The sequence below is a fragment of the Schistocerca cancellata genome, chromosome 9, assembly GCF_023864275.1.
Source record: "Schistocerca cancellata isolate TAMUIC-IGC-003103 chromosome 9, iqSchCanc2.1, whole genome shotgun sequence".
Classification (NCBI taxonomy): Eukaryota; Metazoa; Arthropoda; class Insecta; order Orthoptera; family Acrididae; genus Schistocerca; species Schistocerca cancellata.
The window spans coordinates 234527319-234599407 of record NC_064634.1 but is presented as its reverse complement, the minus strand read 5'-3'; the positions used below and the strand labels follow the sequence as shown (position 1 = coordinate 234599407).

The window sequence follows — 72089 nt, the reverse complement described above, 5'->3', positions numbered from 1 at the left end:
CAACCAGTTGTGAAGATACTGCTAATTATGAGAGATAATTTTTTCTTCTTTTTCTTTTCTTCTGCTTCATTTTCTCTATACCCATCCCTTTGATGGTTTGGAATATTTGTTGTTTTGCTCTATGGTACGAAATGTAACTTTTTTTGCTTTATTAATATTACCACATGAAAGTCTTTTAAGTGAATATGCAAAAGTGTCATTGTATGTTGGATCTTCTTTGTAATGCTTCTGTGAAATACGCTACGAGGAACCAAACACAACACGCAACGTTGTTGTACGAAATTTGATGCCAGAGCGGTATCGATGATGGTAATCGAACAGTGACGTTGAGTCTGAATGCAGCGTCATGGCACACTCTCTTCTGTTGTGTAATCATGCTGGACAAAAGTACATGAAAGTTTATGGCCGCGTTCATATTTTTGTGATATCGACCGCTATTCGGTCGGCCGCACTTTCAAATACGCGAGCCGACAATTACACCCCCGCGTTTCCTGCAGCCGTAACCATGACACCACGAAGGATTACGCCGCAGTCAATCAGAAGCAGGCATCCCCTCTATGGAGCTCCGACGGCGGGTGTACTTAAGTTCGAAAATTCGTGCACTGACCCGTTTTGTGTGTTTCACACTTGATTAACCTTCTGAACAGACATTATACTGAAGAGTGACAGATTTATGAATCTTTTCTGCCTTTATAAATTCCTACACTGAAATGACGGTGAAAATACAGCAACGAAGTTATGTATTATTTTTAGTATTTAATATTAGATACAGAATAGCTTAATACCTCAATTCTCTATTCATGAACAGCATGTGTTGCTCTCTTCTCTATCCGCTTAGGCACCACACAGCGTACAAGGAAGTTATAACAGATTTCTCGGATAAGGTGTAAAACAAATTTCGACATGGACATTATGAAACAAACTATTAGACTGTCGATACTGTGCCCCTAACTGAATACTATAAACATCAGTGACAATGATTATTCAGATGCAACGTGGTTGTCGTAGTTACAATCAAACAGTTTTCCTCGTATATGAGTTACACGAACTAATTTACTTAGAATGTCTTGTGTGTCACTTAATGAGCTGCCTTGCAGGCTAAAACATTAACTGTCACCGTGGGGAGTTTTAATCTATCTGTAGCGTGTGGCTCTGTTTTTAGCCAGAAATGTGATTTCGCGATCATCATTGCCAAAAGCGGATGCACAGTAACTTCGCGATCGGTGAGTAAAAGTGCGTTGAATACTGTTTCAAAACTGTGTGCAGGACGTTAGAAATATGTGTATGGAAAGAATATTGTAATCGTATACATACGAACGTGGATTTATGCTGCTACAACTACATCGAATAGGCTTATGACAGAAACAATTAGACGTAGGATGATATACTGACAGGAGAATCATTTACTGAGCAAACGGATGTACCAATAGCAATTTCATTACTGATAGATATACTTCAATCACTCCGCCAGCAGCGACCAGCAGCCGACCACATAACAAAGCACGGCCCACGCAAAGATAAGCTGCACTGCCAAACGATCTCCCTATAACGACATAAAACATCTCACGTAGTTTAAATTTTAATTTATTTTTGCCTTTCAACAAGCTTTAATCAATACCTGGTTTCTCCAAAAATAAATGAATTATCTATAAAGTTTGTTCGCGATCAATTTTGACATTGTTAAGTTCACCCATAATAGTATTTACTTTTTCTACCTTCTTCATTATTTTATTGTAGCGGGAATTACATGTGTTTAACGTATTCCTTTGGACGAATATGTTTTTATAATTGTGAACAATGTTTTTATGAGGCGTATATATATATATATATATATATATATATATATATATATATATATATATATATGTGTGTGTGTGTGTGTGTGTGCTCTATGCATGCCCGTGTAAGTTGTGATGTCCTAAAATAGTTAGGCATCTCGTGCGCTGTGCAAGGCACACTGTGGGTGGGAATTTTTTTAATATGAGGACTGTCAACTTCGTAAACTGTGTTTATATTCATCAAGATGCCATATTACGACATACTCATGATCAAGCGCTAGCTTTTTGGCTCTTACAGTTATAATCGGACAAAATTCAGCCATTTCTTTAGTAATTTACGAATAGATTTATGGCAGTTTTTGTGTTTTACGTTCTTTTGGTGTTCGTCACCAAACTCTGGCGACATTAATTTCGTTAAGCTAGCAACTGAAACTGGTATTTTTGAGTTTAAATAATCGAACTTCTGTACCTACTACATCACTGTGAACTGTTTCCTTTACTTATGGCTAAGCTTGTGACAGGCTAGGCAACATAGCATGTTATGACTTAATTTCGTTGCACCACTAAGTCATTTTCTTGACACAGTGACAGCAGATATACTCTGACGTGATAAAAGTAATGAGATAGCGATATGTACATACACATGTGGCGGTAGCTTCGCGTACTCAAGATATAACGCGAAGGACCTGTCATTTATACTCTGGTGATTCAAGTAAAAAGATGACCCCACGACGGGGATTAACAGACTATGAACGCGGACTGATAGCTGGAGCTATATGCATGGTACATTTTATTTCGAAAATCGTTAATTAGTGCAATATTCCAGAGTCCACAGCGTCAAGAGTGCGCCAAGAATACTAAATTTCAGGCACTGCGTTTCATCAAAACGCAGTAACTGACTGCCTTCACTTAAGGACCAAGAGGAAAGGCGTTCGCGTTGAGTTCTCAGCGATAACAGACAAACAACAATGCGTGAAATAACAGCAGAAATCAACGTGGCACGTACGACGAACGTATCGGTGAGGACAGTGCGGGGAACTTTGGCGTTTATGGCCCATGACAGTAGACGATCGACGCGAGTGTGTGCTAGCACGATATAGTCAGCACCGCATCTCCTGGGCTCGTGACCGTATCTTTTGGACCCTTGACGACTGGAAAACCGTGGTCTGTTCGGATGAATCCCTATCGCAGTTGTAAGAGCTGACGAAAGGTTCGAGTGTGACGCAGACCGAGACGTAGTCATGGCTGTGCAAGCTGGTAGTTTCTCCATAATGGTGTGGGCTATATTTACATGGAATAGACTTGCTCCTATACTTCAAGTGAATGAGTCATTGAGTTGAAATGATTATTTTCGGCTACTGGAAATCATTTACAGCCATTGTAGGATTTTATGCTCCCAAACAGCCACGGAATTTTTCGGAATGATTATGCACCATGTTGTTGGGCCACAGTTGTTCGCGATTGGTTTGAAGAGCGTTCTGGACAATTACAGCTAATAATTTGGGCACCCAACGAAAGCTTATGGGAGAAGTTCAAGAAGTGTGCACCTATGGTATGGGGGGGGGCCGTCTTTTATTAGTAATCAAAACTTCCTCGATCCAGGGTTAGAAACCCATCGGTGCTTAAATTTTGATTAATAATCAGCATTGGCAGCCAAATGCTTCCAGCATAAGAAGTCACCCTCATACTGCCAACGGCCTTGTGAAACTGGGCGGAGGAGTGGACAGAGGTTCAGGGCACTCTCCTGTCCTTGGCGAGGGAAACTGCCCCTAAAGGCGGAAGAACAGCAAAGATCGACGGCTTGAGGATGCAGAAGACAATGGAAAGAACTGCATTAAAAACACATAACGTCTATCCACTGGACATGTGGCCTGTAACTGAAAAATTGTCTCCATTGGCAAGAGATTCCGGAATAGTTCCCCATTCGGATATCCGGGAGGGGACTGCCAAGGGAGAGAAACCTCAGAAAAATATTGAATAACCAAAGAAAGGATAACGTTCTACGACTCGAGGCGACGAATCTCAAGAACCTTAAAGTCGTAACGAAGCTATAAAATCTAAAAATGGAAATGCAAAAGCTGAATCTAGATAGAGTAGGGGTCAGTGAAGTGAAATGGTAAGAAGACAAGAATTTCTGGTTAGATGAGTATAAGGTAACATCAACAGCAGTAGAAAATCTTATAACAGGAATAAAAGTCGTTATCAATAGGAAGGTAGGGCAGAGAGTGTGTTACTGTGAAAAATTCAGCAATAGGGTTGTTATTATCAGAATTGACAGCAAACAAACAGTGGCAACGGCGGTGCGTAAAACTTTATTTGCGCAGCTGCATGTACGAAATTTAATGCACTATTCATTACGCCGCTAAAATTAGAAAATGCACAGAGACAACGATAGTTCAGGTATACATGACGACGTCGCAGGCTGAAGATAAAGATATAGAGAAAGGACGTGATGATACTGAAAGGCTAATACAGCACGTAAAGGGAGATAAAAATCTAATAGTCATGAAGGACTGGACTGCATTTATAGAGGAAGAAGTAGAAAAAATGGTTACAGGAGAATATGAGCTAGGGAAAAGATATAAGAGACGAGAAAGAGTAATTGAGTTCTGTAACAAATTTCAGCTAGTAGTAGAAAATACTCTGCTCAAGAACCACAAAAGGAGGAGGAGGAGGTATACTTGGAAAAGGCCGGGTGATACAGGAGGATTTAAATTAGATTACATCATGGTCAGACAGAGATTCCGAAATAGGTACATGATTGTAAGACGTACCCAGGAGCAGATACAGACTCATATTTCAATGTAGTAGTGATGAAGAGCAGGCCCTGAAGTTTAAGATGTAAGTCAGGAACAATCAATACGTAAAGAAGTAAGACACAGAAGTACTAAGGAATCACGAGATACATTTGAAGTTCTCTAAGGCTATAGAAACAGCAACAAGGACTATCTCAGTAGGCAGTACAGTTAAAGAGGAATGGGCGTCTCTAGAAAGAAGTTGGAAATAAAAGCATAAGTACAAAGAAGGTAAGTGCGAAGAAACCGTGGGTAACAGAAGGAATACTTCAGTTGATTGATGAAAGAAGGAAGTACAAAAATGTTCAGGAAAACTCAGGTACACAGAAATACAAATCACTAAAGAATGAAATAAATAGGAAATACAGGGAAGCTAAGACGAAATGGCTGCAGGAAAAATGTGAAGATATCGAAAAAGAAATGTCTGTCGGAAGGACTGACTCAGCATATACGAAAGTCAAAGCAACCTTCGGTGATATTAAAAGCAAGGGTAGTAACATTAAGAGTGCAATAGTAATTCCACTATTAAATGCAGAGGAGGGAGCGGATAGGTGGAAAGAGTATATTAAAGGCCTCTACGAGGAGGAAGATATGTCTGATGTGATGGAAGGTTAATAAGAAATAGATTCAGAAGGGATAGAAGATCCAGTAATAAAATCAGAATTTAAAAGAGCTTACAGGGCTTAAGATCAAATAAGGGAGAAGGGATAGATAATACTCCATCAGAATTTCTAAAACCATTGGGGGAAGTGGGAACAAAACGATATTCACGTTAGTGTTAAAATGTATAAATCTGGCGACATACCATCTGACTTTCAGAAAAATATCATCCAAACAATTCCGAAGAATGCAAGAGCTGACCATTGCAAGAATTATCGCACAATCAGCTTATCAGCTCAAGCATTCAAGATGCCGACAAGAATAATATGCAGAAGAACGGGAAACAATATTGGTAATGTGTTAGATTACGTGCAGTTTAGCTTTAGGAAAGGTAAAGGCACCAGTGAGGCAATTCTGACGTTGCGGTTGATGTTATAAACAAGACTAAAGAAAAATCAAGACACTTCAATAGGATTTGTCAACCTGGAGAAACGTTCGAAAATATAACTCGCTGCAAGACGTTCGAAATTCTGAGAAAAATAGGGGTAAGCTTAAGGGAGAGACAGATAATATACGATTTGAGAGAATAATAAGAGTGGACAACGAATAACAAAGTGTTGGGATTAAAAATGGTGTAAGGCAGGGATGTAGCCTTTCACTCCTACTGTTCAATCTTACATCAAAGAAGCAATGATGGAAATAAAAGAAACCTTCAGGAGTGGGATTAAAATTCAAGGTGAAACGAAATCAATGATACGAATCGCTGATGACACTGCTATCCTGAGTGAAAGTGAAAAGGAATTACAGGATCTGCTGAACTGAATGAGCAGTCTAAAGAGTTCAGAATATGGGTTGAGAGTAAATCCAAGAAAGATGAATGTAATTAGAGGTAGCAGAAATGACAACAGCGAGAAACTTAACATCAGGACTGGTTGTCACAAAGTTAAGGATTTTTTTATTAATTGTTGCTATTCCTGTCTGGTTTGAGAATATCAGAGAACAGAAGAATGATAATAGATAATGATAATAGTATGTGTTCAGTTTATACAAACTTTGGGCACTTGACAATGTCTTTTTGCGTAAGGTCCGTTCATTGTAAGTTTTACCGTGGGCCATTTTCCTAAAAGCGTTCCTTTATCGGACTTCGGAGATTGAATAATTCCAAAGATTAGGCTCGTGCTGAATCATTTATAACACGGAACCTTTAGCCTTGCAGAGATTCCGTTTAATTGGAACAAGAGCCTTCAACATAAATGAAACACGAGATAAAATAATATAACTGTATTCACAAAATGTTATACCACATTAAATTACATAGACACCTACATTAATTCTGTTGCAGTGTGTTATTATGAGTACACCTAGTGAGATTGCGTCTCAATAAAATACAGCAATGGTGGTGTGCCAAATAATTATCTGCAGTGATTGTAGACATGCGTCCTATCTGGAGCGCTTCAATAACAAAAAAGGTAGTCTTCTCGCAATGGCAACTGAACTGCGTCATCTTTCAGCAGTTGCACGCAACAATCAATACAACCGCTTATACTAATTAACTTCTTAAGTAATTCTTTCTTTATATCCTGAACATATATCTATGTTTTTCGAATATTTCCATGCCCATCTTGCAAATGCGCTTTTAAAAATTCTGCTACCAGACAGCAAAACGACCAATGACGGATGGAGCAAAGAGGATATCAAAAGCAGACTAGCACTAGCAAAAAGGGCATCAGTGGCCAAGAGAAGTCTACTAGTATCAAACATAGGCATAATTTGAGAAAGAAATTTCTGAGAACGTACGTTTGGAGCACAGCATTGTATGGTCGTAAAACATGGACTGTGGGAAAACCGGAACACAAGAGAATCGAAGCATTTGAGAAGTCATGCTATAGACATAAGTTAAAGATTAGGTGAACTGATAAGGTAGAGAGTGAGAAGGTTCTGCACAAAATCGGAGAGGAAAGGAATATGTGGAAATAGTTACGAGAAGAAGGAACAGGATGATTGGGCATCTGTTAAGACAACAGAGAATGACTTCCATGAACCATGGCCCTTGCCGTTGGTGGGGAGGCTTGCGTGTCTCAGCAATACAGATAGCCGTACCGTAGGTGCAACCACAATGGAGTGGTATCTGTTGAGAGGCCAGACAAACGTGTGGTCCCTGAAGAGGGGCAGCAGCCTTTTCAGTAGTTGCAGGGGCAACAGTCTGGATGACTGTCTGATCTGGCCTTGTAATACTAACCAAAACGGCCTTGCTGTGCTGGTACTGCAAACGGCTGAAAGCAAGGGGAAACTACAGCCGTAATTTTTTCCGAGGGCATGCAGCTTTACTGTATGGTTAAATGATGATGGCGTCCTCTTGGGTAAAATATTCCGGAGGTAAAATAGTCCCCCATTCCGATCTCCGGGCAGGGACTACTCAAGAGGACGTCGTTATCAGGAGACAGAAAACTGGCGTTCTACGGATCGGATGTCAAATCCCTTCCTCGAGCAGGTAGGTTAGAAAATTTAAAAAGGGAAATGGATAAGTGAAAGTTAGATATAGTGGGAATTAGTGAAGTTCGGTGACAGGAGGAACAAGACTTTTGGTCAGGCATATACAGGGTTATAAATGCAAAATCAAGAAGGGCTAATGCAGGAGTAGGTTTAATAATGAATAAAAAATAGGAGTGCGGGTAAGCTACTACAAACAGCATAGTGAACGCGTTATTGTGGCCAAGATAGACACGAAGCCCACGTCTACTACAGTAGTACAAGTTTATATGCCAACTATCTCTACAGATGACGAAGAAATTGAAGAAATGTATGATGAAATAAAAGAAATTATTCAGATAGCGAAGGAAGACTGGTACTCGATAGTAGCAAAAGGTAGAGAAGGAAACGTAGTAGGTGAATATGGACTGAGGGGAAGAAATGAAAGATGAAGCCGTCTGGTAGAATTCTGCACAGAGCACAACTTAATCATTGCTAACACGAAGTTCAAGAATCATAAACGAAGGTTGTATACATGGAAGAAGACTGGAGATACTGACAGGTTTAAGATACATTATATAATGGTAAGACAGAGATTTAGGAACCGGGTTTTAAATTGTAAGACATTTCCAGGGGCAGATGTGGACTCTGACCACAATCTATTGGTTATGGCCTGTAGATTAAAACTGAAGAAACTGCAAAAAGGTGGGAATTTAAGGAGATGGGACCTAGATTAACTGACTAAACCAGAGGTTGTACAGATTTTCAGGGAGAGCGTAAGGGAACAATTGACAGTAATTGGGGAAAGAAATACAGTTAAAGAAGAATAGGTAGCTTTGAGGGACGAAGTAGTGAAGGCAGCAGAGGATAAAATAGGTAAAAATGTGAGGGCTACTAGAAATCCTTGGGTAACAGAAGAAATAATGAATTTAATTGATGAAACCAGAAAATATAAAAATTCTGTAAATGAAGCAGGCAAAAATGAATACAAACGTCTCAAAAACGAGATCGACAGGAGGTGCAAAATGGCTAAGCAGGGATGGCTAGAGGACAAATGTAAGGGTGTAGAGGCTTATGTCACCAGGGGTAAGATAGATACTGCCTACAGGAAAATTAAAGAGACTTTTGAGAAATGAGAACCACTTGCATGAAAATCAAGAGCTCAGATGGAAACCCAGTTCTAAGCAAAGAAGGGATAGCAGAGTGGTGGAATGAGTGTATAGAGGGTTTGTACAAGGGCGATGTTCTTGAGGACAATATTATAGAAATGGAAGAGGATGTAGCTGAAGATGAAATGGGAGATATAATACTGCGTGAAGAATTTGGCAGGGCACTGAAAGACCTGAGTAGGCCCCAGGAGTAGACAAGATTCCATTAGAACCACTTACAGCCCTGAAAGAGCCAGTCCTGAAAAAACTCTACCATCTGGTGAGCAAGATATATGAGACAGGCGAAATACCCTCAGACTTCAAGAAGAATATAATAATTCCAATCCCAAAGAAAGCAGGTGTTGACAGATGCGAAAATTACCGAACTATCATTTTAATAAGTCACAGCTGCAAAATACTTACTCGAATTCTTTACAGACGAATGGAAATACTAGTAGAAATAAACATCGGGGAAGATCAGTTTGGATTCCGCAGAAATATTGGAACACATGAGGCAATTCTGACCCTACGACTCATCTTACAAGCTAGATTAAGGAAAGGCAAACCTACGTTTCTAGCATTTGTAGAATTAGAGAAAGCATTTGACAACGTTGACTGGCAGACTCTCTTTCAAATTCTGAAGGTGCCAACGGTAAAATACAGGGATCTAAAGGCTATTTACAATTTGTACAGAAAACAGATGGCAGGTATAAGAGTAGAGGGGCACGAAAGGAAGCAGTGGTTGGGAAGGGAATGAGACAGTTTTGTAGCCTCTCCCCGATGTTATTCAATCAGTATATTGGGCAAGCAGAAAAGGAAGCAAAAGAAAAATTCGGAGTAGGTATTAAAATCCACTGAGAAGAAATTAAAACTTTGAGGTTCACCGACGACATTGTAATTCTGTCAGAGACAGCAAAGGACTTGGAAGAGCAATTGAACGGAATGGATAGTGTCTAGAAAGGAGAATATAAGATGAACATCAACAAAAGTAAAACGAGGATAATGGAATGTAGTCGAATTAAGTCGGGTGATGCTGAGGGAATTAGATTAGGATATGAGACACTTAAAGTAGTAAAGAAGTTTTGCTATTTGAGGAGCAAAATAACTGATGATGGTCGAAGTAAAGAGGATATAAAATGTAGACTGGCAATGGCAAGGAAAGCGTTATTGAAGAAGAGAAATTTGTTAACATCGAGTATAGATTTAAGTGTCAGGAAGTTGTTTCTGAAAGAATTTGTATGGAGTGTAGCCATGTATGGAAGTGAAACATGGACGATAAATAGTTTCGACAAGAAGAGATATTTTTGAAATGTGGTGCTACAGAAGAATGCTGAAGATGAGATGGGTAGATCACATAACTAATGAGGAGGTACTGAATGGGATTGGGGAGAATTGAAGTTTGTGGCACAACTTGACTAGAAGATGGGATCGGTTGGTAGGACATATGCTGAGACATCAACGGATCACCAATCTAGTATTGGAGGGCAGCGTGGAAGGTAAAAATCGTAGATGGAGGCCCATAGATGAAGAAACTAAGCAGATTGAGAAGGATGTAAGTTGCAGTAGTTACTGGGAGATGAAGAAGCTTGCATAGGATAGAGCAGCATGGAGAGTTGCATCAAACTAGTCTCAGGACTGAAGAACACAACAACAACAACAACAAGAACAGCATTAGAGGAAGCTGTAGATGGCAAAAACTGTAGAGGAAGACAGATATTGAAACACATCCACGAAATAATTGAGGTCGTAGGTTGCAAATGCTACTGTGAGATAAAGAGGCTGGCAGAGGAATTCGTGGTGGGCCACATCAAACTTCTTGGAGCACTGGTTAAGTAAAAAGAAAAAAATAGAAAAAAGCTTGGCTCAATATTTCTGCAGGAAACTTCCATTGGCAGATTGCGTCCATGCCACGTCGAGTTGCTGCACTGCACCGGGTGAAAAACGGTCCGACACAATATTAGGAAATCTCCCCTGACAATTGTCACCTCAGTGTACTATACTATCCGTTGCGTGAAGGTATGATGAACATACATAGTCATTTTCTAACGTGTGAGGCTAATCAGAGACACCACCAAAGTCTTTAACACCACACACATCAATGATCAACCTCAACCCGCACATCACAAGCCACGGGTAGCAACATATACCAAACACATACACCACAACACGCAACGAACTGCACTACACATTATATGACACCACACTGCACCTGATAAAACAATAACATACCATTCACCAAACACGATAGACAACATGCCACAGGGCACACCACACATCACGTAACATACCACAGATGAGGAACCAAAACACCACACACAACACACACCAGAAACCAAAAATCGTACATCCAACTAAACTCACACAGCACACACTACACCCACCACACACAATACATCATGTACCACCCACACTACACACATACACCACATATACAGGGTGTTTCAAAAATGACCGGTATATTTGAAACGGCAATAAAAACTAAACGAGCAGCGATAGAAATACACCGTTTGTTGCAATATGCTTGGGACAACAGTACATTTTCAGGCGGACAAACTTTAGAAATGACAGTAGTTACAATTTTCAACAACAGATGGCGCTGCAAGTGATGTGAAAGATATAGAAGACAACGCAGTCTGTGGGTGCGCCATTCTGTACGTCGTCTTTCTGCTGTAAGCGTGTGCTGTTCACAACGTGCAAGTGTGCTGTAGACAACATGGTTTATTCCTTAGAACAGAGGATTTTTCTGGTGTTGGAATTCCACCGCCTAGAACACAGTGTTGTTGCAACAAGGCGAAGTTTTCAACGGAGGTTTAATGTAACCAAAGGACCGAAAAGCGATACAATAAAGGATCTGTTTGAAAAATTTCAACGGACTGGGAACGTGACGGATGAACATGCTGGAAAGGTAGGGCGACCGCGTACGGCAACCACAGAGGGCAACGCGCAGCTAGCGCAGCAGGTGATCCAACAGCGCCCTCGGGTTTCCGTTCGCCGTGTTGCAGCTGCGGTCCAAATGACGCCAACGTCCACGTATCGTCTCATGCGCCAGAGTTTACACCTCTGTCCATACAAAATTCAAACGCGGCAACCCCTCAGCGCCGCTACCATTGCTGCACGAGAGACATCCGCCAACGATATAGTGCACAGGATTGATGACGGCGATATGCATGTGGGCAGCATTTGGTTTACTGACGAAGCTTATTTTTACCTGGACGGCTTCGTCAATAAACAGAACTGGCGCATATGGGGAACCGAAAAGCCCCATGTTGCAGTCCCATCGTCCCTGCATCCTCAAAAAGTACTGGTCTGGGCCGCCATTTCTTCCAAAGGAATCATTGGCCCATTTTTCAGATCCGAAACGATTACTGCATCACGCTATCTGGACATTCTTCGTGAATTTGTGGCGGTACAAACTGCCTTGGACGACACTGCAAACACCTCGTGGTTTATGCAAGATGGTGCCCGGCCACATCGCACGGCCGACGTCTTTAATTTCCTGAATGAATATTTCGATGATCGTGTGATTGCTTTGGGTTATCCGAAACATACAGGAGGCGGCGTGGATTGGCCTCCCTATTCGCCAGACATGAACCCCTGTGACTTCTTTCTGTGGGGACACTTGAAAGACCAGGTGTACCGCCAGAATCCTGAAACAATTGAACAGCTGAAGCAGTACATCTCATCTGCATGTGAAGCCATTCCGCCAGACACGTTGTCAAAGGTTTCGGGTAATTTCATTCAGAGACTACGCCATATTATTGCTACGCATGGTGGATATGTGGAAAATATCGTACTATAGAGTTTCCCAGACCGCAGCGCCATCTGTTGTTGAAACTTGTAACTACTGTAATTTCGAAAGTTTGTCTGCCTGAAAATGTACTGTTATCCCAAGCATATTGCAACAAACGGTGTATTTCTATCGCTGCTCGTTTAGTTTTTATTGCCGTTTGAAATATACCGGTCATTTTTGAAACACCCTGTATATCTGGGTGAGGCAACACTAACACATTTTAGTCTGTCAAATTGCTTCCTCACAGCCTTCTGTGTATAACTACAGGCTATTTTCCTTAATGAGGCTCTGCAAGGATTCATTGTTCAGCAGCTAATAATCTATGAAACAGTGATAAAAGCCACACAAGCCATAGAAGCTCTTACGTTGCTTCTTGCAACTAGGCGTAGGAAAGCCATTTAGTGTTTACGATGTGAGTGAATAGATGCTGATGTGGCCATACACAGCCCCAAGCGAAGCATTGGATGCTGACTGCACTGCCATTCATATAATAGCATGGTTTATTGTCTGCATTTCGTGTGTAATAATACGTGATGATAACGTGAAATCAAGTACCGTCTCGTACAAACTTAAGCGTCTATAGGAGCTTCTAAATGAATATTTGCCATTTGGCAGTAGCAAGACACAACTGGACTGTACAATAGACAAAGTCAATACACGGCTCCACCACTTCAAACCTGGGAAGGCTACTGCAATTAACTGGAAATAACTTCTTCTGATTATAAATTTTACTTTTTCAGTGACAGTTAACATGTCTGTATTATGAACTTAATTTCCAAACTCATCCTTTCATGAAAGAGAAAACATAAACAATGATCGACTTTCGTAAGTATTGCAGGTATCATACCAAACTCAATACACAAACATTTTCTGTTCAGGTGCCCTTCCATATGTTTTGCAGCTGTTTACTTCGACAGCCCCGTCTTTTGTGTAATGATACCCTATCTTCGACTGTCACTACATCTTTCGACCTTGAGTTTTCTCCAGATTAGTCAATAGTTTCGTCATGATCGAGCTCGCTCATCTGAGCTTACTGCCCTCCATTGGCGAAAATGCGATTAATCCAAGCTCTTGTTCCGAATGCACTGTTCCGTCTCAATGTTTTCGATGTTTTCTGCTCGGTTTCTTTCACGTTCTAAAATCTGTTTCACATTTCAGGCATTCGATACGATCTGCACGTCTCCATCCTTCTCACCTACAATGAATAGTCGGTTGTTGTATTGGCTATTCTCACGTTCCGTGATGCCTACTGATATCATCTTTTGCAGTTCTTTTCTCACTACGACCTTTCATGTTAGTGGAGTCGAATATGAAGGTGTGAATTATGTTGCATGAGGTTTCGTTTGCATTTTTATACAAGTCTGGTCTTTTATCTACTACCAACGACATTTTTTCACTTGAAAATAAAAAGTACAAAACAAAAGTCTAAATGTTTTCACCTACACAGGTTTCGTCACATCCAATGGTTCAAAAATTTCACCTACAGCAGCCAAACAAACTATGTGCAAATATCATTTCTATGAGACATACTCTGAGCTGACAAACGTCATGGGAGAGCGATATGCATATATACAGATGGCGATAGTATAGCGTACACAAGATATTAAAGGGCAGTGCACTGGCAGAGCTGTCATTTGCACTCAAGTGACACATGAGAAAGTTTTTCCGACGTGATTATGGCTGCAGGACAGAAATTAACAGACTTTGATGCAGAATGGTAGATAGAGCTTGAGGCATGAGACATTCCATCTCGGACATCGTTAGGAAAATCAGTATTTGGAGATCCATAGTGTCAAAGCTGTACCAAGAATATTTAATATCAGGCATTACCTCTCACTACAGGCAACGCAGTGACCGATGGTCATCACCAAACGACTGAGAGTGGCCACGTTTGCTTCGAGTTGTCAGGTTGTCAGCTCTAACAGACAAGCAACACTGCGTGAAATAACCGCAGAAATCAATGTGGCACGTACGACGAACATAATCCGTTCGGACAGTGCGGCGAAATTTGGCGTTAACCAGCTATTGCAGCAGAACATCGACGCGAGTGCATTTGTCAACAGTATGACATTGCCTACAGTGACTCTCCGGGGCTCCTAGCCGTATCGGTTGGACTCGGCTGGAAAATCGTGGCCTTTGTTAGATAAGTCCCAATATCAGTTGGTAAGAACTGATGGTAGGGTTCGTATGTGGTGCAGACCTCACGCAATCATGGATCTCAATTGTCAACAAGACACTTTGCAAGCTGGTGGTGGCTCCATAATGATGTGGGCTGTGTTTACAAAGGATGCACTGAGTCCTCTGTTACAGCTGATCCGATGAGTCTGAATATACACTAGCAGATTTTAGGAAATATGTCATACACAAAGTACGGAAGACAGCATGAGCAAAAACGTACGCGTAATATCGCACTATCTGCTTAACGGCTTAGGCATCCAAGTTGCTGCGAAGAATAGCATACATAAGATTGGAAAGGCAAACTGAGGATGTGTTAGATGAGGATCAGTTTGGCTTTAGTAAAGGTAAAGGCATCAGAGAGACATTCGGACTTTGCGACTGGTAATGGAAGCGAGACGAAGAAAAGTCAAAACACGTCTACCTGGAAACAGCTTTCGATAGAGTAAAATGGTGCAAGGTGTTCGAAGGTCAGAGAAAAGTAAGAGTAAGCTACAGAGAGAGGCGGATAGTATACAATCACCACGGAAACCAACAGAGCACAATGAGAATCGACACCCAACAACGAAATACTCGTATTAATTAGGGTGTAAGACAAGCACATAACATTTCGCCACCACTGTTCAGACTACTCATCGAAGAATCAATGACGGAAATAATCAAAGGTTCACGAGTGGTCTCAAGCATCGAACGGAATGAGCAATCCAATGGCTGAAACTACAGCGGAAGACAGATACTGCAAAGTCGAGTGAGAGTTCATCGAAGATAGACTAAAGTGATGCAGAAGACTAACGATAACCTTCACGTCAAAATTAGAGATCACGAAGTTGACGAAGTTAAGGAATTCTGCTACTTTGGAGACAAAATAACTCATGACGGGAAAATGAAGGAAGACGTAAAGAGCAGATTAACACAGGCAAGAAGGATATACCTGGCTAATAGAAATCTGCTGCTATCAAGTATCAGCCTTAATCCGAGGAAGGAATTTTTGATTAAGTACGGTCTGAGCAAAGCAGAATTGTATGGTAGTGAATTATAAACCAGAAAATTAGGGAAAAAGGGAATCGAGGCCTTGGAGATGAGGTGCTATATAAGGAGGTTAAGAATTAGGTGGCGTGATAAGCTAATGAATGGAGAAGTTCTCTTCAGAATCGACGAAGAAAGAACAAATTGAAAACAGTGACAAGAAGGGACATAGAGGCAGGACTTCAAGGAATAGCTCCCATGGTATTAGAGCTGTAGAAAGCTGTAGTAAAAAATGTAGAGGAAAACAGACGGTGGAATAAGTCAAACAAGTATCTGAGGACGTACGGCGTAAACGGTGTTATGACATGGCGTGGTGGAGGGACGCATCAAACCAGTTGGAAGAGTGACGACTGTGAAGAAAAATATTTCGAACAAAATATTGTTTTACAAACGACATGTTGTAGCCGGCGATACCTTGATCCAGAGACGTTAGAATGAACTAGTTTCATAATGCTCGATACATATCATTAGAAGTGAAGCTGTCACCTTGTCCGTTATCTTGCCGTATTTCGAACATAACACTATTCTATAAACGAGGGGCAGTGGCTGTGCACGCCATGTCCATAAAGGCTAGAATAAACTACATCCATGTTGCTCGCTACTTATCGCTACAAGCGAAGCTGACACCTCGTCCATGAGCTTGTCGTGAGCATTAATTATTTTTGACATTGGGTACTTACAAATTAATGTCTCAGATACAACGTGCTAGATAAATGTGAACATCATGTCCAATTACGATGAACGCTCTTCGTGTCACTTCTACTTAATGCTGTCATGTCGTCCATTAGCTTGTCGTGAGCAGAAATTATCTTTTACATTGGGTAATTAGAAATTATGGTCTCAGATGCCATGTAGTAGATAATAATGAACGTCAGGTTCGCTTACGAATAATTCTCTTCGCGTCACTGAATACTTCGTGCTAAACATTGCCTTTTTCTGCGCGGTGCCTTTTATGTTATTAGCAAACGTAGGAATGTTCGTTTGTGACACTTGTAAACAGCTTCAGGCATCGTTGTTATCACTCTATTAAAACTGTTTTATCGGTGACAAAATGCCAGCTCGGAAAACAGAAAGCAGGGTAGACTCTTACACCTTCCAACGCTTTTCAGAGTTTCGCTTCGAGCCAACCTGCAGCATATATGTAATATACTTTTCTATTCTGTATTGAAAAGGTAGCATTTATTCTCCGCGTGTTGAGGTCTTTTTCCGAAATTACAAAATTTTCTATTGAAAAGTAAGAATTTTCCACTTGTGAAAATCTAATGTAGGATACAACATGCCGATGTACCTAGGAACAAATATTCGATTCAAATTCAAAAGAAAATCCTGTTAGTACTGTACTTAATACCGTACATATTGAATAGTATTACTCTACCACACACCTGTAATCAGTAAGTAACATTAATTTTTGAAGATAAGTTATCATAAACCAGTTACAAGGTAAAAATGTTTTGAAATAGAAATTTCCAGTTTTAGCATAGCTAGAACTGTTAAGACATCGAACAATCTCAGGTCATTTGCAAGTATCACATGTTAAATGGTAAAAGACATTCTTCTGTTTCGGGTAGGAGATGATGCGTGACTGATAAACTTTAACTTAACTGTCCACAAATTATACAAATACACGGACCAGTCACATTAATTTGATTACCGCTTATGTTCGACGTCAACGTACAACAACGACCAGTCACAGACGGCATGTAAAGCACTAACAGTGCAGGGCAGTTGAAGTGTCTCGAGCGGTCGGTTTTCTTTTGCCGCCATGGTCGAAGTATACCGTGCGTAGCAGAATGGCTCCATCAAAAATGGGCACCGAGGCAACTGTGAAGCGCCACGAGACGTAGACGACAGGGGTGAAGGGCGGCTGCGGAGATGCGTACGGGCGAATACAACTACATCTACATCTACATTTAGGAGCCTGGCAGAGGGTTCATCGAACCACCTTCACAATACTCAATTTTTCCAATCTCGTAAAGCGCGCGGAAAGAACGAACACCTATATCTTTCCGTATGCGCTCTGATTTCTCTTATTTCATCGTGGAGATCGTTTCTCCCTATGTACTGTAGGTCGGCGACAACAAAATATTTTCACATTCGGAGGAAAAAGTTTGTGATTGGAATATCGCGAGAAGATCCCTCCGCAACGAAAAACGCCTTTGTTTTAATGATGTCCATCCCAAATCTTGTATCATTTCTGTGACACTCTCTCCCCTACTTCTCCATAACACAAAACGTGCTGCCCTTCTTTGAACGTTTTCGATGTATGCCGTCAGGCCTATCTGGTAAGGATCCCACACCGCGCAGCATTATTCTAAAAGAGGAGGCACAAGCGTAGTGTAGGCAGTCTCCTTAGTAGATCTGTTACATTTTCTAAATGTCCTGCCAGTAATACGCAGTCTTTGGTTAGCCTTCCCCACAACATTTTCTATGTATTTCTTCCAATTTAAGTTGTTTGTAACTGTAATTCCTAGGTATTTAGATGAATTTACGGCCTTTAGATTTGACTGGTTTATCGTGTAACCGAAGTTTAACGGATTCCTTTTAGCAGTCATGTGGATGGCTACATACTATTCGTTATTCAGGGTCAACTGACAATTTTCGCACCATACAGATATCTTTTGTAAATCGTTTTGGAACAACGTCATTTGCAAACAACCTAAGACGGCTGTTCAGATTGTCTCCCAAATCGCGTATACAGATAAGGTACAGCAAAGAGCCTATAACACTACCTTGGGGAAGCCAGAAATCACTTCTGTTTTACTTGATGACTTTCCGTCAATTACTACGAATTGTGACATCTCTTACAGGAAACCAACAATCCAGTCACATAGCTGAGACGGCATTCCATAAGCATGCAATTTCACTGCGAGCCGCTTGTTTGGTGCATTGTCAAAAGTCTTCCAGGAATCCAGAAATACCGAGTACATTTGTGCAAATGGTTCAAATGGCTCTGAGCACTATGGAACTCAACTGCTGTGGTCATAAGTCCCCTAGAACTTAGAACTACTTAAACCTAACTAACCTAAGGACAGCACACAACACCCAGCCATCACGAGGCAGTACATTTGTAATCCCTTGCCAATAGCACTAAAGGTGCGTGCGAGTAAAGAGCTAGTTGTGCTTCACAGCAACGCTGCTTTCTGAACCCATGTTGACTGTGTGTCAGTAGACCGTTTTCTTTGAGGTAATTCATAATGTTCGAGCACAATATATGATCCAGAATCCTGCTGCATATCGTTTTCAGTCTTTGGGTACGGATGTTTCGTGGAGCGAATGGTTGGACATGATTGTTGAGTATTGAGCTATTGCATCAGCATACTCCGAAAACAACGTAATTGGTATACAGTCTCGACCAGAAGACTTGCTTTTGTTTAGTAATTTAAGTAGCTTCACTACTCCGAGGAAATTTACTTCGACGTTACTCAATTTGGCAGCTGTTCTTGATTCGAATTCTGGAATATTTACTTTGTCTTCTTTCGTGAAGGCATTTCGGAAGGCTGTGTTTAGTAACTCTGCTTTGGCAGCACTGTCTTCGATAGTATCTCCATTGGTATCGCGGAGAGAAGGCGCTGATTGTGCCTTGCCGCTGGCATACTTCACATACGACCAGAATGTCTTTGGATTTTCTACCAGATTTAGAGACAAAGTTTCGTTGTGGGCACTATTATAAGCATCTCGCTTTGAAGTCAGCTCTAAACTTCGAGTTTCTGTAAAACATCGACAATCTTGGAGTTTTTGTGTCTGTTTAAATTTGGCATACTTTTTCGTTGTTTGTGCAACAGTGTTCTGACCCGTTTTGTGTACTAAGGAGGATCAGCTCCATCGTTCGTTAGTTTATTTGGTATAAATCTCTCAATTGCTACCGGTACTATTTCTTTGAGCTTAGCTACATTGGTCTACACTTACATTGTTAATTTGGAAGAAGTGGAGATAGTCTCTCAGGAAGGTGACAAGTGACTTTTTATCTGATTTTTTGGATAGACATTTTTCGTTTATATTTGTAGGATTTTGGAGGCGTAATATTCAATCTCGCTACAACCATGTGTTCACTAATCCCTGGCTCTGTTCTGAAGCTCCTTATTAACTCACGTTTATGTGTTGCCAAGTGGTCAAGTGTGTTTTCACAGCCGTTTACTAGTCGTGTGGGGTCATGAACTAACTGCATGAAATAAGTTTCAGATTATGCGTTTGATACAATTTCGCATGAAATTCACTTCCCGAAACTAGAGATGTGCAAGTCTTTTGCAACTGTTAATTTTTATTTAGGCTGGAGCCACAATCATGCTGCCGTCATTTGACAGTAATAACTTTTATCTCACTGTTATGTGACCCAGATATTGGCCTTGGTCCACTTTCAAGTAGGAAAATTGTGATAAATAACTAAAGTATAAATCACAAAAGCTAGAAACAGGACAAACATGAAAAACAATATACAAATACCAAAATTTTCCACCTTACTTAAATGTGAAAAGGACATCAAACGCGTATGAAGTACAAATCCTTGTGAAAAAAGCATCTACGTTGTAACACAGTTAATTACGCAAAACATGGTGTACTATAAAGGCGAGCAGTAATAGATATCGTTACAAACTGCATCAACAATATGTAAATACCTGAGCAAATGATCGCCCAAGTAAACCAAGGGCTACCACTTTCTCCTCAATGAGAGTTAAGCGGACGTTGCTGCGTATGGCCTCGGACAGTATGTAGGCACTTGATTCATGCACCCATGCTAAGTGTTGTACATCGGCGACGAAGGTTGGAATTTTCACGACAATACTAGCGATAGTGAGTGGCGACAGGTGGTGTTTCCAGATGAATCACATTTTACACTCCATCGGACAGACGGCCATTGGCGTGTACTGCGTGAAATGTCTGAAAGAAAACACATTGCAACAATCATCGGAAACGATCTTGACTGGAGGAGGGAACGTTATAGATCATCAAATAAATCTGCATCATACTCCGCAAGCCATCTAACGATGTGAGTGGAGAGTACTTCTGGTACCACTAACTGAACTCCCTAAACTGGTCCAAACGTGAATGCCGCGTTGGAAACATGATTGTCGGTAAGCCTCTGTATGAGCTCTGATATCCCGTATTTTCTCGTCATGATAATTTCCCGAGAGGTATGTCGGAGGAAGTAAAACGTTGTCGGAATCTTTTAGGAAATCTTTCTCTCGAAACTTCAATAGTAAACCTCTTCGAGATACACAACGCCACTGGTGTTTTCAGAACATCTTTGTGACTATTGCAATTTATAAGAAATAAAACACTTTATAATGACACTTTGAAGCAGAAATCATGATTATGTAAGTGTAAATGTAACACTGTAAATAAACAACAGTCTAATGGCGGTACTGACTTTAATGAAACCTCTGTGGCGCTCAGGCGCGGGCTAAACGATCTTGTAACGAACGTCTCGCTGTTCTTTGGATAGTCTATCTCTTCTATCCATCCTAACTAGTAATGGCCCCAGATTTATGAACAATACTCAAGAATCGGTCGAACAAGTGCCTTGTATGTCACTCTTGTCGCAGATGAGCTATACACTACTGGCCATTAAAATTGATACACCAGGAAGAAATGCTGATGATAAACGCGTATTCATTGGACAAATATATTTTACTAGCACTGACATGTGATTACATTTTCACGCAATTTGGGCAAATAGATCCTGAGAAATCAGTACCCATAACAACCACTTCTGGCCGTAATAACGGCCTTGATACGCCTGGGCATTGAGTCAAACAGAGCTTGGATGGCGTGTACAGGTACAGCTGCCCATGCAGCTAGAACACGATACCACAGTTCTCAAGAGTAGTGACTGGCGTATTGTGACGAGCCAGTTGCTCGGCCACCATTGAACGGACGTTTTCAATTGGTGAGATATCTGGAGAATGTGCTGGAAAAGGGCAGCAGTCCTGGCCAGCATGTTGTAGGTGTCGCCACCAGCGCCAACCTTGTGTGAATGCTCTGAAAAGCTAATCATTTGCATATCACAGCATCATCTTCCCGTCGGTTAAATTTCGCGGCCGGTCGGGGTGGCCGAGCGGTTCTAGGCGCTACAGTCTGGAACCGCAAGACGGCTACGGTCGCAGGTTTGAATCCTGCCTCGGGCATGGATTTGTGTGATGTCCTTAGGTTAGTTAGGTTTAAGTTGTTCTAAGTTCTAGGGGACTGATGACCTCAGAAGTTAAGTCCCATAGTGCTCAGAGCCATTTTAACCATTAAATTTCGCGTCTGTAGCACGTCATCTTCGTGGTGTAGCAATTTTAATGGCCAGTAGTGTATTTCCTTCAGATACCTCCTACGTATCTCTGTCTGGCATCTGCTTTTCATTCTGTTTAATTTATATGGTCATCCCACTTAAGATTGCTCTGGATAGTTACTCCTATCTAGGGGCCAAGTCCACTCCTAAATGGAGTTTGTTTCTCCTCGGCACGTGTCAGACAACCCTCAGTTTACGTGATTGGTTCAATGAGCACTGTGGTAAATTTACTGTACTCCCCTGGTCACAAGCCTCCACAGTCTTAAGCCGAGTCGAAAATCTATGGGATAAACTAGGTAGACCGTTCGCGTCATGGATCCACAGACGAGAAACCGATCGCAGCTGGCCACGGCCACGACACTGTATTCAGCGTAGCTCCACATCCCTTCCGGTACCTTCCAGACCCTCACTAACTCTCTTCCCACACATCTCACGCTGCAGAAGGTGGTTATTCAGTATTCTGTGGTCATATTAATATGGCTGGACATTGTTGTTCTAAAAATATATAGCATTTTTGTACTTTAAGATTATGTACCTGAAGAATTAACAACATATTCCAAACAGATGTAACATATTACATGGCATTTTAATGTGCAGAATTCGTAATATTTACAAACGCAGCACAAAACACAACCTCATCTCCTAGAACAAGAGAAACAGTAGAAAATGTTATAAAGTGCTCATGGCGGTCTCTGATGGACTGTCCTTCGAGTGATTCTAAAATCGGTCACTATACTGAAATACACTGACGAACAAACATCATTATGTGTTCCCAGGTGCACTTTTCTCCATGTATAGCACTCTGTCTTACTCCGGAGTATAAAATCCTGCAGTATTACCACTCTGCCTCTTCAAATTAGTACAATGCTACTAAAATTTATACCGACTGCCTCTTCGGTCGTCTGCGCAGTGAAGTTTCTCGAAATTTACGATAACGCAAAACTGTGGTTATCTTTTCACGTAGAGTACCAGCCTGAAATTATGTCGATAAAGACTTCGAACGCATTTAATAAATCTTTAAACCTGTAGCATATATATTACCGATAGAAGAAATTTTTAAAGAGAATTGATAGTTAGCCTTATTCTAGAAATTAAGTAATGACAAGGCACAAAAGGTACCTAAAATACATCTTATAGATAGAATTTGATTACCGACTTTTTCGTGACCTTACACGCTGACAGTTTGAAACGTGTAAAGCTATAAAGCTGTGTCATAGGAGTCTTTTAACTTCATTGCATGGATTCAAATAGAATATGTGCATTATTCACGGTTATCTTTCTAAATGCAATTTTTACTGTACTGTTACTTCTGTTATACAGCGTGGTCCATTGATAGTGACCGGGCCAAATATCTCACGAAATGAGTATCAAACGAAAAAAGTACAAAAAACGAAACTCGTCTAACTTGCAGGGGGAAACCAGATAGCGCTATGGTTGGCTCGCTAGGTGGCGCTGCCGTAGGTCAAACGGATATCAACTGCGTTTTTTAAAATAGGTATCCCCATTTTTAATTACATATTCGTGTAGTACGTAATGAAATATTAATGTTTTAGTTGGACCACTATTTTCGCTTTGTGATTGATGGCGCTGTAATAGTCACAAACGTATAAGTACGTGGTATCACGTAACATTCCGCCAGTGCGGACGGTATTTGCTTCGTCATACATTATCCGTGTTAAAATGGATCGTTTACCAATTGCGGAAAAGGTCGATATCGTGTTGATGTGTAGCTATTGTGATCAAAATGCCCAACGGGCGTGAGCTATGTATGCTGCTCGGTATCGTGGACGACATCATCCAAGTGTCCTGACCGTTCGCCGGATAGTTACGTTATTTAAGGAAACAGGAAGTGTTCAGCCACATGTGAAACGTCAACCACGACCTGCGACAAATGATGATGCCCTAGTAGGTGTTTTAGCTGCTGGTGCGGCTAATCAGCACATCAGTAGCAGAAAAACTGCTCGAGAATCGGGAATCTCAAAAACATCGGTGTTGAGAAAGCTACAACAACATCGATTGCACCCGTACCATATTTCTATGCACCAGGAATTGCATGGCGACGACTTTGAACGTCGTGTACAGTTCTGGCACTCGGCACAAGAGAAATTACGGGACGATGACAGATTTTTTCGACGCGTTCTATTTAGTGACGAAGCGTCGTTCACCAACAGCGGTGACGTAAACCGGCATAATATGCACTATTGGGCAACGGAAACTCCACGATGGCTGCGACAACTGGAACATCAGCTACTTTGGCGGGTTAATGTTTGGTGCAGCATTATGGGAGGAAGGATAATTGGCCCCCATTTTATCGATGGCAATGTAAATGGTGCAATGTATGCTGATTTTCTACGTAATGTTCTACCGATGTTACTACAAGGAGTTTCACTGCATGACGACAGATTGGCGATGTACTTCCAACATGATGGATGTCCGGCACATAGCTCGCGTGCGGTTGAAGCGGTATTGAATAGGTTATTTCATGACAGGTGGATTAGTCGTCGAAGCACCATACCATGGCCCGCACGTTCGCCGGATCTGACGTCCCCGGATTTCTTTCTGTGGGGAAAGTTGAAGGATATTTACCATCGCGATCCACCGACAACGCCTGACAACATTCGTCAGCGCATTGTCAATGCATGTGCTAACATTACGGAAGGCGAACTACACGCAGTTTAGAGGAATGTCGTTACACGTATTGCCAAATGCATTGAGGCTGACGGACATCATTTTGAGCATTTGAAACTTCCTGGCAGATTAAAACTGTGTGTCCGACCGAGACTCGAACTCGGGACCTTTGCCTATCGCGGGCAAGTGCTCTACCAACTGAGCTCCCGAAGCACGACTCACGCCCGGTCCTCACAGGTTTACTTCTGCCAGTACCTCGTCTCCTACCTTCCAAACTTTACAGAAGCTCTCCTGCGAACCTTGCAGAACTAGCACTCCTGAAAGAAAGGATATAGCGGAGACATGGCTTAGCCACAGCCTGGGGGATGTTTCCAGAATGAGATTTTCACTCTGCAGCGGAGTGTGCGCTGATATGAAACTTCCTGGCAGTCTCGGTCGGACACACAGTTTTAATCTGCCAGGAAGTTTCATATCAGCGCACACTCCGCTGCAGAGTCAAAATCTCATTCTGGATTTTGAGCATTTATTGCTTTAATGTGGCGTTTACAGGCAACCACGCTGCAAAAGCATGCGTACTCAGAAATGATAAGTTCACAAAGGTACATGTATCACATTGGTAACAACCGAAATAAATGTTGAAACGCACCTACATTATGTATTTTAATTTAAAAAACCGACCTGTTACCAACTGTTCGTCTAAAATTGTGAGCCATATGTTTGTGACTATTACAGCGCCATCTATCACAAAGCGAAAAAAGTGGTTAAACTAAAACATTCATATTTCTTTACATACTACACGAATATGTAATAAAAAATGGGGGTTCCTATTTAAAAGAAACGCAGTTGATATCCGTCTGACCTATGGCAGCGCCATCTAGCGGGCCAACCATAGCGCCATCTGGTTTCCCCCTTAAAGATAGACAAGTTTCGTTCTTTGGAGTTTTTTCGTTTGACGCTTATTTCGTGAGATATTTGGTGCGGCCACGATCAATGGACCACCCTGTATACGGGTGTCAAGTTGAGGTGTAATTCCTAGGCCAGGTAGGTACGTGGCAACCGAGCAGCGATGTGAGTTGGTAGAGGGAACCATGAAAGGAACAACAGTGCACAAATTTTATCTACTTACTGAAAATACAACGCGCCAAAGACACTTGTGAATGCGGAGCAATGGACACCCCAAACAACGTTATCTGGGACTGTGCTATTAGACAAGATATGACAGACTAGGGTAAGAACGTCTTTGCTAAAGCAACCCTAAGTAACATAAGGAGTTAGAAGCTGTATCACTAGCTTAACTAGTTAACAACAAAAATATCAGCTTATGAATTGCAGGCCTCCAGGACAGAGATACAACGAAGAAGAGGCGGTACACCACAACAACGACAAGGCCCACGATAGCCCATCGACCTACAGCAACCTAACGGAAGCAGCGAGCAGCTGAGCGTCGAAGAGGACAGGCAATAATTTCCTGATCTACTGACAGCAATCTTCCAAACTCCATAATTTCGGTTGTAGCAGCACAGCGCTTGTGAATCCTGAGTTGTGTCACAGCGTGGTGGGGACTAACTATCAAGACTGATGAGAAAATCTCGCTAGGGTCTGCTACAAAGCACAGCACTGCAGCGTAGTGTAGTGTGATGTAGTGCTGCGTAATGTAATGTAGTTTAGTTCACGATAGTAAACTACAAAATCTGACTGATCAAGACTGATGAGAAAATCTCGCTAGGGTCTGCTACAAAGCACAGCAGTGCAGCGTAGTGTAGTGTGATGTAGTGCTGCGTAATGTAATGTAGTTTAGTTCACGATAGTAAACTACAAAATCTCTGATGTAGCAGTGCAGCATAGTGGAGTAGACCGGTAGCACGTGCTTCTGGATTCCAGATGAACATATATCTGTGCAAAAGATGACCAAAGGTTAGAAATTAGATTTTTTTTAGTTATTACTTGATTATGTGACTATTTCATGTAGGTAATATTTAAGTATGCTAATATTTTCAATTATTTTATAATTTTACGTGCCATGTGCAACATTTGATTTGTTCTCGTATCTAGATATGAGACTAAAAGAAAATAGCAAATAAATAATTTCACATACGTCACCCGTGTTGGTTATCGTAGTTAATTACGATACACCCAGTATACACGTCCGCCGCTCGTGGTCTCGCGGTAGCGTTCTCGCTTCCCGAGCCCGGGGTCCCGGGTTCGATTCCCTGCGGGGTCAGGGATTTTCACCTGCCTCGAGATGACTGGGTGTTTGTGTTGTCCTCACCATTTCATCATCATCCAGGAAAGTGGCGAAATTGGACTGAGCAAAGGTTGGGAAATTGTACGGGCGCTGATAACCGCGCAGTTGAGCGCCCCACAAACCAAACATCATCATCATCACCCAGTATACAACGAGTCGACAAAAGTCGTGGGATAACGATATGCACATACAGAGATGGCGGTAGTATTGCGGACATACGGTATAAAGGCCAGTGCGTTGGCGAAGCTGTCATTTGAAGTCAGGTCATTCATGTGAAAAAGTTTCCGACGTGATTATGGTCGCACGACGGGAATTAACAGACCTACGCGGGATGGTGGTTGGAGCTAGACACATGGGACACTCCATTTCGGAAATCGTTATGTAATTCAGTGCTCAAAGAACCACAGTGTAATGTCTGTGCCGAGAATACCAAACGTCAGGCATTACCTCTCACCACAGACAACACAGTGACCGACGCCTTCACTTGACGATCAAGAGTAGCGTCGTTTGCGTAGAGTTGTCGTAGCTGACAAACAAGCAACACTACCTGAAATAACAGCAGAAATCAATGTGAGACATACTACAAACGTATCCGTTAGGACAGTGCGTCGAAGTATGGCGTTAATGGGCTATGGCAGCAGACGACCGACACGAGTGTATTTGCTGGTAGCACTAGATGGCTTGCAGTTCCTCTCCTGCGACCGGCCAGAGTGGCCGAGCGGTTCTAGGCGCTACAGTCTAGAATCACGCGACCGCTGCGGTCGCAGGTTCGAATCCTGCCTCGGGCATGGATGAGTGTGATGTCCTTAGGTTAGTTAGGTTTAAGTACTAAGTTCTAGGGGACTGATGTCCTCAGCAGTTAAGTCCCATAGTGCTCAGAGCCATTTGAACCTCTCCTGGGCTCTTGACTGTACTGTCTGGAGCCTGGTCAGATGAGTCCCATTTTCTGTTGGTAAGAGCTGATTGTATGGTTCGACTGTCGCACAAACTCCACGTACCTACGTACCCAAATTATCCACATCGCAATGTGCAATCTGGGGGCGCCTCCATGGAATTTTTGTCCATTACAATGCACCATGTCACCAGGCCACAATTAGTCGCAATTAGTTTGAAGGGAATTTGAGCGAATGATCTGCCCACCCACGTCTCCCGGCATGAATCCCATCCAACATCTACGAGACGTAATCAAGAGGTCAGTTGTCAGTTCGGGGACCGGCAACACATTCACAATTATGCACGGCTACAGAAGTGACTTCCTTAGTATTTCTGCAGAGGAAACACAACGATTTGTTTAGTCCATGCCACGAAGAGTTGCTGCAGTGTGTCGGGACAGAAAAGATCCGACACGATATTAAGAAGTATCCCACTACTTTTGTCCCTCAGTGCACAGTTTTTTTACGTGGGTGGCCCTCTCAGCTTGGCACCACATACTGCCGCTTGCGTCGCTTTGACCTTGACTCGACCTTGAATATGTCTGTAGTCAACAGCAGCATTTCGCCTTGCTATCGCTGGCCGCTGTCGTAACCACGTTTGAAGCAAACTGACAACCGTTTAAGCAACCCCCCGATGTAGTTTCCGTTCCCTGGTCATTAACAAGCGATGCGTGTAAAAGTCTATAGCGTAATTAGCAGATACATATGCTAAACTGGTAATCTGACGGGCGCCCAGACGTTTAACCGCTATCGCTGTTACCTTCATTAACAACTTACTCTTGTTTCCTTAGCCGGGGGTATCGGCTGGTACATAAAGGGTGACGTTTCTGACTCGGGCTGTAGTCCGCCATGCAGAAAACACTCCTCGTCGTCGTGCTCGCGACCTTTGTCGGTAAGTCCCCTCCCCGAAAACTGTCGGCGGGAAATGAATCTCTGCTTAGACTATATTTTATGTTTGTCCCCATAGCAATCAGTTTTTTTAATGATTTATATTCATGGTGTGTGAAGTTCAGGAACCCAGTATACCTCTCCCAAACCATTTCGGTGCAAGTCTCAAAAATACTCGACAAAGATAGATTTGGAAATTTTGCTACCGGCATTAGAATGCTCAGCTAATGTGATGTTATTTCGACAAGGAACTAGTGTGCTCACCTACTGCGTGGGGAAACGGATTCGACTCTTGGTGGAATCAAATTTTCAAGCAAGGGTGTATGTTCTGTGTACACTTCCGTGAAGCGTAAAATAAATGTTTTTGTAATTTATTAGTGATACAATCTTTTATAAAAGAAACGTAAGTAAGAAATATTGTTTCCAAACAGAACAAGATCTTCGTAATTAGAACTAACAAGACACGCTTTTTTATAAAAATTCTAATAGTACATTTTCATTAGCATATATTTAATTAATTTTATGTTTAGATGACGGGGTATTCGAATAAAACGAAATAGAACAATGACCAAAACACGACTCGATCTACCGATTTCCAGTCTTGCACACTTAATATACACCGCGGCGACAAAAGCCATGGGAGACCTCCTGATATGGTGTCGCACCTCCTTCTTACGAGAGTAGTGCATCATCTCGACGTGACATGGACTCAAGTCGGTGAAAATGCCCTACAGATATACTGAGCTATGCTGCCTTCAGTAGCCTTCCATAACTGTGAAAGTGTTGCCGCTGTAGGATTTTGTGCTCTAAATGATGGTTCAAATGGCTCTGAGCACTATGGGACTTAACATCGGAGGTCATCATTCCCCTAGAACTTAGAACTACTCAAACCTAACTAACCTAAGGACATCACACAGATCCATGCCCGAGACATAATTCGAACCTGAGACCGTAGCAGCTGCGCGATTCCGGACTGAAGCACCTAGAACCTCTCGGTCACATCGGCCGGCTGCTCGAAATGACCTCTTGAGTATGTCCCATAAATGATCGACAGGGTTCGTGTCGGGCGATCTGGGGGGCCAAATCATTCATTCTAATTGTCCAGAATGTTCATTTAAACAATCGTTAACAAAAGTGGCCCAGTGACGTGGAACTCTTTCACCGAGAAAAATACTGTCGACCTTTGAGGACGTGACTGGCTCCAAATGGTGTCCAAGTAGCCGAGCATAGCCATTTCCAGTCAATGATCGGTTCGACTGGACCAGAATATCCACACCATTATGGAGCCATCACCGGCTTGCACAATGCATTTGAGTTTTTTCTGAAGTTCACGTGCCATAAATACAAGACATTGGGAAGATATGACTGTCGGGTGATCGCCTTGCTAAACAGAGGCAAGGAGCGGGACGTTCCGTTCATTCTACCTCTTTCGAACTTAATTTGTCTCTGTGAAATTTAATTACCAGAATATATAATTAGCATTATTTACCATACCAGTTTCACAACAGTGTCCCACTTATTATGCTTATTTCTTTTGCACTGATTTTCCTTTCCGGTAGATAAGAGTAATTAGAAATAACACTTGGTTTCTTACAAGTTTACAGTTATTAACACTGTATTATAGAAAATGTCACCATACTCATCACAAGCCCATATTACGATATTAATAAATAAATAATAAGCACTTGACAATGGCAGAGGAAATCTTCACCGAAAGCTCGTGGGTTCAAATGGGGGGCTCTAAGCACTGTGGGACTTAATATCTGAGCTCATCAGTCTCCTAGACTTAGAACTACTTAAACCTAACTAACTCAAGGGCATCACATACATCCATGCCCGAGGCAGAATTCGAACCTGCACCGTAGCAGCAGCGCGGTTCCGGACTGAAGGGCCTAGAACCGCTCGGCTGTAGCGGCCGGCGATATTTTATGGACTGAAATAGTATGGTAACACAATTCATTTTGTGGCTTTCAGAGTTTCATGTATTCCGCTGCAGATGAGTGAGTAGCTGCTACTCTTAATTTTAGATAAGCACTTGATATGGCTTGAAACCGAAAATACTTTATTAATAAAATCATAAATTAATTCATAATATCCCCAGTAGTTTTTCATAATTCGCAGTTCTGAACAATTCTCTTAAGTTTAGAGATACTCCACGAATTTGGGATATTAGGAATCATATGCTTCACAATGGAAAAATAATTCAGTAAAATGATTCGTAATATAATAAGGTATATGTGGAGTTAACCGCGGATAAAAGTAAGGGAAGATAATCATTTTACACAGTTTTGAACTGTGTATGATCAATATGATTTTCTTATTCTAGAAGACCTCCATGCCGTGAAGTATTCCGAAAATCGTGGTTCCCACTGATTCTTCATTCGGTGTAAAGAATGATAAATAAAATAAATTTGAATGTCAGATGGTATGCTGGAGTGATATTCCATGTGAAAAGTTAAATAATTGATTGAAAGGCCACCAAATATTACAGTAAAATGAAATTAAAAACAGAAATTGGAGTTTTATGGGCAAGACACACAGAAACACCTGTCATTCAGCACACACTTAGTATTCCTGACGAGTACTTTACACGGTATTGACGAAAGATGAATCAATGGAAAATGATGGAGGTGTGATATCGGCTACCACTCTAGCATTCTTCCGGGAACATATATTTTAATACTTACGGTGTGCAAAAGGGTTTTATTTTATGGACTGAAATAGTATGGTAACACAATTCATTTTGTGGCTTTCAGAGTTTCATGTATTCCGCTGCAGATGAGTGGGTAGCTGCTACTCTTAATTTTAGATTAGTACATGAACTGGTATGGGGGTAAGTATAGTAATATGACTTGCAAAAGCCTGGATTAGATTTTGTGGGAGAGGTGGTTACTGAGCTGTATCTGGGTGTTGAATCCTGAGTGGTAATATGGGGTGTGTTTTGGAAGGTGCTGGAGTTGGTAAAACAACTTCGATTTTCTGCGAAGAATGGAATGAGGAGGACTGTAACTGAGTTGAAGTAAACATTTATTTAAGTAATTCTGAATCAGAAAGTGGGGGTTTCTTAACATAACCTTGGAATAGGGTTTGAAGTTGGTGGATATGAAGAGAATGAAGTATATGATACCAGTGTGAGAGAGGGGCGCGGTTTGGATGAGGAATGGGGACTGTATGGTAATATGGTATTTTGTTTATTAATTCTCGCAATACCGGCAGGAGGGGGGGGGGTGTACTTCATGCCTATCTTTTGCAAAATTTTCATGTAATCCGTTTTTGTATTTTATAAATCTAGAAGAAATGTTTGTTGTCTTTAACGAACTGTTCTACCAGAGTCCAGAAATATCAAAAAAATTTCAGTTACACTTAATCCACGAATCTAATTCTTACTAGCAAATATCACTCATCCCAAAGATTGCCATACTGAATATTTTCAAGCTGAGGGCCTTACTTACACATTAATACATATTTAAAAAGTATGCTATTAGTAAAAGTCAGCAACAATTAACGAAACTTTCATTTTAAATTTTTTTGTGGTCGTAGTTCCGTTGTTAATACATTTTACTCACAGTGCCTTAGTATCACTAAGAGGGTGCTAAGCAATATTTAGAAGTTCTGGACCCTACGTACACACCATTTCCTCTTTAAAGAGAATGCTGTTAACACAAATAAACAACAGTTAACGAATTTTACCTTTCTTGGACTATAAAGTATGCACACCCCTTGGTAATGCGCTTTATGGAAAATGCGTTGGTATTGGTAGGGTTAACATCTTGAGATGTATAGGATTTTTGGAGTTGTTCTAGGAACTTGAGGAGTGCTGGCAGCTCAATTAGACGATGACGGGTACATTCACAGGAAGGTAGATGAATGCGGAATGTAAGAGTTTCTTCTTGTAAAGAGTGGGACATTGGAGGGTGGCCAGAAATCCTAGCAACAATGGCATAGGTAAAGATTGGTCATATAAGAACTTTGTAGATATGGTGGAAGGAAGTGGTCCCCATTATGAACCGGTTTGCAATTTTAACCTGTTTTTGCAACAAAGTAACCTAGAGGATTTACAAATTAGTTCACAGTTGAAAGATAGACAGGTATTTTTGTATTTTAGGACGTTGGGTGAGATGCCTTTGTGCTTTCAAAGAGGACTCATGTGGGTCGTCCTATAATTATTGCGAGAGTTTTGACAGGATTGATTGTTAGGTACTACACGTCGCACTAGGAAAATTTATTGTTTCGGAGTCACTGGAATCTTCAGTTGCTGGACGGAGGGCCACGAACCCAGCATAGTCGTTTCGCCGTAATAGGGCACGAGGACTGGTGATGACCTGGTTATTTCGGGACAATAAAGAAGTTATAGCAGTGGGAAGCTGTCAGACACTTCTGCGCATAGATGATCGTAGATGAAGAGAGTATAAACATGGATGACGAACGAAGTTATTACAATGGTCTTTACTCGTTAATATACAGGGTGTTCCATCAATTGACTTCTGATACCGTTTATGATATCTCATTTTTATCGTTCCCTTGCAGGAAGTCTGCAGAAGTTGTCAGTAAATCACGCTAAGCCTCTTTTTATAGCTATATTGATTACAGAGATATTGGTATAAGATTTTTCAAATAGTTCCCTCTGATGCTGGTATACTAGTTCTAAAAGGAACAAATTCAACGGCATTTCGCTCTTGAAAATCCGATTAGCAGTTCCGGAGAAATTACAATATTTATAACCGGATTAATCTGTTTTGAATATGAAAGCAATTAGTGTTATGGGCAAGCGGTTTCCTTCTACGGGACCGTCGTTTTGCACTGATGGGGTGCTGCAACTATACTCAGCTAAGACAGTGCACTTAAAAAAAACGGAATAGTGATGAAATGTTTACGTTTACGTCACAAAATTACATCCGGAATAGCAACAAATGGATATCGCTAAAGAATCTGGTTATAAACTGCTTATTATTCGATTAAAAGTGCTAAAACTCTATCGTCGGCTGCAAAACAATTTGGCAGACGGTGGTGTAAAGACTTCTGGGCTGACTGATGAAATTCCATCAGCATCATTATACATACTGCAACAACACATTCTCTTCAATCCTGTGGAGTATTTCGCACTTACGAATAGGCTTCATTTTTGAGTTTACACCAGAGAAAAAGTTCCAGTACCGACAAATCAGGTGAACATGCTGACCACTGATGACGCTTTCATGTACTACGCAGCCACCAGGAAAATACTAAGTTAGCGCTTCCGTGGCCACAAGGGAATAGTGAATCGGTTACCACATTCCTCTATACATTTCGAACTTTACTTGGTCTAGGAGAGCCGCTAACATTCCGATAGGAAATTGGACGTCATCTCCAGGTCGTTAAGGTATCTTCGATGAAGCAAGGACCAATCACATTCTTGAATAATCCCACACCAAACGTTGCCATCACACAGCCTGTGATGTCTAACCATTATCAGCCTGTGCTGATTTTAAGCGTCCCAATAATATATATTTTCAACACTCATTTCCATGATTTGTAAAGGTATTTTTATAACGAGGATTCTTTGAAGAAAAATTCTTCTGTCCTTAGGTCACATCAGAAACGATCGACAGAATTCCATGCGTGTACCACAAGCCCACCAGTTAACCTGCTAGTGAAGTGAACATGGTAAGGATGGACGCTGTTGGCGCGTTAAATTCGAATAACGTTGGTCTGACTTAATTCAGAGGCAGTCGTAGTTTCTCTGAAGGTACCATTCGCATTCCGAGCAACAGCTGCGAAAACACCTGTTTCACTGATCTCGCACGGTGCACCTTAGCCTCTGCCTAGTAATCCAGTGCCCTTCCCCTAATTACTTTTGGTACATGCGACATAAGTTCATTCTTGTTGGACATCATGTGTTCGGATATCTTCGTTTATACAACTAATCTGTTCTCTTTGCTTTCCTTTTGCAATCTCAAGAAGGAGCTCTCTTGGTTTGCGCAAGATGTTTGTACTATATTGAAGTTAACCACGACTCGACACTCTTGAATGGAATAGCCACGGTGAAAGCTATAATTCTTCTGTACACCTTTTATACCGTTATCCGACGTGACATATTTCCTTGTTGAGTATCGCTATTACCTGTGTCCTACAGCAAACGATTTTATGTTCAAATTATAATAATCCCATTCTGTAAATATTGTAACCACACTGAAACTACTAATCGCATTTTGAACTTTAAAACGCCACTTAATTTGTCTCTTCTAGGGTTACGGTTCTAGTACCAAAAAGTACCATACACTGAGGTGAAAAGAAGTCATGCGACAAAGATATGCACATGTACATATTTGGAGCTGGACGCAAAGGACATTCCATTTCAGAAATCGCTAGGAAATTCAATATTCCAAGATCCACTTTGTCAAAAGTGTGCCTAGAGCGCCGCATTTCATACATTACATCTCACCACGGACAACGCTGATGCCGACAGCCAACACTTGACTACCGAAAGCCGCGGCATTTGCGTGGAGTTGTCAATGCTGACACATGAGCAACATTTCGTGAAATAGCCGCAGAAATGAACGCGGGCCATACGACGAACGTATCCGTTAGGAGAGTGTGGCGAAATCTGCGTTTATGGGCTATAACAGGAAGCGACTGGCGCGAGTGACGTTGCTAACAGTACAACACCGCCTGCAGCGCCCCTCCTGGGCTCCTGACCATATCAGGCCGGACCCTAAACGAATGGAAAATTGCGGCCAATCAGATGAGTCCCCATTTCAGTTGGTAGGAGCTGATGGTAGGGTTCGAGTGTGTAGCAGACGACACGATGCCGTGCACCCAAGTTGTCAACAATGAACTGTAGAAGTTGGTGGTAGCCCGATAATGGTGTGGGCTCTGTTCACATGGAACGGACTGGGTCGTCTGGTCCAATTGAACCGTTGACGGGAAATGGTTATGTTCGGCTACTTGGAGACCACTTGCATCCATTCATGGATTTCATGTTCCCAAAAAACGACGGAAATTTTATGGATGACATTGTGCCAAGTAATCCGGCCACAATTATGCGACATTGGTTTGAAAGATATGCTGGACACTTCGAGAGAATGATCTCGCCACCCACATGGCCCTACATGAATGCCATAGAACACTTATTGGACATGAACCGGGGGGGGGGGGGGGTTAGTTCCTGAACACACTTCGCAATTATGGACGGCTATAGAGGCAGCATGGCTTATTATTTCTACAGGGGACTTCCAACGACTTGTTGAGTCCATGCCCCATAGAGTCATTGCACTACGCCTCAAAAGGAGATCTGACACCACATTAGTAAGTTTCCAATGAATTTGGCACCTCAGTGTAAGTCTGTTTGAAAATTGATGTTGATAATGATATCAGTGTAATCAGTACCCTTATGAAAAACGGCCAGACGTCATTCGCTGAAGACCTGTAAAGTGTTCAGGTGGTTGCAAACAAAATTACGATATTTTGAATGATTCCGCAAATGTCTGAGACTAAGAGCTCAGGTGACTTAACGTATAGATACATGCATATACCTTCAATGGAACTTTCAAATAACTTCCGGGAATTCAGCCAGGTAACACTTTCAGCGACCGCCGATATTTCGGCGGGAGAACACCCCGCCATTTTCAAGGCAAACTGCAACGGACAGGCGCCGTACATGCAAATTTAATACCTCGGGCCGAAGCAGGAAAGATAACACACACACACACTGAACACTAGTGCCACCAAAGATGACCAAAGTCAGAGCTATCGATAGTGAGACTATGAATTCGCAGGTGAGGCAGCATTGACTCTGTTCCTCTGTTTTTTGACAAGGGAGAGAGCCGGATTCCAAACAGAGTTTAAACAGAAACCTCCATCCCTGTTAACGAGGTTGCTCGCTAATTTAATCTCAACTGCCTCCCGAATCACACTGTCCCAATAGCTGGACGTGCATGCCAATATCTCGGTGTTATTATATAACATGGGGTGACCAGTATCCAAGCAATGTTCGGCAATAGCAGATCTATTTGGCTGCTGTAATCGTGTGTGCCGTTTATGCTCAGTACATCTGTCCTCCACGGTCCTGATAGTTTGACCAATATATGCCATGCCGCAGCTACAAGGGACACGATATACACCCGCCTTACGCAGTCCAAGATCATCCTTAACGGAACTCAAAAGTGCTCTAATTTTAGATGGAGGTCGGAAAACACATTTCACATCGTATTTCCGTAAAATACGACCGATCTTATTGGACGTGTTTCCTACGTAAGGCAAGAAGGCAGTAGACCTAGGTGTTGACTCAGAATTATCATCAATCACCTGATGTACACTTGGTCGATAGCGCAACGCACGTTCAATCTGTCTGTCACTGTAACCATTTTGACGAAATGTAACTTCAAGATGGGACAGCTCAGCTGGCAAAGTCTCAGCGTCAGAAACGACATGTGCCCTGTGTACCAAGGTACGAAGTACCCCTTCACGCTGAGCCGAATGGTGACAACTATTAGCTTGTAAGTACAAATCGGTGTGAGTACGTTTCCTGTAGACTGCATGTCCCAAGGATCCATCATCCTTGCGTTGCGCTATCGACCAAGTGTACATCAGGTGATTGATGATAATTCTGAGTCAACACCTAGGTCTACTGCCTTCTTGCCTTACGTAGGAAACACGTCCAATAAGATCGGTCGTATTTTACGGAAATACGATGTGAAATGTGTTTTCCGACCTCCATCTAAAATTAGAGCACTTTTGAGTTCCGTTAAGGATGATCTTGGACTGCGTAAGGCGGGTGTATATCGTGTCCCTTGTAGCTGCGGCATGGCATATATTGGTCAAACTATCAGGACCGTGGAGGACAGATGTACTGAGCATAAACGGCACACACGATTACAGCAGCCAAATAGATCTGCTATTGCCGAACATTGCTTGGATACTGGTCACCCCATGTTATATAATAACACCGAGATATTGGCATGCACGTCCAGCTATTGGGACAGTGTGATTCGGGAGGCAGTTGAGATTAAATTAGCGAGCAACCTCGTTAACAGGGATGGAGGTTTCTGTTTAAACTCTGTTTGGAATCCGGCTCTCTCCCTTGTCAAAAAACAGAGGAACAGAGTCAATGCTGCCTCACCTGCGAATTCATAGTCTCACTATCGATAGCTCTGACTTTGGTCATCTTTGGTGGCACTAGTGTTCAGTGTGTGTGTGTGTTATCTTTCCTGCTTCGGCCCGAGGTATTAAATTTGCATGTACGGCGCCTGTCCGTTGCAGTTTGCCTTGAAAATGGCGGGGTGTTCTCCTGCCGAAATATCGGCGGTCGCTGAAAGTGTTACCTGGCTGAATTCCCGGAAGTTATTTGAAAGTTGTATACGCCAGGAGAAACTCAGGTTTCAATGGAACTGTCTGAAGTCTTCAAAAGTTAAAACAATCAGCAAGCGGATTTTAGCTATAGAACCTAACCCATCAGTGTCCAGAAAGTCTATGTGGGGGCAGAATTTTGTAAGTATACTGTTGAATCCCGACGCTTCAAGCCTTACACCGTGGTGCTAACTACACTCATCATCGTATTTCACCTTAGCTATGCCTTGATTTATTGTCCGTTTTCCGAAATCATGCGGCACACTGTAGGGAATACTGACGTTTAATCTCCAGCACAAGTTAAAAACAGTCAAACTTTTTTGATATAAAGGCACAAAATATTTGATCAGACGAACGTATTTATAGAATAAAACATCATCTTCAGTAGTCAGTAGTTTCTTCATTTACAGCAAGACCGGTTTCGGAGCCTAAAGCTTCATCACCAAATAATTCAGCAGTGCAATAAATTAAGAAATTACTGTAAACTAAAGCGTGATTTTTGTTTTATAAATATAAGCTGAAGGCATAGCAATAGTATTTCATATCACGACAGCGTAGTCCTCACATAGCCCCAACAAGCAGATGTTTAGAAACATCTTTTCTCTCGCACACATACCCTCTCCACACATAAAATCGAGCATATTGATCACATTTTGCAGTTCATACTGCCTTCGAAGATATCCCACACATCCAAATCTAATTGGCATACCTTTTCTCCGTTTCACTGTAGTACTGATCCTTCACAATTTTCGCGAAATGTGCTTTGTTTTCTGTTCACCATGGACGGTATGGCACTATAGGGCCCAGACATTCTACGAGATTACACAGACGAGAAATCTAAGCCAGGTCAGTGAAGCTTGACACCATTGCCTTTTTCTTTCTCGGCTGGGGCTCTGGATACGAACGCAAAGGGCGATGGTTTTACAGCCCCATCTCGTGGAAGCTTCATTTTTGCCGGCGAACTAGCGTGTAAATTGGCAAGCTGCAATGGCTAGCCACAATAGCATCTGAAGATGACGATCAGTTATCTGGTAGAAATATTGTGCAGTTTAAACAGTATGATACAATGATTTGCTCTAGACCCTTTCAAGCAGTCGCTATATCGAGAAAAGTTGAAATAGGCCCTTTTGAAACGTCACAAATAGTCACCACGGCCTACCTTTGTCTTACTGTGCCTTTTCTCTCCCATAGCATTAATAAGTAGCAGCGGCGATATGTTTGTGTCCACGTCTTCTGATCAAACCACGTACATTTCATAAATTACGGAAAATATAATTTGATGATCTATTCCATAACGATTTATTAAAAAAAATTCCCTAAAAGCATCAGCTATAAAGGCATGCTGTTAACTCTGCACAGACAGGATACTTTAAAGGCTATACGTGCGGAAATGGTTAGCATCACAGCCCCGGGAATTTTATGAGACAGCCATTCACCACCTTTTGTCACAGTGGGACAAGTGTCTCAACAGCCAGGGTCATTACTTCTGACATACAGGTACCGGTTTCTGCTAATACGCTTCGCGTTCTCGCTTCCCACGCCCGGGTTCCCCGGTTCGATTCCCGGCGGGGTCAGGGATTTTCTCTGCCTCGTGATGGCTGGGTGTTGTGTGATGTCCTTAGGTCAGTTAGGTTTAAGTAGTTCTAAGTTCTAGGGGACTGATGACCTAAGATGTTAAGTCCCATAGTGCTCAGAGCCATTTGAACCATTTGCTAATACGCTTCCGGTTCGTTTCATTTTGAACGCCCCTTAGAGGTAGGTTTCTGTAAAAGCAGATTCTAACAGAGGTCGAATTTCATAACTACAGTCCTGGATAGAGCTGGTAGTTCCTGTAAAGGTATGACAGTATAAATATTAATCTTCTGTTGCCTAGATCAGTGGTTGAATGTAAAGAATCAATGTAAACCAGTCTCAGCGGCATAGTGCACACATGTTCAGGAAAATCAGAATACCTTGAACGAATAGAGATAGGCCGTTCGTATTCACAAGACATGTAAATATATATGTTCTTCAGAGAGGATTAGCATTTGAAACGTGTCGGCCCGTGGGTTCAAGGTCAACATCGATATCGCGGCCCAACACCATCTACCAGTAAAATTTGCCTGCGGCTCCCGTTGTCGCTATAAAACAGAGGTAACGGGTCACTGTGACTTTAGTAGACGTGCAGGATGTCTCGCAGACGTATGCGTGAACAGTTAAGTCAGTGAGTTTGAAAGCGGACGCATTATTGGCGTGAGAGAATGTGATCCAGCCATTCGGAAATTTGCTGCTGGTGTGGGATGAAGTGTTTCGGCAAGTGCAACGGGTGACTGAAGAATGGTTCTCGGAGAGCTGAAGAATACGACGAGATGGGGCAGAGAATTCGAATGGCATTGTAGGACAGATCTGTGTGATTCTCGGCTCCATCGCAACAGCGGAACAGTGCAATACATCATACACGATGAGGTGTGACAGTCCGTCGTCGTTTATTGCGGCATAGGTTACATGTGCATTGTCCGCTTCTCCGCCTGCCTTCGACAAATGTGCAGATAGATACTAGATGGCAATGGTGTGTGGAACAACGAATACAGGTTCGGTTCGTTTGAAAATGATGGCCACATTTTGGTTCGCCGCAGACAAGGTGTGGGGCATCACTGTGACTGCATTCGCACAAGACATACAGCGTCAACTCACGGCCTTATGGCGTGGGGTGCTCTTGGGTACAGCCACACATAACAGTTCGTACGCGTCCAGGGCACTGTGACCAGTGTGCCCTACGTGACTGACATCCTGCAACCTGTAGCCACACCCTTTCTGCTCAACACCCCACATGCCATTTTTCAGCAGGAGAATGCACGACCACATGTTGGTGCATGATCCGTGTCTTATTGGTGTCACAGGATATCAGCCTTTTGCCGTGGCCTGCAAGATCACCAGACTTGTCGACAATGGAAAATTTTTGGGATATGGTGGAAACGTCTGGTGCAGTGCTGCGACACATTGCCAACCACCAAAGACGAACTCCGTAACCGGGTGAAGGCAGCATGGATGGCTATAGCACAGGACGCCATTCGCGCCTTATACACGTCGATGTCTTCACATATGGAGCAAGTCATCAGAGCCCATGGCCGCCCCAGTGCCTACGAGATAACATGACACATGCTACCGGCCGGGGTGGCCGAGCGGTTCTAGGTGCTACAGTCTGGAATCGCGCGACCGCAACGGTCGCAGGTTCGAATCCTGCCTCGGGCATGGATGTGTGTGATGGCCTTAGGTTGGTTAGGTTTAAATAAGTCTAAGTTCTAGGGGATGATGACCTTGGAACTTAAGTCCCATAGTACTCACAGCCATTTCAACCTTTTCCTTTTTTTTTTTTTTTATGATACATGCTGAATCGAGGTGACTGAAATGCCAATCATTTCCGCAAAATATACTAATGTACATGTCTTGTGAATATGAACGCCCTACCTCTATTCGTTCAAGGTGTTATGCTTTTTTCTGAACATGAGTATATTTGCATTGAAGATGCATATTTGTGAGCAATGAGCATCAACAGTCGTTGCAGTGTCCCTCCGGAAGCGTTTCCGCGGCATGCTGAATGCAAGTACTACGTTGGACAATCACTTAGGTCTCTTCAGTCGTCATATCGCTGCAGGAAGGACTGTACATTAGGGCTTCACGACCCGCCGACATCAAGGTATTAGAGATGGAACATAAGCTTGGAACATTTCAAGGATGGGGAAGGAAGTCGGCTGTGTCTTTTCTATATAAAGATCACGGGGATTGAATGGAGCGAGTTTAGGAAATCACCGGAAACCTAAATGGCTCTGAGCACTATGGGACTTAACTTCTAAGGTCATCAGTCCCCTAGAACTTAGAACTACTTAAACCTAACTAACCTAAGGACATCACACACATCCATGCCCGAGGCAGGATTCGAACCTGCGACCGTTGCGGTCGCGCTGTTCCAGACTGTAGCGTCTAGAACCGCTCGGCCACCCCGGCCAGCTGGAAACCTAAATCAAAGCTGTGTGACTCCAGAATTCGAGTCCAGTATGCTAACCACTTTTCATTTCTCCAGTGGAACATTTCCGCCGCCTGAAGGGAGGAACGGGGTAAAACTCGGCATGGGCCGCAACCCGAGGCCTAGCCACCATCTCCTGTCCCAACTGCAAACAAGGAAAGCGTAGGGGACGAGGAGCAAAATTACAAAGTATATCAATGACACAAGGTTTGTTTTCTTTCTTTTTTTTTGTTACACAAATTTGCGTAGCAGGAAACTGGCATCGCGAGGAGGAGGGAACCTCAATTCGTACACTCGGCGAGACTATTGATGCATATTTTCTGGGAGAAGACCATTCGAGTGGTCAGAGGTCCATCGTAATGAGCAGTGGAAAATGCGTGAATCAACTGCTCAGTGCAGTAACACTCCAACTCCAGAGTGTGTTAAAAGAAGTACTAGAAAAAACACATACACACAGAAAAATTATTGGGATTGCTGACAACTACAAAATGTTGGTCACTAAGGAAGTCCCAAATTAAGGACGTTTTCCTTGCCATCAGCAAAGAAGTAATGAAGTGAGTCTCCGCAAATCCACGGAGTTCGTAATCGCTTGTCCCGAGTCCATGGAGTTCTGAGTCCAGAAAGAGAACCAGGAGAGGAAATATTTGATGAGGAGTCGCACAGGTAATAAAGGCCAGCATCTGTCTCACCGAGATTCAGACGGCTATCGCCGATCCCCACACCAGGCGATGCTATTCACTGTACGGAACACCACAGACGACACAGTGGAGTGACTGCAACGTGAATCCCTTGGAAGTGTGACCGTGACAGGCATACCTTCCTCCTATCGACCATAAGGTAAGAGGCGTATTGGACGTCAGTGCTGAGATAAGGAGTGCACACGGATCGCCAGACGGCGCTCCAAGCGTTGTGGGACTGCTTCCCTTCTGCCACATCCACTGTCGTGTTCTGCTGCAGACAGCCATAGATCACCTTCGTGGACACCAAGCGCATTGGCATTAGCGCTTCACGGATATAGTTGAGTTCGAGTGCGAAAAAAAGCGAAAGTTGCAGGATGTCCTAAGGCTAGATAAGGATTGAAAGCGTGGAGCAACAGTCTCCAGCAACAGGCTGGTTAGGCTCGTGGGGCAACGGCGCCACCATACCATTTGAAAGCTGATGAAGAAGGCTCTCGCCCTATCACGGACATGATGCAGGACTAAACCGTCCCTGCACCGTCGGAGGGTGAAGGTCTCGTACCGAAACTTGAACAGTAAGACGTGGCAAACATGCGAGCCCAATGCAGCTACTATACAACGGGCTATGGAGGGATGAATGGGAAGTGTCTCGTTCACATAGGGGACACTTGACGCCAAAATTCATTAATATATTGCGTCCATTGCAGAAGATCGAGAGCTCGTAAACGATGATGTAGAGCACAGCACGTAATTAAGCCAGTAAGCCTCAGCAGTTGACGGTAGTAGTGCACCGCAGATCACCTACTATAGCCATAGCGCTCGATTTATGTACATTGAAGCAGCTACCACAAGCTACACCGCAGGTGGTAAATCATATTAAGACTCGCTGATCTTAGCAGCGCTATGAAGAAAGAGGACGAGATCTTCTGCGTAAGCTGTTCAGCTAAGGACATGTCCACCGAGAGACATCCCAGGCAGGCGTTGACAGAGCAACAGTTCCATGGCGGAAGACTACAACAGTGTAGATAGCGGATAATTTTGTAGCAAGGCACTGTGGATTAAGATTCGAATAGTGAGACAGCCATTGTAGAGTACCCGGGACGTCGCTCCGCGAAGGAGACATTTTACGACGTCGACGGTACTATAAGGCTGTCCCATACTGCAGACCACCCCTTCCAGTAGTTGTGATCAACCCAGCCGGCCGGGGTGGCCAAGCGGTTAAAGGCGCTACAGTCTGGAACCGCGCGACCGCTACGGTCGCAGGTTCGAATCCTGCCTCGGGCATGGATGTGTGTGATGTCCTTAGGTTAGTTAGGTTTAAGTAGTTCTAAGTTCTAGGGGACTGATGACCTTAGAAGTTAAGTCCCATAGTGCTCAGAGCCATTTGAACCATTTGATCAACCCAATCAAAAGCCTAGCTGAAGCCTAGAGCAGCCGAAAGCCCATGCAAACGATGAACGTGAGCAAGCGACAGAGAACCGTGATTATAGCGACAGAGGACAGTTGGCGACAGAAAGGGTATCAGGTCACCCCTTAAAATTAACATGCCACATACGATTAACCAGCAGACACCGCAATTCGGGATAATTGCTTGGTAAGAGAGAGAGCGACAGAGGACAGTGCGGATGTTATTGGTACCACCCAAAGATGTTTGACCCGGGGAAACTTCGTACTGGGCTGTCTGTTTAAGCCATACATCCAATAGCTGAGTGAAGATCTTTGTGTCGCTGTTGAGAAACGTCACGTAGCGATGATCATAATTCCAGTTTATGAATGGGAATAAGGGACGACTGAGGAAACCGTCAGGAATCTGCACAATGGGCAACAGAAGGTCTCGACGAATTTCCGTCCAACCTGGCGCCAGTAGGTGACGAAATTTCCAATACCGTGGGTGCCGGTCACAGCTCGGCGACTTTTTTATAGAACGCGCCTTGATAGCATAATGGACTTCGTCCTCCACCACATCGCCCAGCAGATCCAACGTTTCATCCCCAGGAGCTAAGGGCAGTGGACAGGTTGCCTCATTGTTGGTGGGGTGGTGATGTACAAAGGACTGTGTAAGATAATGAGCATGTAGGGAAGACTCTTTATCGCATTGTGTATCAAACACTGTCCGTTGTCTTTCATAAGAACATTAGCCAAAGTCCTTCGATGATGGCACTTTTCTGCTATCATGTGGTACATATACGGACTCCCCTGCACTAACCCATCGTGTGTGTGCAACCTGACTGTAGTTCTTTTGAAGTGGCGTCGAGAGAGTATAGTGAGTTGCGCTTTGGCACGATTCAACATTGCCTAATGCTCTGGCGATTACAGTGACATATGACATTCCTGGATAACGGTGAAGTAGAAATCGTGGATTCGTCACCTCCACAGCGTGAGCTCCCTTCTGTATCAAGTCAAGGCTTTGTGGAGGAAGGTTTGCGCAGAGGACCCACCATGTTAGGGCATACTACCTACGTGGGCGATTTCCATGAACTTGTCCCCAAGAGACCACAAGGCTGAGGCACTGGACAATTGTAGCCAGTGCCGCTCGTGGAAAGTAGTCAAAAGTTGGTCTTTGGCCGCCTGGTGGAGCTGAAGTCGTCTGAGAATGCAGGAAGAGGTGCGTGACCGCCCTGAAGGAGAAAGTGGAAGGTTCATGGTGGTGACCTGAAACAGCTGCTGCTTAAACGTTGATCATCCTGACGCCATGAAATGTGAGAACCACATCTCGAGGGTCTGGTAGATCGGAAACTGCATCAGAGTGTATAATGTCATCTAAGAGGATCGCCACCTACCACTAGTGGGGGAGCGTAGAAGTCGTGTGATTTAAAGACATGGGGAGCACAAAGAGCTGCAACAAGCAACTCCTGAAGGAGGGCAATGTCATCACCTGCACCATGTAGAATTTCATGGAGTAAAGCCAGCTTATGGCGTTTGGAAATGGCATTGACATTGACTGTGGCTATGCAATAGGTTGGAAAAGCTATATCCTGTTGGGCGGGTGATGAAAACATAGAAGAAGCATTGGGAGCTCCCTGCTCAGCCCCAGTGGAAGTGCACATCACTCTGACAGAAAGGAAGTCCAAACTATCAAGAGGGCCCCATCACCCTGTACACCTCCAGAACGTCCATCCTCGGAATCAATGGGACGTTTTTGGCAACGCATAGCGAGGTGTGCTCATAAGTAGCATAAGACACAGAAAGGAGGGCAACTGCATCAGACGCAGGTGGGTGAAGGCTGGCGCCATTACTTGTATGCTGAATGAGAGGGAGAGACTTCGTGTTGTATGGTACCAAGGCGTCGGAGGACAGAGCATCATCCAGGTCATCATCCCATCCACTCATCTGATGGAAGCAGTCATCACAAGGGAGACAAAGTTGTCTCTTCCGCTTCCGAGGTGACCATTGCTTTCTAATATGCTGTCCCATTTTGGATGGCAGAAAACTGTAGTCCAATATGAGAGACAGCAGAAAAGTGGAGTTCGGTACAGTTAGTTGCATGATCAACAAAGGAGGTGTCCCGTTGCTTCTGACGGCCATCGTCTGTTAGTACTTCCGCCGACGGCAGAGTAGGAAAGACAGGCAAAACGTCCATCTCGTTTTTGAGAGGAGTTGACGCCAGTGTCGACTGATTCAGAGAGGGTATAGCGGGCAGCCCCGTTGCAGACGTGTACGATAGAGGTAACACAGTGGGTGCCATAGGTAGATTGACGTCTCCGATCGGCTGCTGAACCAGTCTGCGTCAGAGACATTCCGAACGGACTTGGTGTATATGTCGACAGCGCTGCAGCCGGAAACAATCAAGTAAGAAGGCAAGTGTTCCCTCAGTTCAATTTTTATCTTACATTCACCACTGAGGACATGGTAGGAATCGAATGTCTTCCACGTTTCAGCAACGTAGCTCATGTCAATGCTGTAAGGTTTAAAGGCGACCATGACACCTCAAACAGATATTCGAACATTTCAAACACCTTCAATGTTCCGTGGCCAAAACCGGCTCGATCTACCACGACAGCCTCTATGTGGCCGTCATTGTATCGAACTAGAGATAGTGGGCATGGCGCTGCAGAACGTTGACGCACAGCTCTTCATTCCCCATCCTAATATGCACGTACTACTAATGATAGAAAAGTAAATCCTGAGACTATCTTGAAGAGGCTGCCCCACTTCATCCCACAAAAACCGTTCATTTCATACGCTTTTGGTCCTGCATGATCCAACGGAAAAGATAATTTAATCGTGGTTTGGCGATCAGATGGTGGATTAATACGACACGGAGACAAACCATTATGTGGAAGTAGACGGAAGCGAGCTCGCTCGCAAGCACCACAACAGGTGGGAAAATAAACAAGATGTGCTCGCCTTACCACTGTCGAAGGCAGACTGACCAGTTCTGCTTCTATGTGATATCGCCGTGAAGGTTGACCATTCAGGATCTCAGTTATGACCAGACATGTTAGATAAACTCAACCAGAACACGAGACTTTGCACACTTGAGTGACTTTTGTGGCAAATACACTGATCAGCCAGAACATTATGACAACCCATCTACTACGGATATAAAAAAAATCCAGGTGTTAGCAGCGTCACTGGCGGGGAATAACTGCTAGTTAAACACGCACATGGGCATGTAGAACGGCGACCGTGCTGTGTGTGAGTAGACTGGGAAGGCGCGCAATCTACTTCAGTTGACCAAGGACAGATTGCGATGGCCTGGAGGCTTGGCACGAGCATTTCGGAAATCGCACGACTTGTCGTGTGTTCGAGAAGTGCTGTGGTGAATGTATTCAATGCGTAGCGAAACCAAGGTGAAACCATGAGCAGACGTCGGAGGGCTGGGTGGCTATTCCTCATTACAGATGTCGGACGTCATAGGCTGGGCAGACTGTAAAACAGGACAGGAGGAGAACTGTGGAGGAAATAACATCATACTTTAATGCCGGGCAGAGTACATGTGTGTCTGAATAGACAGTGCACTGAAAACTCCAAACAATGGGTCATCGTAGCCGACGACCCATGCATGTGTCAATGTTAACACCAGGACTTCGACAACTACGACTGAAACTGGCACGTGACCATCGACACTGGACATTGGCGCAGTGTTGGAGAGTTGCGGCTCCATTAAGCTATGGGGAACGCTTCAGTTGGGCATTCACGGATACAGTGGAACTCATGCAAGGCACCATGATGAGCAAGGAGAATCGTACACTGATTGCATGTTTTCCGAAGGCAGTGGTGTTTTTCAACAAGATGATGCTCCATGTCTCAAGGCCAGCCGTCTGATGGAGTGATTAGAGTAACGTAGTGGCGTGTTCCAATTGATGTGCTGGTCCCCCAACTTGCCAGATCTGAACCCAGTCGAACAAATCTGGTTTGTGTTTGAACGTGGCGTCAGAGTTCATAGCCCTCTCTCCGGAATTTACTTATGTTTGCAGATGTGATGCCAACTTTCTGTAGCGACCTACCACGACCTCACAGCTTCCACGCCACGCCGTGTCCCCGCTGTTATCAGTGCCAAAGGTAGACATACCGGTTATTAGATAGGTGGTCATCATGTTATGGTTGATCAGTGCATACCTAGTATTCATTATAAGAAGAGTATATGTGAATTCGATAAGGAAGATGGAGAGAAGATTCTCACGCCGAAGACCTCTGAGAAGATGCACTTTCTGAAGCTTTCACTTCACGTTCCAATCATTCCTATCGAATTTCCACAAAGTGAAAATACTCCACCTCCCTCAATAATCACCTCTCCGGTTTTGTATCAAAGGACAACATAGAAATCCTGACAAAACCTCACAACTGATCTCGAAGAAAAGACTTGATATGTGTAGACAAGTAAAAATTCTAAAGAACGCTAGGTTTTTTGGTGGCTATTTGCTCAAGCTTTTTCCAAAATATACGCTGAAGCCTTCAAAATCATTAAGTTGTCCTAAAACCGAAAAGCAATGCTAGAAACACAGTTCGTATGTTATATCAATCACAAAATTCTAATTGCCTTAAATTGACATCATTAAGGATTACTATTCTGATACATATAAAAATCTACGAAGCATTAATGCTATACCAAACCCAACGAGTTGGCTGACTGTAGTAGCATAAAGATAATGGTTTCATCTCACATACACTGCAGCGTCTCTAGACGAAAAATAGTTCCAAAGCAAATAATTTTTCTCGTTGAGAATAATCTCGATCGCCCTCGGTGTTCTGTTCTACCTCTGCTCGCTATTCATTCCCCCCAAAATGTATGACACTGGGACAGTTGTTGCACGGGGAATGAAAAAGACGTCTGGAAATACTGGATAAAATCATCAACGATTTGCCGTATTATTGTTGTGGATAATAACTCTCTCCCAGCTTCGCTGTACCATGCTATTCTGACACCCTCATTTTTACCATTATATCCCGTAACTCAATTATAATATGTATGTATTACTCTGAAACTATGTCGGCAAGGGTTTTTCATGTTATGACGTCCACAACTTGTATTTTCTGTATTGGTCTCGTCGTCAAGGTTATATTATTTCCTTACTGTGGATGTACAAATTATGTAGGCGCAAATTCAAAACATGCCTGCTTGAGTTACTGCCTTTTTTATATCTGGACATGAGCAGTTGATTTTCTCAGAAAACAATTGTTTTTATTTTCTCAGGCAGCAGCTCTGCACAGGAGAGATGCTCCCCGCAATGCATGGACCTGGCAGAGAGAGTTCACAGTGCCAATTTCATTAACAGACGTAAGTATCGAACATCCGGTTATTAGTAAATTTACTCTTTCAGAAGTAATAATTTTTGTAATAGCTTTAGAGTGGTAAATAAGCAGAAAGAAAATTTGCCTGTGGTTCCTAGATGTTGCTTCTTCGTATTAATAAAAACGTTTGTTATTTATTTTATTTACGTATTTATAGTTAAATAGTCATCTCGCAATGCTTCGTAACTGCTAAATATGTATGGGTAAACCTCACGATTTCCTTCTCTTCTTTTCCTCCGTCCTTCTTCTCCCCCATATGTAATACATATATACAAGTATGGGAATTGGTTAACCCTTCTAATTTAATCATATACATATATAGTGAATCAGGGGGAAAGATACATGCTGTGACGGGTGATACTACTGGTGATCCTGAACAAAACATTTCTAACAATCGTGTGCCTGAAACGACTGCTAAACCCGGTGGGCGAAATGGGGAATTGGATTGTCGAAGGGGCCAACGGTTGAGGTCAGTTTCTCCTTCTAATTGTCATTTACTGCAATTTAATAACCTTTACAACCAAATCGGCACACAGCCGGACCTTAACTGAATGCAACTCTTTCACGGCTGAAAGCCTCCAAACAAGAAATCTTAACAAATCAACAGGTTAAAAATCCTATTAAGATAGAAATAAAATAATTTAAAAAGAAAACCAGCAAACATATGCAGAGTGCAATACAAATGGCTGAGGGCCACAATAAAACCTCAAAATTTTAAAATATGTGGCCATAATCTTTTAAAGGCAGAAGGCCGAAATGTTTAAGCTTTAAAGATATTTTTAAAAATTAATTTTGCAAAACTTTAAAAACTGAAAGAAATAACCGTAAGCCTTGAATTTAAAGTAGCTGACGACAAATAATTAAACACCGATGGCGCTCAGAAACCTCCAGGGAGGTCGGTCTGCCCTCGTTCACTTAGACGAGACAGGTGGTGAGCCCAACTATTCTTGATACGTCGGAACCAAATGCCTTCCTTCCCGTCCATCAGTACATGAGAACTCAAACCGGAAAGGTTACAAATGTGATAATCGATAATGGACTACGTACTAGCTGTCAAAATTACACACCATGTTGGGCGGCGACAACAGGTGGGAAAGGACGCTGCCTGAAGTTATGTCAGTTCCCAGGGCAGGTCAGCAGAACACTAACGGCCACAAGACAGAAAAATTCCACTGGTGCAATCAAATTGCAGTCGACCAAAACAGTTAATAGCACCGCATGGAGATTTCAGCAGCGGAGACACTCTGTGTTGCTCACATGAAAACCTCCCCAACAGCAAACCACCGAAACGAACCACCCCAACATGAATGAACGTGGCTTGGGTAGTTGAAACTACTATTCAGCTTTGACGTCCTGGGTCGGTGAACCACGAAGCTCGTAGCGATCGGACAGCTCTACACACGCTCCGACACTGCGCAGGGGGTGTCAGCGGCCCCAACCGACTGCACCGCGCGGAGATAACCTCCCTCGCCCGCAACAACCGACCGACTGCCTGATAGTCCGTCGCGACTGCTGCTCCGTCGCGACTGCACTGCTGGTGCGTCTCCCGCTCACTCCCAGACACAAGACGGTGGATATACTGGCTCGGACCCAACCATGCAGAGGAAACACGCCCACTGGCTACCCGACTTCCCTGCCCCGGTAAGAGACAGAGCTAAGTTCGACAAGATGGTAATTGTAGGGGTCCAGAAGCGCTCAGAGAACCAGTTACACGTCGCCCGATTAGACGACCGATCTCTTAGAGACAATACGGCGACGTTTGAAATAACTTGCCTATCAAAATTACACAAACAACACCCACAACCTTACAAACACTTACACGAAGACGGGAACGATACGCAACAGTAACTAAGTACACACGAAGACAAATTGGAAGTCGATGCGCGCACACACACACACACACACACACACACACACGCACACACACAGCCGACTCAGGAACGATCGGCGAGCCCAAACGCGTCGCCCAGCTCAAGTGATGCGTGGCTGCAATGGTTGAGCGAGCAGTGTCGACGCAGGCCTCACTGCTGCCCCAACCAGACTGCACTAGTGACGCATTGTAACTCCCGACTGGCAGGTCCGGACTGCTCTCCAGACACGTTCCAACTGACTAGCATACCAGAACTTGCAACCCGAACTCGCGACGAACTGCCCTACGACAGACTACGACCAGGAAGTAATAGCATTCAAGCGAAGACACTACGAGAGGGGATGTATCGATACGCGCTGCTAACGCGGCTCACGGTCAGGCAAAGCAGCAACTTAGTGACAGTAGTAAATTAAATTAACGTAGTGAGGTGTAAGTACGCTAAAAACAGGGTGTAAAATACATGATGGTGGGAACACGAGCCACGCATGGCTCAGCGCTCTTTTCTTAACCGTCTCCAGGTAAACCAATGAAATCAGCTAGGAACGGGAAAGGTGCAGAGGACGGTAAATTAAGATACTGTTGTGTTATGGTTTGTTTAATTGTATGTGTTTCCTCACAGTCCACCGTCAACTTCCATGCATTTTGCTACTCTTGTAGACAGGTGTTGTGTAGCCGATTGTAGCTCAGTTTTGCAAGCCTTTATCTGGGCTCAAGCATGTAAAACACTAAAATGCGAGCGAGAAGTTCCTCTCTTGTGTCCACACTGCGCTTGTTGATGGCGCTCTTCAGCCACCCCCACAAACAGTAACCCAATGCGGTAAGATCGGGTGACCTCGGTGGCCAAGCAATGTCTCCACGGCGACCGATCCAGCGACCAGGATACATTGTGTTGAGGTACTGTGTCACTGGCCATACGGAATGTGTAGGTGCTCCGTCATGCTGAAGGTACAAAGGAGCTCGTGTTACCAAAGGGATATCCTCCAAGTATTCTGGTAACACATTTTGAAGAAACTGAAGATCTCGTGTCCAAGCAAGACGGTTATCTAAAACAACTGCACCGATGAGTTGGTCATTGATAATACCGCACCACACTTTGACTGAGAAACGTCGTTGAAAATTCGTTTCCGCAGTAGCGTGCACATTTTCATTTGCCCATACACGAGAGTTGCGCGTGTTGTTTATTGTGTTTCGGGTAAATTTTGACTCATTAGTGAAGGAATTAATCGCTCATTGGCAATGACATATTGACAGAATTCTTGCTGGTCGGCAGAATTTCCTTCATGCAGATGTTGTACACACTACCGATGAAAGGGATACAGACCGTGCTCGTGTACTGTGCGTATAGTGTTTGTGGAATGCCCGACTGGGCAGCAATTCTTCTAGAGCTAGTTCCACTACTTGAAGAATGTTCTAATCTTGATTAAGAGTTTGTTGTATCGGACGTTCCGAGACAACATTTACGCTGGGAAGCATACCACGCTCACGCAATCTGCGAAACACCCTGCTAAACACCCTGCTATCTGGCATTCTGCGATTCGGAAATCGTTGTTGGTAATCTCGCACAGCAGTCCTGGAATTCCCATTGGTCACACCATAGACAAACACCATGTTAGCATCCTCTGCATATGTGCAAATCCGTGGCATTTTCACTACAGAAAATTGTATTTGTTGCTCACGTAACAGCACTGTAGTACCGTGCACTAGGACAAGAAACTGTCGGACTGAGACTTGGCCGGCCGGTGTGGACGAGCGGTTCTAGGCGATTAAGACTGGAACCGCGCGACCGCTACGGTCGCTGGTTCGAATCCTGCCTCGGGCATGGATGTGTCTGATGTCCTTAGGTTAGTTAGGTTTAAGTAGTTCTAAGTTCTAGGGAATTGATGACCTCAGATGTTAAGTCCCATAGTGCTCAGAGCCATTTGAACTGAGACTTGAGGTAAACAACTGCACCATGAGTAAGTGAACTGCGTACGGACACGGTTAGTAAGGACGTCTGTACACGTCTCCCGTTCCTAGTTGTTTTCATTGGTTTACCCGGAACCGGTTAAGAAACGGGCATGTGTTCATCAGGTGTTTCTTGTTCAGAGTCACCACTAGTAACACCCTTCAAAGCATGTACCTTTCCTCCTGACTCACTATATACAGAGTGTTTCAAAAATGACCGGTATATTTGAAACGGCAATAAAAACTAAACGAGCAGCGATAGAAATACACCGTTTGTTGCAATATGCTTGGGACAACAGTCACACCATAGACAAACACCTTATATATATATATATATATATATATATATATATATATATATATATATATATATATATATAGAGAGAGAGAGAGAGAGAGAGAGAGAGAGAGAGAGAGTGGTACAGTAGGTATATATAAACATGTATTATTTTAATGCAACACTGATTCCAAAGACTAAATTTCAAAGCAGTCGTTGACGAACTTTCCGCAACTTAAGAATTTGAACTAACGAACATTTACATTTGTTTTTCTGTAGATTTTATTGACACTTTATTCCATTAGACCACATACAAAACAGTGTCTTGTTGCGGATTTCTGCATAGTAAACCGACAACAGCTGTTTACTGAAATGTGTTTCCACATAGTCCAGTGAGTAAATTCCAAATATGGCACTATTATCTTGTTCGCAAATCATTTAGTCGAAGCGATTAGAAACTATCAAAAATATCAAACATATTGTGCTCACGTTATACTTCTTTAATTTGCAGAAACCAAATAGAATTGGTCTGCCAAATCAAATAGAGTACTTTTGTGATTCGCATGGAGGAAATGCAGTTCCGCTTAAGGTTTTCTGCTCGACTTGAGTCAAATGTAGCCAATACATTTTATGGACAGCATGCTAGATTACAAAGAATCTAATCAGCGAAATTTAGCTTATTGTCGTTACGATACACTGAACAAAAAAAAATTATGTAATGATGACATAACAATGCTGAGATGCCTGTGTAATGATCTAGTTGTCGTAACTTTTAATATTTACATAATAAATAAAAATGTGAAATATACACTCCTGGAAATTGAAATAAGAACACCGTGAATTCATTGTCCCAGGAAGGGGAAACTTTATTGACACATTCCTGGGGTCAGATACATCACATGATCACACTGACAGAACCACAGGCACATAGACACAGGCAACAGAGCATGCACAATGTCGGCACTAGTACAGAGTATATCCACCTTTCGCAGCAATGCAGGCTGTTATTCTCCCATGGAGACGATCGTACAGATGCTGGATGTAGTCCTGTGGAACGGCTTGCCATGCCATTTCCACCTGGCGCCTCAGTTGGACCAGCGTTCGTGCTGGACGTGCAGACCGCGTGAGACGACGCTTCATCCAGTCCCAAACATGCTCAATGGGGGACAGATCCGGAGATCTTGCTGGCCAGGGTAGTTGACTTACACCTTCTAGAGCACGTTGGGTGGCACGGGATACATGCGGACGTGCATTGTCCTGTTGGAACAGCAAGTTCCCTTGCCGGTCTAGGAATGGTAGAACGATGGGTTCGATGACGGTTTGGATGTACCGTGCACTATTCAGTGTCCCCTCGACGATCACCAATGGTGTACGGCCTGTGTAGGAGATCGCTCCCCACACCATGATGCCGGGTGTTGGCCCTGTGTGCCTCAGTCGTATGCAGTCCTGATTGTGGCGCTCACCTGCACGGCGCCAAACACGCATACGACCATCATTGGCACCAAGGCAGAAGCGACTCTCATCGCTGAAGACGACACGTTTCCATTCGTCCCTCCATTCACGCCTGTCGCGACACCACTGGAGGCGGGCTCCACGATGTTGGGGCGTGAGCGGAAGACGGCCTAACGGTGTGCGGGACCATAGCCCAGCTTCATGGAGACGGTTGCGAATGGTCCTCGCCGATACCCCAGGAGCAACAGTGTCCCTAATTTGCTGGGAAGTGGCGGTGCGGTCCCCTACGGCACTGCGTAGGATCCTACGGTCTTGGCGTGCATCCGTGCGTCGCTGCGGTCCGGTCCCAGATCGACGGGCACGTGCACCTTCCGCCGACCACTGGCGACAACGTCGATGTACTGTGGAGACCTCACGCCCCACGTGTTGAGCAATTCGGCGGTACGTCCACCCGGCCTCCCGCATGCCCACTATACGGCCTCGCTCAAAGTCCGTCAACTGCACATACGGTTCACGTCCACGCTGTCGCGGCATGCTACCAGTGTTAAAGACTGCGATGGAGCTCCGTATGCCACGGCAAACTGGCTGACACTGACGGCGGCGGTGCACAAATGCTGCGCAGCTAGCGCCATTCGACGGCCAACACCGCGGTTCCTGGTGTGTCCGCTGTGCCGTGCGTGTGATCATTGCTTGTACAGCCCTCTCGCAGTGTCCGGAGCAAGTATGGTGGGTCTGACACACCGGTGTCAATGTGTTCTTTTTTCCATTTCCAGGAGTGTATATGTGGTGGCTGGTGTTTCTAACCTGTCCGATAGATTAGTCACTACATATATATAATTAATGTGACGGCGGCCAATGGTCTCTTCAGTGCGGATGTCCTCCAGAATCTAACTCTTACGGGAAACGGCGAAATGCCGCGAGTAATGAGAATAATGGGCAAGGGGCACTACGTTAGTGGTGTCTGGATACGTTGAGAATTTGTGTCTGGCTGGAGGCGTGCTAAGGTAGACGGTACAGTAGCGCTGACCAATGTGTCGGGAGGCTTAACGGTCAGGTTATCTGCCTAGTAAGCAGGAGACCTGGGATCCAATGTCGGCCTGGCACAAATTTTCAACTTTTAAATCAGTGCCAATGTGCAGCCAATGTCAGTAATTCCTTTGTGTCTTGAAAAATGTAACAGTATATCTTGTCTTGTAATAATAAAAAATACAAATAAATTACCAATAAAAAGCCGCACAGACACTGGTTAACATCTCTCTCAACTTAATTTTCTAGTTTGATGCTAATATCGCGACAGGTTTACAATAAAATAATAACTTTTAAGATCATCTGGCGTCTTTTCCGAGAATTTGTTGTGATGTATACACCATCAATACTATCTCTTTAACAGAATTGTGTAGACGGGAAACTGTAAGCATGCAAACATGCACCAGTTATATTGTACAAGTGCAGGATGTCAGTCTGTGGGACTTCCATATCTATTGCATTGAGGTCATTCAATGCATTTAACCCGATTAGGGCCTTCAAGCCCTCTCTTACATCGGACCAGTACTCCACACGTACAGAACATTTTGGATATCTAAGAAACCTTAGTATCTTTCTCTCACCCATTCCCCCTTATTCTTGTTTTGAAATATCCTTACCTATTATTCGTTTCTTGATCATCACGTAAGTTGAATAACGTCAGTAGCAACTCCTTGTATTTCGTCATACAGTACTGCAGTGTTGTTCATGAGAACATTGCAGATTGCCATTCCATGTAACGTTTTCCATTTCTTAATGTCTATTAATAAGAGCTGAAATTAACTAACTGACATTATGTTACTGAATCTGGTCTGCGGTTTAAATGTAAAAGAAATTCAAAATAATTTTTATTTGCAGCTATACGTTACCTTGAATTTTGGTTGGCCGGCTGCGATTCCCAATGCCTGAACGATCAAGGAGGAATGCAGGTATGCCGCAGTACATTAGGTGTGGATACTCTGGTTCACTTTCCAAAGCGTTATTTACGCTTCAAATTTAGATTCGAGCACACTCATACTAAATGTCAAATAATATTTTACTCGTTTTAATTGATGTAAAAGTAGGTTAAAAACCTGACAGGTTATCTGTAAAAAAAGTGACAGTCATACGTATGGGGATGAAACACAATCAACAGTGAGTAAAATAGAGTGTATTTTGATGTCCATATCACAATCCGATTATAAAGAAATTGAATTTATGATTAAAACGGGGAATTGTGGAAACATATGAATGAGAATAAAAATTTGATAGTCTTGTTGTTTGTGTGGTCTTCAGTCCCGACATGAGTGTTGCAGCTCTCCATGCTACTTTGTCCTGTGTAGGCCTTCTCATCTGTGAATAACGATTGCAACTTATATCCTTCTTCATATGCGTATTTCATTCATGTCTTGGTCTCCAACTACGAAGACGTTTTTAATTTTTTCTACTCCGAACATATATTTCTAATACAAAATTGGTGATCCCTTGATTTCTCAAAATGTCTCCCATTGACCGATCCCTTGTTCTAGCAGTTGTGTCATGAAAATCCTTTCTCCCCAGTTCTCTTTAGTACTTCCTCACTAGTTCATGATCGGCCCAGTATTCTCTTGGAGCAACACATTTTAAAAGCTTCTATTCTCTTCATATCTAAATTACTTACTGTCCACGTTTCACTTTCACACGCGGCTATACTTCATACAAATACTTTATGAACACAGTTCTTAACACCGAGATCTGTATTCGATGTCAGAAAATTTCTCTTCTTCAGAAAAGCTTTTCTCGCCATTTCTAGACTACATTTTATACACTTTACAGTTATTTTACTGCCAAAGTAGCAAAAGCGATCCACTACTTTGTCTCCTTTCTTAACTGCTTTAATTTGAATACACTCCATTATCGTTGTTTTGGTTTTTTTGGTGTTCACCTGATACCCACCTATCAAGACACTGTCGATTCCGTTCAACTACTCTTTCAAGCCTTTTTCTGTCTCTGAGAAAATTACTATGTCATCGCCAAACCTCAACGTTTTTAATTCCTTACTTCCTTCTCCAAATGTTTCTTTGGGCTCTTTTACTGATACTCAAGGTTAGGAATTTAATAACATCAGGGATAGGTTACAATCCCTTCTGACCCTTCTTCTGAACAACAACTTCATTTTCATGTCCTCGTCTCTTGTCACTGCTGTCTGGTTTCTATAACAGTTTGAAAATAGCCTTTCATTCCATGTATTTTGTCTCTGCTACCTTCAGAATTTCAAAAACAGTATTACACTCAACATTGTCAAAAGCTTTCTGCAAGTCTACAAATGCTATATAAGTAGGATTGCCTTTCCTTAACCAAAGTTGGAAGATACCTTGTAGGGTCGGTTGTGCCTCGCGTGTGCCTACATCTCCGGGAATTAATAATGATCCTCCCCAAGGTGGGCTTCTACCAATTTTTCTTTCCTTTTGCAAGGAATTCGGGCTTCTTTCTTGCAACCACGACCTATTAAACTGATAGTTCGGAAATATTCACACATGTCTACACCCTCTATCTTCGGCATTGGAATTATTACATTCTTCTTGAAGCCTGGGTGGCTCTCCCAGGACTATCAGTAATTCTCGCAGAATGTCGTCTGCCCTCGTGGACTAGTTTTGACTTATGTCTTCCAGTGATCTGTCAAATACTTCTCGCAGTATCATATGTACCATATCGTATTCATCTACGTCCTCTTCCATTTCTATAATACTGCCTTCAAGTTCATCTCCCTTGCACTGACCACCTACACGATCCTTCCATCCTTCAGTTTTCTCTTCTTTGCTTAACACTGGATTTCCATCTGAGCTCCTGACTTTAATACACTGCTTCTCTTTTCTGCAGATGTCTCTTTAATTACCTTGTAGGCGGTATCTATCTTTCCCCTAGTGTTATTTGCTTCTAAATCCCTACATTTCTCGTCTAGCCATCTCTGCTTAATCATTTTGCGCTTCCTGTGGATCTCATTTCTTAGACGTTTATATTCCCTTTCTCCCTTTCGTTGCTGCATTTTTATGTTTTCTCGTTTCATCACTTAAATTCAATATCTCCTGTGTTATACAAGGACTACTAGGCCTTGTCCTGTTACCTATCAGATCCTCAGCTGCGTTCATCTCCAAGGTACATATTCCTGTTCCACGGTATTCCTTTCCCTTTGGTTGCCTTATGCTCCTGATGAAATTTTCAACAATCCCTGGTTATTTCCACTTACCCAGGTTCCATCCCATTAAATTCCTAACTTTCGGAAATTTCTTCAATACAATGAGGTGAGAGTCAACATCAGCACATATCTTACATATTAAAATCAGGTTCAGAAATCACTGTCTTAACATTACATAACCTTCGGGATTCTCCAACCTCTTTTCGTTATTTTTACAGCAAATGTTAGCGATTGTTGAAATATGTGCAAAACTGTACCAGGTGGCTTCCTCTTTCACTCCTTTCTCCAGCCCATTTTCTCTTTCTACTCTCCCTTCCCTTCCTTTGCCTACAATCGAATTCCAGCCCAGCATCAGAGTTAAATTTTCGTCTTCCATAACTACCTGAATAATTTATTTCATCTCATAATATATTCCTTCAAACTCTTCATCAAATGCGGAACTAGTTGGCATATAAATTTGTACTGCTTGGATGTGTGTGGGCTTCTTGTCTGTCTTGGCTACGATAATGCGTTCGCTTGCTGTACATAGTAGCTTACCCTCGTCCCTTTTTACTTATTCATTATTAAACCTACTTCTGCATTACCCCTAAAATGCTTTTGTAGTTGTAACACTGTTCCTCCCGCCACCGAACTTCATAATTTCCACTATATCTAACTTCAACCTATCCTTTTCCCTTTTTAAATTTTGTAACATACCTGCCCAAGTAAGAGATCTGACATTCCACTCTCCGATCCATTGAACGCGTCTCCAGACGAGGGAAAGCTCTTGAGTAGTCCCCGCTTGAAGATCAGAATGGAGGACCTGTTTTACCTCAGGCATATTTTACCTAGGAGATTGCCGGCATCATTTAAAAACACAATTAAAGTGGCATGTCTACGGCAGCAATTACGGCTGTAGTTCCCCATTGCTGTCAGCCATTCGCGGTTGCAACACAGTAAGGCCGTTCCTGTGTATGTTACAAGGCCAGATTCGTCAATCATCCAGAGTGTTACCCCTGCAACTACTGAATAGGATCCCCTTCAGGAACCACACTTTCGTCTGGCTTCTCAACAGACACCCCTTCGACGTGATTGCACCTACGGTACTGCTATCTGTATCACTGAGGTACGCAAGCCACCACACGAACGGGAAGTTCCATAGTTCAAAAAAAAAGTTCGAATGTGTGTGAAATCTTATAGGATTTAACTGCTAAGGTCATCAGTCCCTAAGCTTACATACTAGTTAATCTAAATTATCCTAAGGACAAACACACACACCCATGCCCGAGGGAGGACTCAAACCTCCGCCGGGACCAGCCGAACAGTCCATGACTGCAGCGCCTTAGAGTTCCATAGTTAATGGGGGGTGTTATGTAATTGCAATGCTTTAATAAGGCAGAGATTCTGAGGCAGACAAATGATTACTATGGAAAGGGAAAATAAATATGTAGGGTAGCTGACTCTGAGGCGACAAGTTCTTCCGAAATCCTAAACAATGAAAACATATTTCAAAATCCAAACATGAAAGACGATAATATTTGTACCGAATCAAGAATTGACAGAGATTTAGGAAGAATGTACTAGCATTGAAGTCCATACAAGTGCAGAACAGGACTCCACTTGTATCAGAGTAACTATGAACAATAGGCTAAAATTCAGTCACCAAAATACAAGAATTAATGATGAAATGTCATTACAGATGAGAGAAGGTAGGAATTTTCTTTCATAGTCACCAATGGGGTACCCAGATACTATTGAACAACTTCAACAGAAGGTGAATGGCATGTGATAGCCAAATTGTTAGAGAGGGAACGAGAAATATAGAAATCTCAAATAAATGGGAACGTATATGGACGATAGATGGTAAGAGTATACGTAAAAAGTCTGCATAATGGATCAGACTTATAGGAGACTGTGCCAGAAGATGAGAACACGAGTGATGTGGAAGAAAAGAGGGGACCTGTAATTCGATCAAAGTTTTACTGGACACTGATCTTTCTGACATCTCGTAAACCAGCAGAATCCAATTAGACTATTCGGAAATAAAATGAGCAATGGAAAAGCACGAAATGGAGAAACTGTGAAATGTCTATTGTACAAAACCTCGAAAGATTCATAGTCAGTAAATGTACGAAATGAAGGTGTGCAAGAAATAGTAGACGAGCAAAGAAACCTTTGCAAATTTTTACCATAAGAAGTGACACTTTAATGGGAGAACATTCACGGCAAGCATACATAGTTAGCTAATCCGACTACAGCAGCTGCATGAAAGTCGCAAAATGATTGCATTTCGACTTTCTTAGGTAACTGTCGTATGTCTCAAAAATAAGGCAGCGACCACTTCTGAGGCCATGGCCCTTGGCACCTCAAGTCGATAGATCAATTATTGAGAAACTGAGCAGTGAAATGTAATCACACCGAGGCTGAGCTCGGGAAAATGTCGCTACGACAATGAAGGGAAGGCTAGATTTATGGTCTAGAAGAGGCAAAATATACTAAATTTCAATCCTTCTTCCTGTACCTGAAAGAAAAAGAAAGATACGAAAAACAAAGTAAATGGCATTCATAATAAGCTACTCAATAGAAGAAGAAAGCAGCTCCTATAACAAAAGTTTGATAAACTGATACCTAACGACACATTTCGTGGTAGGTAATAACCAAGAACTTCAGTTTAACACAGGAAGGAAGGCAGGTACATTCCTGGTCAAGGATACACGTTATTATGAACAACAAGCACACCGCTGTATAAAACTCTATCAAAACCTCGATAACGTTTACTCTTTGGTAACTGTCGTCATAAAGTTGATCATGTGCGAGTTGAGTATTGTAAGTGGAGTGCAGCTCAGACTGCCACTCGATATTCTCTCAGAACTAAGTTAACTTGTACTGGATTCTTGTGTTTCATGTTGGTATGAATACGTTATAAAGTAATGATGCAAGAGACATGTCTTACCAATAGGTTAAGGCTCAGTCTGATTGTAGTGACTTTGTATTCAGAACATTCATGTTGGATGAAATGAAAGGTTAGATATTTCTATCTGTTTGACATTAATTGACTTTTAAAGTGAGTGCACTTATTTATTCCCCGACAGTTACACATGAGAATATCTGTTTGACAAATCTGAATGGATATCTTAGTCGTCTCTGAACTGCGTTAGAGAGGTGTAATACGCACTCTATGGATGAGAAGAACTCTTAAGGACTTACAGGATAGTGTAGATGAGAATACCTTTCGCAAGCCTCATCAGTGAATGTTACGCGTCTGCTGTGTGCTTCCAAATTGGTATCACATTACAGTGCTTGTAATGTTTCCTGAGACAAATGGCAACGCGTTATTGTCACTGTGAGGATAAAAGTTCATAGCACATAGGGTATATCTTAAATGGTATCAAAAACTAATTCGTATGAAAGTAGACGGTAATACTATCCAAACATAGAGATGTGTACGCAGTTGGGTAAACACTTGATTCAGCATGATGCAATGTCCTAGTTAGTACTAATTCACTTGAGATGTAACTGTTCCATGAAGCCCTCACTAAATACGGACCGTCATAATACACTGACGAGGAAAAAATCGCAACACCCAGAAGCAGTTGTGCGACATAAACGAAAGATGCAATGCGTATTTCTGCATCTGAAAAATGATGCATAGTAGCACCACGATAGGGATTCAAATCTGGCTTGCTTCAAACACACGCTGTAAGGATCATGAGCGTTAGTTAACTTTCAGATGGGACGTGGTGATTTGAAGTTAGTCAAAAAAGCCTTTAAGGCCACAAAGACGCCATTATCAACACCTCGCTGACTTTGAACGAGGTCGTGTAATATGGCTACAAGCCGGATGTTCCTTCTGAGATGCTGCAGAAAGACTTGGCAGGAATGTGGCCAGTGTACATAGTTGCTGCGCGGGGGTCACGAGAATGTACAGGTGCAAGAACACTGGGCTCCCGAAGGCCACTTACCACTACAGAGAGAGAAAAAAATGGTTCAAATGGCTCTGAGCACTATGGGACTCAACTTCTGTGGTCATAAGTCCCCTAGAACTTAGAACTACTTAAACCTAACTAACCTAAGGACATCACACACATTCATGCCCGAGGCAGGATTCGAACCTGCGACCGTAGCGGTCGTGCGGTTCCAGACTATAGCGCCTTTAACCGCTCGGCCACTCCGGCCGGCACAGAGAGAGAGAAAACCAAGGTATTCGACGTATGGCTCTGGCGCATAGTATTGCATCTACACCCAAAATTGCAGCAGCATTTGACGCCAATACGGCACAATGAAGTGTTACAAATCGCTTGCTTTAAGGATAGCTTCGTTCCAGACGCTGTGTAGCGTGTATTCCACCGACCCCACATCACCACCATTTGCGACTTCCGTTGTGTGAAGCAAGAGCTCATTGGAAGGCAGGGTGGACATTTGTAATGGTTTCTGATGAAAGCTGGTTCTTCCTCGGTGCCAGTGATGGCCGTGTGTTGACTAGAAGATGGACAGTTTAATGTCTGCAACCAAACTGTTTGCGTGCTAGACACACTGGATCCACATATAGAGTTTAGGACTGGGATGCGATTTCGTATGACAGGAGTACTCTCGTACTTATCCCACGGACCCTGACTGCAAATTTGTACATCAGTCTGCTAGTTCCATCTGTTTTGCTTTCATTCATAAACAGCATTCAATGGAGTGTTTCACAACAAGATAACACTCCACCAGATTCCGCTGTTATAACCCACCATGCTCTGTAGATTGTTGACGTGTTACCTTGGGCTGTTCGATCAGTGGACCTGTGTCCAATCAAGAACATATGTGACATCTTTGGACTAAAACTTCAGCATCACACACAAACAGCATTAACAGTCCCTCTATTGACAGATCAAATGCATCCCACAAACTGACTTACTCCAGCCGTACAACATTATGCATAAACATCTGCATGCTTACATTCAACATTCTGCAGCTACACTGGTTATTAATGTACCAGCATTTCACATTTGCTATGGCTTTAGACGGAATACTGGCACCAGAGATGCAATAGGGCTCCTACGAATCTTGGGAGAAAGGTTTATTGCAAAAGGAAGAGACCTATATATGTGCTTCATCGATTTAGAAAAGGCATTTGACAATGTGGTTTGGGACAAGCTGGCGACTATTATGAGGGAAAAGAGAGTGGACTGGAAAACCAGAAGACTTATAAACTCATTATACCTTAATCAAAAAGTTTCAGTTAAAGTGAGAGGAGAAAGTACAAACTGGATCAGACTAGGGAAAGGAGTAAGACAAGGATGCTGTTTATCACCTACTCTTTTCAACCTGTACTTGGAAAATATGATTGACCAATGCTCATTAGATGACAAAGGAGTAGAAATTGGAGGAAGAAGAGTAGGGTGCTTGAGATTTGCTAATGACATGGTCCTTCTAGCCACAGGGGAAAAAGAATTACAGGATTTGGTGGACACCATTGCAACTAACGGAAAAAAATATGGAATGAAAATTAACACAAATAAAACAAAAGTACTCGCAATAGGAGGAAATAAGGAAATAAAAATTGTGCTGAATGGAGAAACACTAGAATAGGTGCAAAATTTTAAGTATCTTGGAAGCAGGATAGACACCGACCGGAAGTGCACCGCAGAAATTAAAACAAGGATAGCAATCGCAAAAGAGGCGTTTTATAAGAAAGGGAGAATCTTCTGCAGCGGTCTGGACAGAGAACTCAGAAAGAGACTCATAAAATGTCTTGTATGGAGAGTTCTTCTATATGGCGCTGAAACATGGACTATGAGGAAAAAAGACAGAGTAAGGCTGGAGGCTTTTGAGATCTGGATATGGCGGAAGATGGAAAGAATAAGTTGGATGGACAGAGTCAAAAATGAAGAGGTACTGTGAAGAGTGGGAGAGAAAAGACAGTTACTAGATGTAATAAAGAGAAGAAAAAGAAATTGGATTGGGCATATATTAAGAAAGAATGACGGACTGATAAAAACAGTTTTAGAAGGTTATGTAGAAGGGAAAAGGAAGTGAGGAAGGAAGAGATTCCAGATACTGGATGACATGATGGACGGTACAACATACAGCAGCCTTAAGAAGGAAGCAATGGATCGCAGAAAATGGAGAGGCAAAGGACCTGCTAATATAGCAGATAACTGATGATGATGATGGCTCACCTCGCGCTTACATTAACTTGTTTTTATGCAATATACATAAAATAACCTTAAATATTTTACCTATACAAACGTATTCTCGAGATTTCATTACTCTACATTAATTATTTGCTCAGTGTTCGAACTTTATTCCGTCAGTGTACTTGCCGAGAGTGTTTTATGGAAATCTCAAAAACTAACGACTGTCATTTGATGATCTGATGCTCGCTCGTGTGGATAACATATGCCTGAAGTGATTTCGAACTGTCATGAGACACCACACTGTAGATGTGGTGTTTACAATAGCTACTTTATAGATAAATATGTCATAAGATTCCCTTGCGTAATTCATCTTATAAAACTCAAATCGTTAGAAGAAACTCCAGTATGAAATACTTTTGATTGAATCTCTTGTATAATCCATGTCTACGGATACCAAAGACTAAGAGAATGTTTTCCAAAGGAAACTATGTTTTTATAAATTTTTAATTGAAGCTTATAAAAATTCTGTCTTAATGTCGGTATAGTTACACCTATGAAACTATATCGAATTATATAAAGGAACAATAAGCTAAAATGAAGAGACATGATACTCTCAGTTCTCAAACACTACATGAGTAGCAGCTGAGGCGTGATAATGAGTCACATACTGGATTTACGAAGATTTAATAACTGTAAAGAAATGGTACTGGTTTATAGGATGGAAGGGATGGGAAAGTCTCAAAGAAAACTTCTCTAAATATTAGTCTCACTTAAAACAAAAGTTTGATGAAGTTACTTAAAATGTTGAAATAAAACTGAGGTATTCACGTCAAGTTCAGACTCTAATAACAACTGTTATTCTTCAATTGTTTCCCTTTGAATTGCAATGAGAGAAACAGTTATGTCGTCAGTAACGCAATTTGTAATTAAATTTACATGTTGGCAATTTATTTTTCCAAATTTGTGTTAAATTCTCAGTGACAGCTCTTGATAATAGTCGTAAAGCACTTTATCCTTTATTCAGAAAAGTAATTTGTTGTAATAGAACCAAAACATCTTTTAAGATGATAATATTGAGTGAGGCCTGGACTTTTTTGGGAATTTACTACCATATTGGCTAGGATAACAATCACCAATAAGCTCGAGGTGTGTTTAATCTTTCAGGCATCGCGATACCTTGTCTACCAAAAGGTATCTCAGCAGTAGGTTGTTGGTACAGTTACACATCGAATATTCCTTACATATATGGTTGATAATGTGGTTAATTTCTAGTGGCATAAAAGCTAGTCGTATTCAGTTTACATTTTTCTCCGGTGTTTCAGACAACGACAACACAAGTACCAGCAACATCACATATGATGGCACCAACTTCCTCAATAACAACAGCTAGAACAACTACTACAGTCAAGGGAACAACTATGACTACAAGACCAACAACCACTTCAGCCACAACGCCTACATTGGCACAAACTTCCTCAACAACAACAGCTACTACAGCAATGACTACAACAATGGCTGCAACTACAACAGCTATAGCTCTGACAACAACCTCCACTAAAACATCTATGATGGAATCGACTTCTTCAATGACAACCACTACGCCAGAAACTACAACAGTGACCACTACAACAACTACAGCTCCAATGACAACCTCAGCCACAACACCTGCATCAGATGCAATTTCATCAACCGCTTCAACAACAACCTCAAACACAACACCTGCACCAGATACAACTACAACAACTGCTTCAACAACTAGCTCAACTGCATCATATAGAACCTCAAACGATGCACCAAGTTCCAGCAGCACAGTACCTGAATCATCAACATCAACATCAGAAAGGACTGAACCCAGTGAAACAACTGAGTCAGCTGTGGATACAACATCAGAGGGTACAACTTCTTCAACCACAACAAATGTGTCGACCTCAGCAGAAGAAGAAACAACAGTTGCTGATACAGCAACTGCTGAAACTGATTCTTCCACATCAGAGGAGACAAACGTTTCAGACTCAACTGCCTCAACTGCAGCAGGCGCCTCAAGAAAAAGTAATGCTATCGCATTGGGTAACAGAGGCCAGCACCACGACTTACGTCATGGTTTTATGCGTCACTCTAAACACGAAAACCGTGGGAGACACGTAGAACATGAGAAAAATGGAAAGCATGGCTCTTTTCACAGGCAACAGAACTGAGAATGTCACAAGCGGTGTAACAAGAACGTTTCAACCAAATTTTAAGTAACCATAATAATAATCTTTTACTTTTACGTGGATGAACTGATAACTTGCAATTAGAAAGACATAAACACTAATAATAGGAGGGTTGATGCAGATACTGCACTGCAGAAGTGAATGTATAATTTGATGGCATGATAACAATTTAAAAAACCCAGTCATACTCATTCATGTCACTACATTACTAATCATGCACTAAACAACAATGAACGTAATACATACACAACTATGAAAATAATAAGTCTATTATTCTGCTGCCATTGTTGAAAACGATATTCGTGAAGCAATTTTATATTTTGATACCAAACTTTAAATAACAACCAATGTAAATTTAGGACGATAAGGTTTAAACAAGCCAATAAAAGATTGTAGCATTCTACAACATAATTAGTTGTCAAATTCCTTAACATGAACGAAAAACTGTCATCGAGGAGAAGTACTTTACGGAAGATCGTCGAACTTACGTATACTGTTGCAATGTTGATGTGGACTTCGCATGTTTGATTGGCATCTCCATGACCTAATTATATCTTGTAATCCAGGACAGTAAATTTCTTCATCTCGCATTAATATATCACCTCTGCAATTACGACAATCCCCGCTTTTCATCTAGATAAAAAATTTCCATATCACTGCATTTCAAGCAACACATATCATCACAATGCCAGACGCCCACAGACTAGTACTCCACGCTGGTACGGTAATAAATTTTATGTCCAACTAGTGCAGTTCTTGTACAACCATAATGAAATGTTTTGTATGTTTCAATATTTTACTACGCATTCTGCTGATCTGTAAAGTTTAACTTTTCAGGGCGTTGGTCACAAAAATATTGCATCTTTCGATATATGCGAACCAAGGAACACTTACCTCTAGTAGATGTGCGTCAGATGGATATGCTGTGAACATGATGGTTTATGAGACACTATTAACTGTAATCATCAAACGTAACCTCTAACGTCTGTTACACTAGAAAACGTCTGTTAAGTCGTACTTACTATTAAAATGTCTTATAACATACCAGCTGAAAAATGCTCCTGCAGAGCACAAAAAAGCCAACATACTCTTATTTAATAGAAGAGTGTTGTCAATCTGCAAAGATTCACAGCAATATTTTCTTGTCTGCTGTGAAATGAGGAGAAACTGAACGAAATACGTTCACTTTTACAACTGTAGAGAAAGGCAAACAATACTCACGCTTTCAGTGCCAGCAAGATGTTTAACACGATGTTTTGTATTTATATAGGTTCCGTAGGTATCATGACGTTCCTCTAAGTGGCTTATTAAGTCCAACAGTGACCTGTTAACAACCTAAATTGCAAAGCTAATTGAGATTGAATTTAAATCTTTACTATGTGAAAAATACGTTACATACAAAAAACCTTTACCAACACTGCTATTTCTAGCATACCTGATATCTAAGTAACAATGCATCAGAAGTGTGAGAAAAAAATATAATTATATGGTCATTGAAAATTAGTGCAACTTGGTATGCTTCAGGTAAAAACTGCAGGTAGTTTTGAATTTGTGTATAATTATTCTAAACTCGGAAACTATATCAGAAAGTTTACATAATACACAGGATCGAGACCACATGGTTTGTGTACAGAGGTGATAATGGTAGTTTCACCAAAAGGAGAGTCACGAACAACGATCACCATAAAAATGTAGGTCACTAAAACTGCTGAACTGTATTAATTTTAAGTAACCTAAGTGACATGCCATGAATACTACGAAATATTCACAAAAATTCTCTCTAAAGCTGATTTGGCTATAATTTTTCAAATAAAATTGAAAGAATCCAGAAATATTTTTCTTTTAATCATCTAAATCCGCCAGTATTAATGTAACACTCCTGGGTCGCTGTACTGATCTTGCTTACGTGAAATATCTAATGACGTGGATGATAAAAGAAAATCTATAAGCAGTGATCGAAAATCGCAACTTAATTCAAAGGATAACGTCAGCAAAGAATAAGGTTCGACTTTAATAATCAGATAAATGACAATAGAGCACCCACATGCTCGATCGTTCGGCCGGCAGATAAACCACGAAACAATTCAGAAAAAAAGCTTGAAGAAAACCGAAGTTCCTAAGGTAATTGGTGGCAGAAACATAAATCTTAAATAAGAAATGCCGTAATATTTAAATATTTCTGGTATCGTGGTTGCGTATTTATTACTTACAACAATAAGTCAATGGCGCAAGCACGCACTTGTTAACATGACTTTTGAAATTCTGTAGCCTCCTGTTTATATCAGTTTATATGTTCAGCCCAAAGCTTCTGTTATGTATAATATATATAGCATTGTGTTGTCTTTGTTTACATAACGAGTAGTATGGAATATGGGACACAGAATTTCAAGTTGTTGGTTCGTCGGATAACAATCTAGTGAATACACATGAGTCCAGTCCATATTTTAGTCTGAGAAACAAGTATGCATATTAATTTTTTATGACATCTAGCTGTGTTTGAGGCACATCTTTCAATGCAGCATTCATATAAGGTAAGTGCACTGTTGCGAAAGATGTACTGCCAGAGGCTGGGTTATTTTAAACCTTGGATTAATATTTTCTTACTTACACCGTCTTTCGGTGCGAACAAGGTCTTCAGACTCTCATGACAATGGTTATTAAAAAAGAGTTTCGTACTTTGGTGTACATGTTTAAGTTTCCCATTTGATCATCCACACATACGTTTCACTGCTACTACAGTAGAAAGTTTATTTTCCAACGCATTACATGTACAGACATCAATTTCATTACATTGTAAGCAGAGTAATATAAATATTAGCCTTATGATTTGTTTGTGAAAGCGAATTCGTTACAGTCATAAAAATTAAATAGCCACTGATGAGCCAAAATATAGTGTCTACCTGCTTAATAGCCTGTTTGTCAATCTTTGGAACGAAAAAGATCACTGATTCTGGGTATCAGGGATCCGACAGTTTGTTGCTAGGTTTGTTTAGGGACGCGACTTTAGACTCTACGCACAGGTCACGTAATTTACGTACATAACGGGACACTGATTTGCGTATGCAGTGATGACGCCGAATAACGACCCACACTTTTTCCATAGGGTTTACATCAGGCGATTTTGGTCGCCGGGACATTAACGTGAGTACATTAATGCTCCTCAGACCACTATAGCTCGGTTCTGGCTCCGAGACACGGAGAATTACACTGCTGAAAGATGAATCGCCGACGGGAATTCATCAAACATGAAGGGGTGCAGGTGACTCGCAGCTGTCTTCATGTCTTCGATTATAGCTATAGGTCCCAAGCAAGCGTAGTAAAAAGTCTCCCACTGCATAATACTTCTCCCACCACCCTGTGCCCATTCCTCGCTGTAATTTTGGAGCCACCGTTCATCTCGCTGACGGCGTTTGTCGAGATTGCCATCGACCTAGTGTAGAAAAAATGTAATTCACCCGAAGAGCTAATACGTTTCCATCGATCAACGGTCGAATCCCGATGGTCCCCAGCCCACTGCAGTTGTAACGGACGGTGGCGTTGGGTCGTAATGTCAACACGTAGGGTTTGTCTGCTGAAGAGCTCGATGTTCAACAGCGTACAATGAGCGGTGTCCTCCGAAACACTTGTGCATGAACGAGCATTGTGCTCTGTCGATAAAGATGCCAAAGGTCACCATCTATCCTGCTTTACAGAGCAGACAAACCTTAGAACCCCACGTTCTGTGAAGAGTCGTGGACGTCCAACCACATGGCATCTATTGGTAGTTTCACTGTCCTTCTACACTACTGGCCATTAAAACTGTTACACCACGAAGATGACGTACTACAGACGCGAAATTTAACCGACAGGAAGAAGATGCTGTGATTTGCAAATGATTAGCTTTTCAGAGCATTCACGCAAGATTGGCGCCATTGGCGACAGCTAAAACGTGCTGACATGACGTTTCCAACCGATTTCTCTTACACAAACAGCAGTTGACCGGCGTTGCCTGGTGAAACGTTGTTGAGATGCCTCATGAAAGGAGGAGAAATGCGTACCATCACGTTTCCGACTTTGATAAAGGTCGGATTGTACCCTATCGCTATTGCGGTTTATCGTATCGCGACATTTCTGCTCGTGTTGGTCGAGTTTCAGTAACTGTTGGCAGAATATGGAATGGGTGGGTTCAGGAGGGTAATACGGAACGCTGTGCTGGATCCCAACGGTCTCACATGACTAGCAGTCTAGATGACAGGCATCTTATCCGCATGGTTGTAACGGATCGTGCAGCCACGTCTCGATCCTTGAGTCAACAGATGGGAACATTTGCAAGACAACAACCATCTGCACGAACAGTTCGACGACGTTTGCAGCAGCATGGACTATCAGCTCGGAGACCATGCCTGCGCTTACCCTTGATGCTGCATCACAAACAGGAGCGCCTGCGATGGTGTACTCAACAACGAACCTGGGTGCACGAATGGATCCAGGTTCTGTTTACAGCATCATGAAGGTGGCGTCCGTGTTTGGCGACATCGCGGTGAACGCACATTGGAAGCGTGTATTTGTCATAGCCATACTAGCGTATCACC

At 42.5% G+C, this 72089-nt stretch overlaps 1 protein-coding gene across 1 annotated transcript; it reads left to right on the top strand.

Moving 5' to 3' along the window:
• Positions 1–28706: 28706 nt before the first annotated feature.
• Positions 28707–67892, top strand: LOC126101307 (uncharacterized). The gene is made up of 4 exons (XM_049911984.1): positions 28707–28749; positions 49387–49470; positions 56909–56979; positions 66628–67892. The coding sequence occupies exons 1-4, from the start codon at positions 28707–28709 to the stop codon at positions 67498–67500; spliced, it is 1071 nt and encodes a 356-aa protein (XP_049767941.1). The 3' UTR covers positions 67501–67892.
• Positions 67893–72089: the final 4197 nt, after the last annotated feature.

Coding starts and splice junctions, on each gene's coding strand:
- LOC126101307 (XM_049911984.1), top strand. CDS start 28,707: ATGCAGAAAACACTCCTCGTCGTCGTGCTCGCGACCTTTGTCG. Junction 28,750..49,386: donor CGTGCTCGCGACCTTTGTCG/GTAAGTCCCCTC, acceptor TTATTTTCTCAG/GCAGCAGCTCTGCACAGGAG. Junction 49,471..56,908: donor TGCCAATTTCATTAACAGAC/GTAAGTATCGAA, acceptor TTTTATTTGCAG/CTATACGTTACCTTGAATTT.